At 32.5% G+C, this 72,089-nt stretch overlaps 1 protein-coding gene and 1 long non-coding RNA gene across 2 annotated transcripts; both read right to left on the bottom strand.

Moving 5' to 3' along the window:
- Positions 1-40,658: 40,658 nt before the first annotated feature.
- On the bottom strand, positions 40,659-52,697 carry LOC149949848 (uncharacterized). Its single transcript, XM_090169318.1, has 2 exons — positions 52,486-52,697; positions 40,659-41,510 (listed from the first exon to the last, which is right to left on the bottom strand). Exon 2 carries the CDS (start codon positions 41,434-41,436, stop codon positions 40,978-40,980), a length of 459 nt encoding a protein of 152 aa, XP_090025444.1. The 5' UTR covers positions 41,437-41,510; positions 52,486-52,697; the 3' UTR covers positions 40,659-40,977.
- Positions 52,698-52,727: 30 nt separating this feature from the next.
- LOC149949847 (uncharacterized) lies at positions 52,728-57,852 on the bottom strand. Its single transcript, XR_016479970.1, has 3 exons — positions 57,719-57,852; positions 54,257-54,346; positions 52,728-52,865 (listed from the first exon to the last, which is right to left on the bottom strand). It is a non-coding gene; the product is annotated as an uncharacterized LOC149949847 (long non-coding RNA).
- Positions 57,853-72,089: the final 14,237 nt, after the last annotated feature.

Genomic DNA, 72,089 nt, shown 5'->3' with positions numbered 1-72,089 from the left:
CTTAAGATAGTGATTATCTCGTTAAATAAGCTGTCGCATTCGAAAGTAAGGGTGTCGCATAACGTCGCATTGAGGTCGCAATCGAATAAAGGTGTTTGGAGGCCTCAACTGTTATAGGGGGGGCTCGCGTTAAGTTAGCCCCCCCACTTACGAAAGCGATTATCTCGTTAACTAAGATGTCGCATTCGAAAGTAAGGGTGTCGCATAACGTCGCATTGAGGTCGCATTCTATTGGTTGTGTTTCCGGGTTGATAGTTGAAAGTGGGGGGGGCTGTCATTAAGTTAGCCCCCCCTTTTGTTTTAATTATTCCAACTTAACAATTATGTCGCATCTTTTTTTTTTAGTTTCGCATAACGTCGCATCGAGGTCGCATTCGATCGCAAATGAAAGTTTTTAAAATTGTAGAGAGGGGGGGCCAACTTAATGGAGCTTATTAAAACCGTAAAAATAATATTTCAAAGAAATTCTAGTAATTACTTTACAAATCACGCAACTGTGAGCTCCATTTTTATTTGGATGATTTCCATTTGCGCAGGCAACACAGTTAGGACTATTTTCTTCTTGAGTTTCTAAAGACTGCTGGCCTTCTGTGTGAAATTTTTTAGTACGATAAATTAGAATAGCCAATTAACAAGGAATTAATTTACCAAGGATATTTTTATCTATTTCTTTCGAAGAACTTGCAGTCTTGCATTCACGACCTTCCAAGTGCAAGCATGGACTTTCAAGGTGTATTTCGTGACTTTTCAGGTGCGAATTTTGACGCTTGAGGCTCGAGCCTTTAGTTTGTAGGGGCGAGCTATGGATTTCTATGTCCGAATTTCGACTCTCCAAGTACCATTCTCGACTTTCCAAGTGCCATTCTCGACTTTCCAAGTGCCACTCTCGAATTTTCGGGCTCGGCTCTTGACCTTCGAGTGGCGGCGACCCATGAACTTCGAGTGTCGGCGACCTATGACTTTCGAGTGGCGGCGACCCATGACTTCTCCGGTGCATTTCCGTATTTTTAAAGTGAGATTCACTTTCAGAACGCAATTCTACTATTTCAGTCTGTGTTTCGTAAGTTTCCGAGTACAAGCTTACCATATTGGAGCCTGTTTCTTGAAGGTGACGTTCTTGAATTTCCAAGTTTGATTCTTGATTTTCCAAAATAGATTCGACTTCAGAGCTTATAGTCATTTGGTTAAGAGGCGCTGCTTAATATATTATGCACTTAAAAATAATAAAAAATTATTTTTAGAATTGGATGGAAAAGTACTTACCATTATTATGATTGGTTCCTACTAAATTCATAGTTCCTTCATTCGACAGGATATGCATTTCGAAAAATTTGTCAGCGCGTAGAGGCAAATTGCAATGTCCGAATGTTCTAGTTTTAAGATGTGAAAAACTGCTTTCTACTGGAGCACTAGTAGCGATTACAGGTGCAGTGCCAAAGAACTTTTTCATAACCGACGTCCAGAGAGGGATCAATCGAGACATTTTAATAATATCTTTAACAATGTTTCGTTTATTTTCTTCGCAAATTTCTCAAACGGTGATGTTACATCATGCTCCTTAGAAACATGGTTGTCAGCAGCGCTGTTCATCTCACGTTTGTTGTCCCCCCATCATTAACCAAAGACTCTACGTTTCCAGTGGACACCCGTTTAATTAAGAATTTTTTTCTAAGTTCACACTTCGTTGGTTCCTTTGTACGAACACTTTTTCCTTCCGTTTCGGAGTAGGCAACTGTAAATACAGCTTCGAGGAGGGTTTCTAGATCACTCAGTTCTTCACATTGTACAACTTGCCCTAGGGATCTCAAAAAAAAAATGTCGCGTTCGTGTTTCACGTTGAGCTTGAAGTTTTTCCAAACTCGGGAATTGGGTCATAATTTTAATAACATGAGCAACGTCACTACGAATATAACAACTTGGCAATTGAGAACGTTGAAATTCGGAGTCTGGGGTATTCAAGACATTCCAGCACTTAGTAAGATATTCCGATAGAGAACTGCAGTTAGTAAAAGCCTTTGTAACAGCGTAAATTAGGGCGAGGGACATGTCACACACTATCTCATTTGGTGTGACTGCCCCTGTTCTTATCCACGCAGCGAGCCACGCGTATATCGCTTCCGAGTCATGGCTTTCCGATAACATATTACAAACAGCATATTGTTTGTACGTGGAAGGCTCTTGAACAGTAATTTCATTTAAGAAAATATGACCACTACTCTCATTCCACGGACGTTGAAGCTTTTTGACAACACCTCCAGTGGCATCTATAGATATTTTGGACTGACCAACGTTCTTGTTGCAATATGTTCTGTATACATGAATCTGAGTTGATGACCAATAGTATACTCGGAATTTACAATAGCCCAGATCTCTAATAATTCCCCTAAAAGGTTTAATTCCCATCATTTTATAAATCGCTTCTACAGGATTATGGTCGAGAAGAGATTCTTTGAAAGCTTGGTGTCGTGCCTGTCGCAAAACATCGGGAGATGGAAGATCCTTTGGTTCTTTTTCACCCAATCGCATCTGTTTTTGAGCTTTTAGCTTACGGTACATACTCGGAGCTATATTTCTTTTGTACAGTTCTTCGACGACTTCTTTCCTAGCTTGTCCAGAAAGCTGCCTTTTTATTTTATTGGAAGGAGGTTGGTAATAGGATCCCTTGTAGGTACACAAAACACGAACATTCGTATTGACGCTCGGTTCCTCTTCGATATAACCTAAAAACCGTGATTGGCATTCTTTGCATTGGCCTTTTAGACAAGCAAAATGTGTACCACTTCGTCTTACAGTAGCTTGTTTGAAAACAAGAGTGCAAGGTAATCGTGTGTGTTCAGCGAAGTGTCTAAATATTATATGTGTCCACGATCCTTTTTGAAATACTCCTCTAACCCTTTTAGACACTTTTCCGTACGTTTCTGGCTTAGGAGCCATTCTAGCGTATTCGTCAGCTTTAAGAGTTATGGTGAATTCGATTACACAGACATTGTCTTGATTTTCATCTGAAGAAATATCAGAAACGGTAATGCCTCCAGTGTCGCTATTTTTTTCTGAATTGTCAGCGAGTTCTTCGCAATTAGCATTATCGTTATTGCTTTCGAGTTGCCTTATTCCTAAAATATCCTGACTTTCGTAGCGACCCTTTATTACAATAGTGTATAGAGCATTAGGACTAACTATTCCGTCGAGATACTTGCTAATGGTGTGCCATATTGGAAACGACTTGCCAGTTACCGATTTATTAATATATATTTCGTCTTTATATTTACTTATGGCGCCTTTTATACGCTGAACAATAGCCTTGTCTTTTGGTTTTCGACCAGCCATTTTTGGTAAAATACCGACCTATATAAAAGTGTCTTTCCTTTCCGCCGGAGGAAACTCGTTACGTTGAATGATTAAACAAAGTTTGAGAGTCAACTTTCAAACTTTGGAATGGACGTTTTGAATATGTCTAGACTGAAAAGCGGTCACATGACTTACTAAATAAGTATAGGCTAATTAGTCGAAACTAAAATTGTCCACGAATTAAAATGAAAATTTGGTAGTGATCTTGAATAGGACAGCTTTGAACTTACGAGTCCTTTGCACTTTATTACGAAAATGTTTTGCAAACCAAAATGAAATAGCAAAATAAGAGGTGAGAAAAATTTAATATTCAAATAAAAGGATATCTAATATATAAAAAGGGACGGACGGACGAAAAAATTGTGAAATTAATCGCCCAATATCATCCAGAGTATCGCTTTAACTTTAAAAAAAGAAGCTTCCCGATAGATGTGCGACAGTCTACCTTGAAATTTGGTAAAGAGTTTGGATTTTTTACTGTTGCCGCGAATTCATAATATTGGAAAATTTTGGTTGATTATTTTATTGATAATTAGTTCATTGCTATAAAGAATCCTTCCAAACAAGATAAAATTTTAAAAATGATTATTCTTCTATCGCAAGAAAATGTAGTTTTTTTTAATGTTTAGCTAATCGAAGAATTGGTCTCTACATATACTGAGAAGGAAAGACTCAACAACGTTATTTTATTAAGTACTCTGTGATAAATTTTTTAATATTTAAAATATTAACAATTGACGACTTACAACAAGACCGGTAGTACTGCCAAATGTGCGCAAGGCATTTTGGTTATTCGCTTTAAACGAAATTACGAATGGTTGTTACGAGGGCTGGTAGCCGTGTTCAAAGAATTTTATGTTATTATTTATGTAGCAGACGACAAAATGTTTCAAACAGGGCTACCAGCCATTAGTATAAAGCGAATAATCATAATGCCTTGCGCTAGGGCTGTACCATACAAATCTTATAACATAAAATGATTCCGTATAAATACAAAATGGGCCAATTACATTTTGGGAGGTTTCGTCATTATCAGCCAATCAGGATTCAAAGAGTGACTACGGCAACGACTCGTTGCCATCTAGTTTAAGTTACAGGAAATAATAATTCGATTTTAGATTACGTCACCTTACGAACCGCCTTTGATTGGCCCACGTCAATCAAGTCACGGCCCCCTGCACGCGCTCACGTGAAAGGTAAAAGTTTCGGTTTCCTTAAGCCTCGGGGCAATTTGAAATGTTAAAAAACGGCGGGCTTTCAAATTGATGATTTGGTTAAAGTTACTTCGGGAAGTTCAATGAGCCTAGTGGAACTACAACTCAGGACTATAATTACTGCAATATTAATTTATTTTAAAATACTTTATTTAACATTGTAAATATCGGCCTTCGTTGAGTACTATCTCTTATGTTGTTTAACAGTGGAATAATGAATTTAGGCAGAGTGCGGGACATTTATCTTGGCTAAGCTTCTAAGAGAAAAAGCATATAATTAAATAGAAGGTAAAGTTTTGAAAAATAAGACGATTATAAGTATGATTGTTGCTGTTTAATTCAATGACTGTCGTCAATTCGTCATAAGTATCATTCTTTAGTGTAATGAATTTTTTATGGGATATAATTATTCTTTCATAAGGTTTTTGTTAATCTAAGTTTCTACAAACAAAATAATGTTGGCGCAAAATATAAAATTGGTGGCGCCTAATAGCGCGTAATAGGCGCGTAATCATAGACTATTTTGGGAAACTAAATAATTAAAAAATATTTTACCATTTTTACGTACCTTAATTCTGTATTTCAAGTTAAGATACTATTTTTAATTATTACCTTAATTCCATGTTGGCGCCAAATTTAATAGTGGTGGCGCCTAATAGCGCGTAATTATAGATTTGTTTGGGAAACTAAATAATAATATAATATTTTACTATTTTTACTAAGCTTCTGTATTACAAGTTAAGATACTATTTTTAGTTATTTCCTAATTTCCATGTTGGCGCAAAATTTAATAGTGGTGGCGCCTAATAGCGCGTAATTGGCGCGTAATTATAGATTTGTTTGGGAAACTAAATAATAAAAAAATATTTTACAATTTTTACGTACCTTAATTCTGTATTACAAGTTTAGATACTATTTTTAATTATTACCTTAATTCCATGTTGGCGCAAAATTTAATAGTGGTGGCACCTAATAGCACGTAATTGGCGCGTAATTATAGATTTGTTTGGGAAACTAAATAATAATATAATATTTTACTATTTTTACTAAGCTTCTGTATTACAAGTTAAGATACTATTTTTAATTATTTCCTAATTTCCATGTTGGCGCAAAATTTAATAGTGGTGGCGCCTAATAGCGCGTAATTGGCGCGTAATTATAGATTTGTTTGGGAAACTAAATAATAAAATAATATTTTACCATTTTTACGTACCTTAATTCTGTATTACAAGTTAAGATACTATTTTTAATTATTACCTTAATTCCATGTTGGCGCCAAATTTAATAGTGGTGGCGTCTAATAGCGCGTAATTGGCGCGTAATTATAGATTTGTTTGGGAAACTAAATAATAAAATAATATTTTACTATTTTTACTAAGCTTCTGTATTACAAGTTAAGATACTATTTTTAATTATTACCTTAATTCCATGTTGGCGCCAAATTTAATAGTGGTGGCACCTAATAGCGCGTAATTGGCGCGTAATTATAGATTTGTTTGGGAAATTAAATAATAAAAAAATATTTTACCATTTTTACGTACCTTAATTCTGTATTACAAGTTAAGATACTATTTTTAATTATTTCCTAATTTCCATGTTGGCGCAAAATTTAATAGTGGTGGCGCCTAATAGCGCTTAATTGGCGCGTAATTATAGATTTGTTTGGGAAACTAAATAATAATATAATATTTTACTATTTTTACTAAGCTTCTGTATTACAAGTTAAGATACTATTTTTAATTATTTCCTAATTTCCATGTTGGCGCAAAATTTAATAGTGGTGGCGCCTAATAGCGCGTAATTGGCGCGTAATTATAGATTTGTTTGGGAAACTTAATAATAAAAAAATATTTTACCATTTTTACGTACCTTAATTCTGTATTACAAGTTAAGATACTATTTTTAATTATTTCCTAATTTCCATGTTGGCGCAAAATTTAATAGTGGTGGCGCCTAATAGCGCTTAATTGGCGCGAAATTATAGACTATTTTGGGAAACTAAATATTTAAAAAATATTTTACCATTTTTACGTACCTTAATTCTGTATTACAAGTTAAGATACTATTTTTAATTATTACCTTAATTCCATGTTGGCGCCAAATTTAATAGTGGTGGCGCCTAATAGCGCGTAATTGGCGCGTAATTATAGATTTGTTTGGGAAACTAAATAATAAAAAAATATTTTACCATTTTTACGTACCTTAATTCTGTATTACAAGTTAAGATACAATTTTTAATTATTACCTTAATTCCATGTTGGCGTAAAATTTAATAGTGGTGGCGCCTAATAGCGCGTAATTTACGCGTTATTATAGGCTATTTTGGGAAACTAAATAATAAAGTAATATTTTACTATTTTTACTAAGCTTCTGTATTACAAGTTAAGATACTATTTTTAATTATTTCCTAATTTCCATGTTGGCGCAAAATTTAATAGTGGTTGCGCCTAATAGCGCGTAATTGACGCGTAATTATAGATTTGTTTGGGAAACTAAATAATAAAATAATATTTTACCATTTTTACGTACCTTAATTCTGTATTACAAGTTAATATACTATTTTTAATTATTACCTTAATTCCATGTTGGCGCAAAATTTAATAGTGGTGGCGCCTAATAGCGCGTAATTGGCGCGTTATTATAGGCTATTTTGGAAACTAAATAATAAAATAATATTTTACTATTTTTACTAAGCTTCTGTATTACAAGTTAAGATACTATTTTTAATTATTTCCTCATTTCCATGTTGGCGCAAAATTTAATAGTGGTGGCGCCTAATAGCGCGTAATTGGCGCGTAATTATAGATTTGTTTGGGAAACTAAATAATAAAATAATATTTTACTATTTTTACTAAGCTTCTGTATTACAAGTTAAGATACTATTTTTAATTATTTCCTAATTTCCATGTTGGCGCAAAATTTAATAGTGGTGGCGCCTAATAGCGCGTAATTGGCGCGTAATTAAAGATTTGTTTGGGAAACTAAATAATAAAAAAATATTTTACCATTTTTACGTACCTTAATTCTGTATTAAAAGTTAAGATACTATTTTTAATTATTACCTTAATTCCATGTTGGCGCAAAATTTAATAGTGGTGGCACCTAATAGCACGTAATTGGCGCGTAATTATAGGCTATTTTGGGAAACTAAATAATAAAATAATATTTTACTATTTTTACTAAGCTTCTGTATTACAAGTTAAGATACTATTTTTAATTATTTCCTAATTTCCATGTTGGCGCAAAATTTAATAGTGGTGGCGCCTAATAGCGCGTAATTGGCGCGTAATTAAAGATTTGTTTGGGAAACTAAATAATAAAAAAATATTTTACCATTTTTACGTACCTTAATTCTGTATTACAAGTTAAGATACTATTTTTAATTATTACCTTAATTCCATGTTGGCGCCAAATTTAATAGTGGTGGCGCCTAATAGCGCGTAATTGGCGCGTTATTATAGGCTATTTTGGGAAACTAAATAATAAAATAATATTTTACTATTTTTACTAAGCTTCTGTATTACAAGTTAAGATACTATTTTTAATTATTTCCAAATTTCCATGTTATCGCCAAATTTAATAGTGGTTGCGCCTAATAGCGCGTAATTGGCGCGTAATTATAGATTTGTTTGGGAAACTAAATAATAAAATAATATTTTACCATTTTTACGTACCTTAATTCTGTATTACAAGTTAATATACTATTTTTAATTATTACCTTAATTCCATGTTGGCGCAAAATTTAATAGTGGTGGCGCCTAATAGCGCGTAATTGGCGCGTTATTATAGGCTATTTTGGAAACTAAATAATAAAATAATATTTTACTATTTTTACTAAGCTTCTGTATTACAAGTTAAGATACTATTTTTAGTTATTTCCTAATTTCCATGTTGGCGCAAAATTTAATAGTGGTGGCGCCTAATAGCGCGTAATTGGCGCGTAATTATAGATTTGTTTGGGAAACTAAATAATAAAAAAATATTTTACCATTTTTACGTACCTTAATTCTGTATTACAAGTTTAGATACTATTTTTAATTATTACCTTAATTCCATGTTGGCGCAAAATTTAATAGTGGTGGCACTTAATAGCACGTAATTGGCGCGTAATTATAGATTTGTTTGGGAAACTAAATAATAATATAATATTTTACTATTTTTACTAAGCTTCTGTATTACAAGTTAAGATACTATTTTTAATTATTTCCTAATTTCCATGTTGGCGCAAAATTTAATAGTGGTGGCGCCTAATAGCGCGTAATTGGCGCGTAATTATAGATTTGTTTGGGAAACTAAATAATAAAATAATATTTTACTATTTTTACTAAGCTTCTGTATTACAAGTTAAGATACTATTTTTAATTATTTCCTAATTTCCATGTTGGCGCAAAATTTAATAGTGGTGGCGCCTAATAGCGCGTAATTGGCGCGTAATTAAAGATTTGTTTGGGAAACTAAATAATAAAAAAATATTTTACCATTTTTACGTACCTTAATTCTGTATTAAAAGTTAAGATACTATTTTTAATTATTACCTTAATTCCATGTTGGCGCAAAATTTAAAAGTGGTGGCACCTAATAGCACGTAATTGGCGCGTAATTATAGGCTATTTTGGGAAACTAAATAATAAAATAATATTTTACTATTTTTACTAAGCTTCTGTATTACAAGTTAAGATACTATTTTTAATTATTTCCAAATTTCCATGTTGGCGCAAAATTTAATAGTGGTGGCGCCTAATAGCGCTTAATTGGCGCGAAATTATAGACTATTTTGGGAAACTAAATATTTAAAAAATATTTTACCATTTGTACGTACCTTAATTCTGTATTACAAGTTAAGATACTATTTTTAATTATTACCTTAATTCCATGTTGGCGCCAAATTTAATAGTGGTGGCGCCTAATAGCGCGTAATTGGCGCGTTATTATAGGCTATTTTGGGAAACTAAATAATAAAATAATATTTTACTATTTTTACTAAGCTTCTGTATTACAAGTTAAGATACTATTTTTAATTATTTCCAAATTTCCATGTTATCGCCAAATTTAATAGTGGTTGCGCCTAATAGCGCGTAATTGGCGCGTAATTATAGATTTGTTTGGGAAACTAAATAATAAAATAATATTTTACCATTTTTACGTACCTTAATTCTGTATTACAAGTTAATATACTATTTTTAATTATTACCTTAATTCCATGTTGGCGCAAAATTTAATAGTGGTGGCGCCTAATAGCGCGTAATTGGCGCGTTATTATAGGCTATTTTGGAAACTAAATAATAAAATAATATTTTACTATTTTTACTAAGCTTCTGTATTACAAGTTAAGATACTATTTTTAGTTATTTCCTAATTTCCATGTTGGCGCAAAATTTAATAGTGGTGGCGCCTAATAGCGCGTAATTGGCGCGTAATTATAGATTTGTTTGGGAAACTAAATAATAAAAAAATATTTTACCATTTTTACGTACCTTAATTCTGTATTACAAGTTTAGATACTATTTTTAATTATTACCTTAATTCCATGTTGGCGCAAAATTTAATAGTGGTGGCACTTAATAGCACGTAATTGGCGCGTAATTATAGATTTGTTTGGGAAACTAAATAATAATATAATATTTTACTATTTTTACTAAGCTTCTGTATTACAAGTTAAGATACTATTTTTAATTATTTCCTAATTTCCATGTTGGCGCAAAATTTAATAGTGGTGGCGCCTAATAGCGCGTAATTGGCGCGTAATTATAGATTTGTTTGGGAAACTTAATAATAAAAAAATATTTTACCATTTTTACGTACCTTAATTCTGTATTACAAGTTAAGATACTATTTTTAATTATTTCCTAATTTCCATGTTGGCACAAAATTTAATAGTGGTGGCGCCTAATAGCGCTTAATTGGCGCGAAATTATAGACTATTTTGGGAAACTAAATATTTAAAAAATATTTTACCATTTTTACGTACCTTAATTCTGTATTACAAGTTAAGATACTATTTTTAATTATTACCTTAATTCCATGTTGGCGCCAAATTTAATAGTGGTGGCGCCTAATAGCGCGTAATTGGCGCGTAATTATAGATTTGTTTGGGAAACTAAATAATAAAAAAATATTTTACCATTTTTACGTACCTTAATTCTGTATTACAAGTTTAGATACTATTTTTAATTATTACCTTAATTCCATGTTGGCGCAAAATTTAATAGTGGTGGCACTTAATGGCACGTAATTGGCGCGTAATTATAGATTTGTTTGGGAAACTAAATAATAATATAATATTTTACTATTTTTACTAAGCTTCTGTATTACAAGTTAAGATACTATTTTTAATTATTTCCTAATTTCCATGTTGGCGCAAAATTTAATAGTGGTGGCGCCTAATAGCGCGTAATTGGCGCGTAATTATAGATTTGTTTGGGAAACTTAATAATAAAAAAATATTTTACCATTTTTACGTACCTTAATTCTGTATTACAAGTTAAGATACTATTTTTAATTATTTCCTAATTTCCATGTTGGCACAAAATTTAATAGTGGTGGCGCCTAATAGCGCTTAATTGGCGCGAAATTATAGACTATTTTGGGAAACTAAATATTTAAAAAATATTTTACCATTTTTACGTACCTTAATTCTGTATTACAAGTTAAGATACTATTTTTAATTATTACCTTAATTCCATGTTGGCGCCAAATTTAATAGTGGTGGCGCCTAATAGCGCGTAATTGGCGCGTAATTATAGATTTGTTTGGGAAACTAAATAATAAAAAAATATTTTACCATTTTTACGTACCTTAATTCTGTATTACAAGTTAAGATACTATTTTTAATTATTACCTTAATTCCATGTTGGCGTAAAATTTAATAGTGGTGGCGCCTAATAGCGCGTAATTTACGCGTTATTATAGGCTATTTTGGGAAACTAAATAATAAAGTAATATTTTACTATTTTTACTAAGCTTCTGTATTACAAGTTAAGATACTATTTTTAATTATTTCCTAATTTCCATGTTGGCGCAAAATTTAATAGTGGTTGCGCCTAATAGCGCGTAATTGACGCGTAATTATAGATTTGTTTGGGAAACTAAATAATAAAATAATATTTTACCATTTTTACGTACCTTAATTCTGTATTACAAGTTAAGATACTATTTTTAATTATTACCTTAATTCCATGTTGGCGCAAAATTTAATAGTGGTGGCACCTAATAGCACGTAATTGGCGGGTAATTATAGGCTATTTTGGGAAACTAAATAATAAAATAATATTTTACTATTTTTACTAAGCTTCTGTATTACAAGTTAAGATACTATTTTTAATTATTTCCTAATTTCCATGTTGGCGCAAAATTTAATAGTGGTGGCGCCTAATAGCGCTTAATTGGCGCGAATTTATAGACTATTTTGGGAAACTAAATATTTAAAAAATATTTTACCATTTTTACGTACCTTAATTCTGTATTACAAGTTAAGATACTATTTTTAATTATTACCTTAATTCCATGTTGGCGCCAAATTTAATAGTGGTGGCGCCTAATAGCGCGTAATTGGCGCGTTATTATAGGCTATTTTGGGAAACTAAATAATAAAATAATATTTTACTATTTTTACTAAGCTTCTGTATTACAAGTTAAGATACTATTTTTAATTATTTCCAAATTTCCATGTTATCGCCAAATTTAATAGTGGTTGCGCCTAATAGCGCGTAATTGGCGCGTAATTATAGATTTGTTTGGGAAACTAAATAATAAAATAATATTTTACTATTTTTACTAAGCTTCTGTATTACAAGTTAAGATACTATTTTTAATTATTTCCTCATTTCCATGTTGGCGCAAAATTTAATAGTGGTGGCGCCTAATAGCGCGTAATTGGCGCGTAATTATAGATTTGTTTGGGAAACTAAATAATAAAATAATATTTTACTATTTTTACTAAGCTTCTGTATTACAAGTTAAGATACTTTTTTAATTATTTCCTAATTTCCATGTTGGCGCAAAATTTAATAGTGGTGGCGCCTAATAGCGCGTAATTGGCGCGTAATTAAAGATTTGTTTGGGAAACTAAATAATAAAAAAATATTTTACCATTTTTACGTACCTTAATTCTGTATTAAAAGTTAAGATACTATTTTTAATTATTTCCTAATTTCCATGTTGGCGCAAAATTTAATAGTGGTGGCGCCTAATAGCGCGTAATTGGCGCGTAATTAAAGATTTGTTTGGGAAACTAAATAATAAAAAAATATTTTACCATTTTTACGTACCTTAATTCTGTATTAAAAGTTAAGATACTATTTTTAATTATTACCTTAATTCCATGTTGGCGCAAGATTTAATAGTGGTGGCACCTAATAGCACGTAATTGGCGCGTAATTATAGGCTATTTTGGGAAACTAAATATTTAAAAAATATTTTACTATTTTTACGTACCTTAATTCTGTATTACAAGTTAAGATACTATTTTTAATTATTACCTTAATTCCATTTTGGCGTAAAATTTAATAGTGGTGGCGCCTAATAGCGCGTAATTTACGCGTTATTATAGGCTATTTTGGGAAACTAAATAATAAAGTAATATTTTACTATTTTTACTAAGCTTCTGTATTACAAGTTAAGATACTATTTTTAATTATTTCCTAATTTCCATGTTGGCGCAAAATTTAATAGTGGTTGCGCCTAATAGCGCGTAATTGACGCGTAATTATAGATTTGTTTGGGAAACTAAATAATAAAATAATATTTTACCATTTTTACGTACCTTAATTCTGTATTACAAGTTAAGATACTATTTTTAATTATTACCTTAATTCCATGTTGGCGCAAAATTTAATAGTGGTGGCACCTAATAGCACGTAATTGGTGCGTAATTATAGGCTATTTTGGGAAACTAAATAATAAAATAATATTTTACTATTTTTACTAAGCTTCTGTATTACAAGTTAAGATACTATTTTTAATTATTTCCTAATTTCCATGTTGGCGCAAAATTTAATAGTGGTGGCGCCTAATAGCGCTTAATTGGCGCGAAATTATAGACTATTTTGGGAAACTAAATATTTAAAAAATATTTTACCATTTTTACGTACCTTAATTCTGTATTACAAGTTAAGATACTATTTTTAATTATTACCTTAATTCCATGTTGGCGCCAAATTTAATAGTGGTGGCGCCTAATAGCGCGTAATTGGCGCGTTATTATAGGCTATTTTGGGAAACTAAATAATAAAATAATATTTTACTATTTTTACTAAGCTTCTGTATTACAAGTTAAGATACTATTTTTAATTATTTCCTAATTTCCATGTTGGCGCAAAATTTAATAGTGGTGGCGCCTAATAGCGCTTAATTGGCGCGAAATTATAGACTATTTTGGGAAACTAAATATTTAAAAAATATTTTACCATTTTTACGTACCTTAATTCTGTATTACAAGTTAAGATACTATTTTTAATTATTACCTTAATTCCATGTTGGCGCAAAATTTAATAGTGGTGGCACTTAATAGCACGTAATTGGCGCGTAATTATAGATTTGTTTGGGAAACTAAATAATAATATAATATTTTACTATTTTTACTAAGCTTCTGTATTACAAGTTAAGATACTATTTTTAATTATTTCCTAATTTCCATGTTGGCGCAAAATTTAATAGTGGTGGCGCCTAATAGCGCGTAATTGGCGCGTTATTATAGGCTATTTTGGGAAACTAAATAATAAAATAATATTTTACTATTTTTACTAAGCTTCTGTATTACAAGTTAAGATACTATTTTTAATTATTTCCTAATTTCCATGTTGGCCCAAAATTTAATAGTGGTGGCGCCTAATAGCGCTTAATTGGCGCGAAATTATAGACTATTTTGGGAAACTAAATAATAAAAAAATATTTTACCATTTTTACGTACCTTAATTCTGTATTACAAGTTTAGATACTATTTTTAATTATTACCTTAATTCCATGTTGGCGCAAAATTTAATAGTGGTGGCACTTAATAGCACGTAATTGGCGCGTAATTATAGATTTGTTTGGGAAACTAAATAATAATATAATATTTTACTATTTTTACTAAGCTTCTGTATTACAAGTTAAGATACTATTTTTAATTATTTCCTAATTTCCATGTTGGCGCAAAATTTAATAGTGGTGGCGCCTAATAGCGCGTAATTGGCGCGTAATTATAGATTTGTTTGGGAAACTAAATAATAAAATAATATTTTACTATTTTTACTAAGCTTCTGTATTACAAGTTAAGATACTATTTTTAATTATTTCCTAATTTCCATGTTGGCGCAAAATTTAATAGTGGTGGCGCCTAATAGCGCGTAATTGGCGCGTAATTAAAGATTTGTTTGGGAAACTAAATAATAAAAAAATATTTTACCATTTTTACGTACCTTAATTCTGTATTAAAAGTTAAGATACTATTTTTAATTATTACCTTAATTCCATGTTGGCGCAAAATTTAAAAGTGGTGGCACCTAATAGCACGTAATTGGCGCGTAATTATAGGCTATTTTGGGAAACTAAATAATAAAATAATATTTTACTATTTTTACTAAGCTTCTGTATTACAAGTTAAGATACTATTTTTAATTATTTCCTAATTTCCATGTTGGCGCAAAATTTAATAGTGGTGGCGCCTAATAGCGCTTAATTGGCGCGAAATTATAGACTATTTTGGGAAACTAAATATTTAAAAAATATTTTACCATTTGTACGTACCTTAATTCTGTATTACAAGTTAAGATACTATTTTTAATTATTACCTTAATTCCATGTTGGCGCCAAATTTAATAGTGGTGGCGCCTAATAGCGCGTAATTGGCGCGTTATTATAGGCTATTTTGGGAAACTAAATAATAAAATAATATTTTACTATTTTTACTAAGCTTCTGTATTACAAGTTAAGATACTATTTTTAATTATTTCCAAATTTCCATGTTATCGCCAAATTTAATAGTGGTTGCGCCTAATAGCGCGTAATTGGCGCGTAATTATAGATTTGTTTGGGAAACTAAATAATAAAATAATATTTTACCATTTTTACGTACCTTAATTCTGTATTACAAGTTAATATACTATTTTTAATTATTACCTTAATTCCATGTTGGCGCAAAATTTAATAGTGGTGGCGCCTAATAGCGCGTAATTGGCGCGTTATTATAGGCTATTTTGGAAACTAAATAATAAAATAATATTTTACTATTTTTACTAAGCTTCTGTATTACAAGTTAAGATACTATTTTTAGTTATTTCCTAATTTCCATGTTGGCGCAAAATTTAATAGTGGTGGCGCCTAATAGCGCTTAATTGGCGCGAAATTATAGACTATTTTGGGAAACTAAATATTTAAAAAATATTTTACCATTTTTACGTACCTTAATTCTGTATTACAAGTTAAGATACTATTTTTAATTATTACCTTAATTCCATGTTGGCGCAAAATTTAATAGTGGTGGCACTTAATAGCACGTAATTGGCGCGTAATTATAGATTTGTTTGGGAAACTAAATAATAATATAATATTTTACTATTTTTACTAAGCTTCTGTATTACAAGTTAAGATACTATTTTTAATTATTTCCTAATTTCCATGTTGGCGCAAAATTTAATAGTGGTGGCGCCTAATAGCGCGTAATTGGCGCGTTATTATAGGCTATTTTGGGAAACTAAATAATAAAATAATATTTTACTATTTTTACTAAGCTTCTGTATTACAAGTTAAGATACTATTTTTAATTATTTCCTAATTTCCATGTTGGCCCAAAATTTAATAGTGGTGGCGCCTAATAGCGCTTAATTGGCGCGAAATTATAGACTATTTTGGGAAACTAAATAATAAAAAAATATTTTACCATTTTTACGTACCTTAATTCTGTATTACAAGTTTAGATACTATTTTTAATTATTACCTTAATTCCATGTTGGCGCAAAATTTAATAGTGGTGGCACTTAATAGCACGTAATTGGCGCGTAATTATAGATTTGTTTGGGAAACTAAATAATAATATAATATTTTACTATTTTTACTAAGCTTCTGTATTACAAGTTAAGATACTATTTTTAATTATTTCCTAATTTCCATGTTGGCGCAAAATTTAATAGTGGTGGCGCCTAATAGCGCGTAATTGGCGCGTAATTATAGATTTGTTTGGGAAACTAAATAATAAAATAATATTTTACTATTTTTACTAAGCTTCTGTATTACAAGTTAAGATACTATTTTTAATTATTTCCTAATTTCCATGTTGGCGCAAAATTTAATAGTGGTGGCGCCTAATAGCGCGTAATTGGCGCGTAATTAAAGATTTGTTTGGGAAACTAAATAATAAAAAAATATTTTACCATTTTTACGTACCTTAATTCTGTATTAAAAGTTAAGATACTATTTTTAATTATTACCTTAATTCCATGTTGGCGCAAAATTTAAAAGTGGTGGCACCTAATAGCACGTAATTGGCGCGTAATTATAGGCTATTTTGGGAAACTAAATAATAAAATAATATTTTACTATTTTTACTAAGCTTCTGTATTACAAGTTAAGATACTATTTTTAATTATTTCCTAATTTCCATGTTGGCGCAAAATTTAATAGTGGTGGCGCCTAATAGCGCTTAATTGGCGCGAAATTATAGACTATTTTGGGAAACTAAATATTTAAAAAATATTTTACCATTTGTACGTACCTTAATTCTGTATTACAAGTTAAGATACTATTTTTAATTATTACCTTAATTCCATGTTGGCGCCAAATTTAATAGTGGTGGCGCCTAATAGCGCGTAATTGGCGCGTTATTATAGGCTATTTTGGGAAACTAAATAATAAAATAATATTTTACTATTTTTACTAAGCTTCTGTATTACAAGTTAAGATACTATTTTTAATTATTTCCAAATTTCCATGTTATCGCCAAATTTAATAGTGGTTGCGCCTAATAGCGCGTAATTGGCGCGTAATTATAGATTTGTTTGGGAAACTAAATAATAAAATAATATTTTACCCTTTTTACGTACCTTAATTCTGTATTACAAGTTAATATACTATTTTTAATTATTACCTTAATTCCATGTTGGCGCAAAATTTAATAGTGGTGGCGCCTAATAGCGCGTAATTGGCGCGTTATTATAGGCTATTTTGGAAACTAAATAATAAAATAATATTTTACTATTTTTACTAAGCTTCTGTATTACAAGTTAAGATACTATTTTTAGTTATTTCCTAATTTCCATGTTGGCGCAAAATTTAATAGTGGTGGCGCCTAATAGCGCTTAATTGGCGCGAAATTATAGACTATTTTGGGAAACTAAATATTTAAAAAATATTTTACCATTTTTACGTACCTTAATTCTGTATTACAAGTTAAGATACTATTTTTAATTATTACCTTAATTCCATGTTGGCGCAAAATTTAATAGTGGTGGCACTTAATAGCACGTAATTGGCGCGTAATTATAGATTTGTTTGGGAAACTAAATAATAATATAATATTTTACTATTTTTACTAAGCTTCTGTATTACAAGTTAAGATACTATTTTTAATTATTTCCTAATTTCCATGTTGGCGCAAAATTTAATAGTGGTGGCGCCTAATAGCGCGTAATTGGCGCGTTATTATAGGCTATTTTGGGAAACTAAATAATAAAATAATATTTTACTATTTTTACTAAGCTTCTGTATTACAAGTTAAGATACTATTTTTAATTATTTCCTAATTTCCATGTTGGCCCAAAATTTAATAGTGGTGGCGCCTAATAGCGCTTAATTGGCGCGAAATTATAGACTATTTTGGGAAACTAAATAATAAAAAAATATTTTACCATTTTTACGTACCTTAATTCTGTATTACAAGTTTAGATACTATTTTTAATTATTACCTTAATTCCATGTTGGCGCAAAATTTAATAGTGGTGGCACTTAATAGCACGTAATTGGCGCGTAATTATAGATTTGTTTGGGAAACTAAATAATAATATAATATTTTACTATTTTTACTAAGCTTCTGTATTACAAGTTAAGATACTATTTTTAATTATTTCCTAATTTCCATGTTGGCGCAAAATTTAATAGTGGTGGCGCCTAATAGCGCGTAATTGGCGCGTAATTATAGATTTGTTTGGGAAACTAAATAATAAAATAATATTTTACTATTTTTACTAAGCTTCTGTATTACAAGTTAAGATACTATTTTTAATTATTTCCTAATTTCCATGTTGGCGCAAAATTTAATAGTGGTGGCGCCTAATAGCGCGTAATTGGCGCGTAATTAAAGATTTGTTTGGGAAACTAAATAATAAAAAAATATTTTACCATTTTTACGTACCTTAATTCTGTATTAAAAGTTAAGATACTATTTTTAATTATTACCTTAATTCCATGTTGGCGCAAAATTTAAAAGTGGTGGCACCTAATAGCACGTAATTGGCGCGTAATTATAGGCTATTTTGGGAAACTAAATAATAAAATAATATTTTACTATTTTTACTAAGCTTCTGTATTACAAGTTAAGATACTATTTTTAATTATTTCCTAATTTCCATGTTGGCGCAAAATTTAATAGTGGTGGCGCCTAATAGCGCTTAATTGGCGCGAAATTATAGACTATTTTGGGAAACTAAATATTTAAAAAATATTTTACCATTTGTACGTACCTTAATTCTGTATTACAAGTTAAGATACTATTTTTAATTATTACCTTAATTCCATGTTGGCGCCAAATTTAATAGTGGTGGCGCCTAATAGCGCGTAATTGGCGCGTTATTATAGGCTATTTTGGGAAACTAAATAATAAAATAATATTTTACTATTTTTACTAAGCTTCTGTATTACAAGTTAAGATACTATTTTTAATTATTTCCAAATTTCCATGTTATCGCCAAATTTAATAGTGGTTGCGCCTAATAGCGCGTAATTGGCGCGTAATTATAGATTTGTTTGGGAAACTAAATAATAAAATAATATTTTACCATTTTTACGTACCTTAATTCTGTATTACAAGTTAATATACTATTTTTAATTATTACCTTAATTCCATGTTGGCGCAAAATTTAATAGTGGTGGCGCCTAATAGCGCGTAATTGGCGCGTTATTATAGGCTATTTTGGAAACTAAATAATAAAATAATATTTTACTATTTTTACTAAGCTTCTGTATTACAAGTTAAGATACTATTTTTAGTTATTTCCTAATTTCCATGTTGGCGCAAAATTTAATAGTGGTGGCGCCTAATAGCGCGTAATTGGCGCGTAATTATAGATTTGTTTGGGAAACTAAATAATAAAAAAATATTTTACCATTTTTACGTACCTTAATTCTGTATTACAAGTTTAGATACTATTTTTAATTATTACCTTAATTCCATGTTGGCGCAAAATTTAATAGTGGTGGCACTTAATAGCACGTAATTGGCGCGTAATTATAGATTTGTTTGGGAAACTAAATAATAATATAATATTTTACTATTTTTACTAAGCTTCTGTATTACAAGTTAAGATACTATTTTTAATTATTTCCTAATTTCCATGTTGGCGCAAAATTTAATAGTGGTGGCGCCTAATAGCGCGTAATTGGCGCGTAATTATAGATTTGTTTGGGAAACTTAATAATAAAAAAATATTTTACCATTTTTACGTACCTTAATTCTGTATTACAAGTTAAGATACTATTTTTAATTATTTCCTAATTTCCATGTTGGCACAAAATTTAATAGTGGTGGCGCCTAATAGCGCTTAATTGGCGCGAAATTATAGACTATTTTGGGAAACTAAATATTTAAAAAATATTTTACCATTTTTACGTACCTTAATTCTGTATTACAAGTTAAGATACTATTTTTAATTATTACCTTAATTCCATGTTGGCGCCAAATTTAATAGTGGTGGCGCCTAATAGCGCGTAATTGGCGCGTAATTATAGATTTGTTTGGGAAACTAAATAATAAAAAAATATTTTACCATTTTTACGTACCTTAATTCTGTATTACAAGTTTAGATACTATTTTTAATTATTACCTTAATTCCATGTTGGCGCAAAATTTAATAGTGGTGGCACTTAATAGCACGTAATTGGCGCGTAATTATAGATTTGTTTGGGAAACTAAATAATAATATAATATTTTACTATTTTTACTAAGCTTCTGTATTACAAGTTAAGATACTATTTTTAATTATTTCCTAATTTCCATGTTGGCGCAAAATTTAATAGTGGTGGCGCCTAATAGCGCGTAATTGGCGCGTAATTATAGATTTGTTTGGGAAACTTAATAATAAAAAAATATTTTACCATTTTTACGTACCTTAATTCTGTATTACAAGTTAAGATACTATTTTTAATTATTTCCTAATTTCCATGTTGGCACAAAATTTAATAGTGGTGGCGCCTAATAGCGCTTAATTGGCGCGAAATTATAGACTATTTTGGGAAACTAAATATTTAAAAAATATTTTACCATTTTTACGTACCTTAATTCTGTATTACAAGTTAAGATACTATTTTTAATTATTACCTTAATTCCATGTTGGCGCCAAATTTAATAGTGGTGGCGCCTAATAGCGCGTAATTGGCGCGTAATTATAGATTTGTTTGGGAAACTAAATAATAAAAAAATATTTTACCATTTTTACGTACCTTAATTCTGTATTACAAGTTAAGATACTATTTTTAATTATTACCTTAATTCCATGTTGGCGTAAAATTTAAAAGTGGTGGCGCCTAATAGCGCGTAATTTACGCGTTATTATAGGCTATTTTGGGAAACTAAATAATAAAGTAATATTTTACTATTTTTACTAAGCTTCTGTATTACAAGTTAAGATACTATTTTTAATTATTTCCTAATTTCCATGTTGGCGCAAAATTTAATAGTGGTTGCGCCTAATAGCGCGTAATTGACGCGTAATTATAGATTTGTTTGGGAAACTAAATAATAAAATAATATTTTACCATTTTTACGTACCTTAATTCTGTATTACAAGTTAAGATACTATTTTTAATTATTACCTTAATTCCATGTTGGCGCAAAATTTAATAGTGGTGGCACCTAATAGCACGTAATTGGCGCGTAATTATAGGCTATTTTGGGAAACTAAATAATAAAATAATATTTTACTATTTTTACTAAGCTTCTGTATTACAAGTTAAGATACTATTTTTAATTATTTCCTAATTTCCATGTTGGCGCAAAATTTAATAGTGGTGGCGCCTAATAGCGCTTAATTGGCGCGAAATTATAGACTATTTTGGGAAACTAAATATTTAAAAAATATTTTACCATTTGTACGTACCTTAATTCTGTATTACAAGTTAAGATACTATTTTTAATTATTACCTTAATTCCATGTTGGCGCCAAATTTAATAGTGGTGGCGCCTAATAGCGCGTAATTGGCGCGTTATTATAGGCTATTTTGGGAAACTAAATAATAAAATAATATTTTACTATTTTTACTAAGCTTCTGTATTACAAGTTAAGATACTATTTTTAATTATTTCCAAATTTCCATGTTATCGCCAAATTTAATAGTGGTTGCGCCTAATAGCGCGTAATTGGCGCGTAATTATAGATTTGTTTGGGAAACTAAATAATAAAATAATATTTTACCATTTTTACGTACCTTAATTCTGTATTACAAGTTAATATACTATTTTTAATTATTACCTTAATTCCATGTTGGCGCAAAATTTAATAGTGGTGGCGCCTAATAGCGCGTAATTGGCGCGTTATTATAGGCTATTTTGGAAACTAAATAATAAAATAATATTTTACTATTTTTACTAAGCTTCTGTATTACAAGTTAAGATACTATTTTTAGTTATTTCCTAATTTCCATGTTGGCGCAAAATTTAATAGTGGTGGCGCCTAATAGCGCTTAATTGGCGCGAAATTATAGACTATTTTGGGAAACTAAATATTTAAAAAATATTTTACCATTTTTACGTACCTTAATTCTGTATTACAAGTTAAGATACTATTTTTAATTATTACCTTAATTCCATGTTGGCGCAAAATTTAATAGTGGTGGCACTTAATAGCACGTAATTGGCGCGTAATTATAGATTTGTTTGGGAAACTAAATAATAATATAATATTTTACTATTTTTACTAAGCTTCTGTATTACAAGTTAAGATACTATTTTTAATTATTTCCTAATTTCCATGTTGGCGCAAAATTTAATAGTGGTGGCGCCTAATAGCGCGTAATTGGCGCGTTATTATAGGCTATTTTGGGAAACTAAATAATAAAATAATATTTTACTATTTTTACTAAGCTTCTGTATTACAAGTTAAGATACTATTTTTAATTATTTCCTAATTTCCATGTTGGCCCAAAATTTAATAGTGGTGGCGCCTAATAGCGCTTAATTGGCGCGAAATTATAGACTATTTTGGGAAACTAAATAATAAAAAAATATTTTACCATTTTTACGTACCTTAATTCTGTATTACAAGTTTAGATACTATTTTTAATTATTACCTTAATTCCATGTTGGCGCAAAATTTAATAGTGGTGGCACTTAATAGCACGTAATTGGCGCGTAATTATAGATTTGTTTGGGAAACTAAATAATAATATAATATTTTACTATTTTTACTAAGCTTCTGTATTACAAGTTAAGATACTATTTTTAATTATTTCCTAATTTCCATGTTGGCGCAAAATTTAATAGTGGTGGCGCCTAATAGCGCGTAATTGGCGCGTAATTATAGATTTGTTTGGGAAACTAAATAATAAAATAATATTTTACTATTTTTACTAAGCTTCTGTATTACAAGTTAAGATACTATTTTTAATTATTTCCTAATTTCCATGTTGGCGCAAAATTTAATAGTGGTGGCGCCTAATAGCGCGTAATTGGCGCGTAATTAAAGATTTGTTTGGGAAACTAAATAATAAAAAAATATTTTACCATTTTTACGTACCTTAATTCTGTATTAAAAGTTAAGATACTATTTTTAATTATTACCTTAATTCCATGTTGGCGCAAAATTTAAAAGTGGTGGCACCTAATAGCACGTAATTGGCGCGTAATTATAGGCTATTTTGGGAAACTAAATAATAAAATAATATTTTACTATTTTTACTAAGCTTCTGTATTACAAGTTAAGATACTATTTTTAATTATTTCCTAATTTCCATGTTGGCGCAAAATTTAATAGTGGTGGCGCCTAATAGCGCTTAATTGGCGCGAAATTATAGACTATTTTGGGAAACTAAATATTTAAAAAATATTTTACCATTTGTACGTACCTTAATTCTGTATTACAAGTTAAGATACTATTTTTAATTATTACCTTAATTCCATGTTGGCGCCAAATTTAATAGTGGTGGCGCCTAATAGCGCGTAATTGGCGCGTTATTATAGGCTATTTTGGGAAACTAAATAATAAAATAATATTTTACTATTTTTACTAAGCTTCTGTATTACAAGTTAAGATACTATTTTTAATTATTTCCAAATTTCCATGTTATCGCCAAATTTAATAGTGGTTGCGCCTAATAGCGCGTAATTGGCGCGTAATTATAGATTTGTTTGGGAAACTAAATAATAAAATAATATTTTACCCTTTTTACGTACCTTAATTCTGTATTACAAGTTAATATACTATTTTTAATTATTACCTTAATTCCATGTTGGCGCAAAATTTAATAGTGGTGGCGCCTAATAGCGCGTAATTGGCGCGTTATTATAGGCTATTTTGGAAACTAAATAATAAAATAATATTTTACTATTTTTACTAAGCTTCTGTATTACAAGTTAAGATACTATTTTTAGTTATTTCCTAATTTCCATGTTGGCGCAAAATTTAATAGTGGTGGCGCCTAATAGCGCTTAATTGGCGCGAAATTATAGACTATTTTGGGAAACTAAATATTTAAAAAATATTTTACCATTTTTACGTACCTTAATTCTGTATTACAAGTTAAGATACTATTTTTAATTATTACCTTAATTCCATGTTGGCGCAAAATTTAATAGTGGTGGCACTTAATAGCACGTAATTGGCGCGTAATTATAGATTTGTTTGGGAAACTAAATAATAATATAATATTTTACTATTTTTACTAAGCTTCTGTATTACAAGTTAAGATACTATTTTTAATTATTTCCTAATTTCCATGTTGGCGCAAAATTTAATAGTGGTGGCGCCTAATAGCGCGTAATTGGCGCGTTATTATAGGCTATTTTGGGAAACTAAATAATAAAATAATATTTTACTATTTTTACTAAGCTTCTGTATTACAAGTTAAGATACTATTTTTAATTATTTCCTAATTTCCATGTTGGCCCAAAATTTAATAGTGGTGGCGCCTAATAGCGCTTAATTGGCGCGAAATTATAGACTATTTTGGGAAACTAAATAATAAAAAAATATTTTACCATTTTTACGTACCTTAATTCTGTATTACAAGTTTAGATACTATTTTTAATTATTACCTTAATTCCATGTTGGCGCAAAATTTAATAGTGGTGGCACTTAATAGCACGTAATTGGCGCGTAATTATAGATTTGTTTGGGAAACTAAATAATAATATAATATTTTACTATTTTTACTAAGCTTCTGTATTACAAGTTAAGATACTATTTTTAATTATTTCCTAATTTCCATGTTGGCGCAAAATTTAATAGTGGTGGCGCCTAATAGCGCGTAATTGGCGCGTAATTATAGATTTGTTTGGGAAACTAAATAATAAAATAATATTTTACTATTTTTACTAAGCTTCTGTATTACAAGTTAAGATACTATTTTTAATTATTTCCTAATTTCCATGTTGGCGCAAAATTTAATAGTGGTGGCGCCTAATAGCGCGTAATTGGCGCGTAATTAAAGATTTGTTTGGGAAACTAAATAATAAAAAAATATTTTACCATTTTTACGTACCTTAATTCTGTATTAAAAGTTAAGATACTATTTTTAATTATTACCTTAATTCCATGTTGGCGCAAAATTTAAAAGTGGTGGCACCTAATAGCACGTAATTGGCGCGTAATTATAGGCTATTTTGGGAAACTAAATAATAAAATAATATTTTACTATTTTTACTAAGCTTCTGTATTACAAGTTAAGATACTATTTTTAATTATTTCCTAATTTCCATGTTGGCGCAAAATTTAATAGTGGTGGCGCCTAATAGCGCTTAATTGGCGCGAAATTATAGACTATTTTGGGAAACTAAATATTTAAAAAATATTTTACCATTTGTACGTACCTTAATTCTGTATTACAAGTTAAGATACTATTTTTAATTATTACCTTAATTCCATGTTGGCGCCAAATTTAATAGTGGTGGCGCCTAATAGCGCGTAATTGGCGCGTTATTATAGGCTATTTTGGGAAACTAAATAATAAAATAATATTTTACTATTTTTACTAAGCTTCTGTATTACAAGTTAAGATACTATTTTTAATTATTTCCAAATTTCCATGTTATCGCCAAATTTAATAGTGGTTGCGCCTAATAGCGCGTAATTGGCGCGTAATTATAGATTTGTTTGGGAAACTAAATAATAAAATAATATTTTACCATTTTTACGTACCTTAATTCTGTATTACAAGTTAATATACTATTTTTAATTATTACCTTAATTCCATGTTGGCGCAAAATTTAATAGTGGTGGCGCCTAATAGCGCGTAATTGGCGCGTTATTATAGGCTATTTTGGAAACTAAATAATAAAATAATATTTTACTATTTTTACTAAGCTTCTGTATTACAAGTTAAGATACTATTTTTAGTTATTTCCTAATTTCCATGTTGGCGCAAAATTTAATAGTGGTGGCGCCTAATAGCGCGTAATTGGCGCGTAATTATAGATTTGTTTGGGAAACTAAATAATAAAAAAATATTTTACCATTTTTACGTACCTTAATTCTGTATTACAAGTTTAGATACTATTTTTAATTATTACCTTAATTCCATGTTGGCGCAAAATTTAATAGTGGTGGCACTTAATAGCACGTAATTGGCGCGTAATTATAGATTTGTTTGGGAAACTAAATAATAATATAATATTTTACTATTTTTACTAAGCTTCTGTATTACAAGTTAAGATACTATTTTTAATTATTTCCTAATTTCCATGTTGGCGCAAAATTTAATAGTGGTGGCGCCTAATAGCGCGTAATTGGCGCGTAATTATAGATTTGTTTGGGAAACTTAATAATAAAAAAATATTTTACCATTTTTACGTACCTTAATTCTGTATTACAAGTTAAGATACTATTTTTAATTATTTCCTAATTTCCATGTTGGCACAAAATTTAATAGTGGTGGCGCCTAATAGCGCTTAATTGGCGCGAAATTATAGACTATTTTGGGAAACTAAATATTTAAAAAATATTTTACCATTTTTACGTACCTTAATTCTGTATTACAAGTTAAGATACTATTTTTAATTATTACCTTAATTCCATGTTGGCGCCAAATTTAATAGTGGTGGCGCCTAATAGCGCGTAATTGGCGCGTAATTATAGATTTGTTTGGGAAACTAAATAATAAAAAAATATTTTACCATTTTTACGTACCTTAATTCTGTATTACAAGTTTAGATACTATTTTTAATTATTACCTTAATTCCATGTTGGCGCAAAATTTAATAGTGGTGGCACTTAATAGCACGTAATTGGCGCGTAATTATAGATTTGTTTGGGAAACTAAATAATAATATAATATTTTACTATTTTTACTAAGCTTCTGTATTACAAGTTAAGATACTATTTTTAATTATTTCCTAATTTCCATGTTGGCGCAAAATTTAATAGTGGTGGCGCCTAATAGCGCGTAATTGGCGCGTAATTATAGATTTGTTTGGGAAACTTAATAATAAAAAAATATTTTACCATTTTTACGTACCTTAATTCTGTATTACAAGTTAAGATACTATTTTTAATTATTTCCTAATTTCCATGTTGGCACAAAATTTAATAGTGGTGGCGCCTAATAGCGCTTAATTGGCGCGAAATTATAGACTATTTTGGGAAACTAAATATTTAAAAAATATTTTACCATTTTTACGTACCTTAATTCTGTATTACAAGTTAAGATACTATTTTTAATTATTACCTTAATTCCATGTTGGCGCCAAATTTAATAGTGGTGGCGCCTAATAGCGCGTAATTGGCGCGTAATTATAGATTTGTTTGGGAAACTAAATAATAAAAAAATATTTTACCATTTTTACGTACCTTAATTCTGTATTACAAGTTAAGATACTATTTTTAATTATTACCTTAATTCCATGTTGGCGTAAAATTTAAAAGTGGTGGCGCCTAATAGCGCGTAATTTACGCGTTATTATAGGCTATTTTGGGAAACTAAATAATAAAGTAATATTTTACTATTTTTACTAAGCTTCTGTATTACAAGTTAAGATACTATTTTTAATTATTTCCTAATTTCCATGTTGGCGCAAAATTTAATAGTGGTTGCGCCTAATAGCGCGTAATTGACGCGTAATTATAGATTTGTTTGGGAAACTAAATAATAAAATAATATTTTACCATTTTTACGTACCTTAATTCTGTATTACAAGTTAAGATACTATTTTTAATTATTACCTTAATTCCATGTTGGCGCAAAATTTAATAGTGGTGGCACCTAATAGCACGTAATTGGCGCGTAATTATAGGCTATTTTGGGAAACTAAATAATAAAATAATATTTTACTATTTTTACTAAGCTTCTGTATTACAAGTTAAGATACTATTTTTAATTATTTCCTAATTTCCATGTTGGCGCAAAATTTAATAGTGGTGGCGCCTAATAGCGCTTAATTGGCGCGAAATTATAGACTATTTTGGGAAACTAAATATTTAAAAAATATTTTACCATTTTTACGTACCTTAATTCTGTATTACAAGTTAAGATACTATTTTTAATTATTACCTTAATTCCATGTTGGCGCCAAATTTAATAGTGGTGGCGCCTAATAGCGCGTAATTGGCGCGTTATTATAGGCTATTTTGGGAAACTAAATAATAAAATAATATTTTACTATTTTTACTAAGCTTCTGTATTACAAGTTAAGATACTATTTTTAATTATTTCCAAATTTCCATGTTATCGCCAAATTTAATAGTGGTTGCGCCTAATAGCGCGTAATTGGCGCGTAATTATAGATTTGTTTGGGAAACTAAATAATAAAATAATATTTTACTATTTTTACTAAGCTTCTGTATTACAAGTTAAGATACTATTTTTAATTATTTCCTCATTTCCATGTTGGCGCAAAATTTAATAGTGGTGGCGCCTAATAGCGCGTAATTGGCGCGTAATTATAGATTTGTTTGGGAAACTAAATAATAAAATAATATTTTACTATTTTTACTAAGCTTCTGTATTACAAGTTAAGATACTATTTTTAATTATTTCCTAATTTCCATGTTGGCGCAAAATTTAATAGTGGTGGCGCCTAATAGCGCGTAATTGGCGCGTAATTAAAGATTTGTTTGGGAAACTAAATAATAAAAAAATATTTTACCATTTTTACGTACCTTAATTCTGTATTAAAAGTTAAGATACTATTTTTAATTATTTCCTAATTTCCATGTTGGCGCAAAATTTAATAGTGGTGGCGCCTAATAGCGCGTAATTGGCGCGTAATTAAAGATTTGTTTGGGAAACTAAATAATAAAAAAATATTTTACCATTTTTACGTACCTTAATTCTGTATTAAAAGTTAAGATACTATTTTTAATTATTACCTTAATTCCATGTTGGCGCAAAATTTAATAGTGGTGGCACCTAATAGCACGTAATTGGCGCTTAATTATAGGCTATTTTGGGAAACTAAATATTTAAAAAATATTTTACTATTTTTACGTACCTTAATTCTGTATTACAAGTTAAGATACTATTTTTAATTATTACCTTAATTCCATTTTGGCGTAAAATTTAATAGTGGTGGCGCCTAATAGCGCGTAATTTACGCGTTATTATAGGCTATTTTGGGAAACTAAATAATAAAGTAATATTTTACTATTTTTACTAAGCTTCTGTATTACAAGTTAAGATACTATTTTTAATTATTTCCTAATTTCCATGTTGGCGCAAAATTTAATAGTGGTTGCGCCTAATAGCGCGTAATTGACGCGTAATTATAGATTTGTTTGGGAAACTAAATAATAAAATAATATTTTACCATTTTTACGTACCTTAATTCTGTATTACAAGTTAAGATACTATTTTTAATTATTACCTTAATTCCATGTTGGCGCAAAATTTAATAGTGGTGGCACCTAATAGCACGTAATTGGCGCGTAATTATAGGCTATTTTGGGAAACTAAATAATAAAATAATATTTTACTATTTTTACTAAGCTTCTGTATTACAAGTTAAGATACTATTTTTAATTATTTCCTAATTTCCATGTTGGCGCAAAATTTAATAGTGGTGGCGCCTAATAGCGCTTAATTGGCGCGAAATTATAGACTATTTTGGGAAACTAAATATTTAAAAAATATTTTACCATTTTTACGTACCTTAATTCTGTATTACAAGTTAAGATACTATTTTTAATTATTACCTTAATTCCATGTTGGCGCCAAATTTAATAGTGGAGGCGCCTAATAGCGCGTAATTGGCGCGTTATTATAGGCTATTTTGGGAAACTAAATAATAAAATAATATTTTACTATTTTTACTAAGCTTCTGTATTACAAGTTAAGATACTATTTTTAATTATTTCCTAATTTCCATGTTGGCGCAAAATTTAATAGTGGTGGCGCCTAATAGCGCTTAATTGGCGCGAAATTATAGACTATTTTGGGAAACTAAATATTTAAAAAATATTTTACCATTTTTACGTACCTTAATTCTGTATTACAAGTTAAGATACTATTTTTAATTATTACCTTAATTCCATGTTGGCGCCAAATTTAATAGTGGTGGCGCCTAATAGCGCGTAATTGGCGCGTAATTATAGATTTGTTTGGGAAACTAAATAATAAAATAATATTTTACTATTTTTACTAAGCTTCTGTATTACAAGTTAAGATACTATTTTTAATTATTTCCTAATTTCCATGTTGGCGCAAAATTTAATAGTGGTTGCGCCTAATAGCGCGTAATTGGCGCGTAATTATAGATTTGTTTGGGAAACTAAATAATAAAATAATATTTTACCATTTTTACGTACCTTAATTCTGTATTACAAGTTAAGATACTATTTTTAATTATTACCTTAATTCCATGTTGGCGCCAAATTTAATAGTGGTGGCGTCTAATAGCGCGTAATTGGCGCGTAATTATAGATTTGTTTGGGAAACTAAATAATAAAATAATATTTTACTATTTTTACTAAGCTTCTGTATTACAAGTTAAGATACTATTTTTAATTATTACCTTAATTCCATGTTGGCGCCAAATTTAATAGTGGTGGCACCTAATAGCGCGTAATTGGCGCGTAATTATAGATTTGTTTGGGAAATTAAATAATAAAAAAATATTTTACCATTTTTACGTACCTTAATTCTGTATTACAAGTTAAGATACTATTTTTAATTATTACCTTAATTCCATGTTGGCGCCAAATTTAATAGTGGTGGCGCCTCATAGCGCGTAATTGGCGCGTTATTATAGGCTATTTTGGGAAACTAAATAATAAAATAATATTTTACTATTTTTACTAAGCTTCTGTATTACAAGTTAAGATACTATTTTGAATTATTTCCTAATTTCCATGTTGGCGCAAAATTTAATAGTGGTGGCGGCTAATAGCGCGTAATTGGCGCGAAATTATAGATTTTTTTGGGAAATTAAATATTTAAAAAATATTTTACTATTTTTACGTACCTTAATTCTGTATTACAAGTTAAGATACTATTTTTAATTATTACCTTAATTCCATTTTGGCGCAAAATTTAATAGTGGTGGCGCCTAATAGCGCGTTATTGGTGCGTAATTATTGATTTGTTTGGGAAACTAAATAATAAAAAAATATTTTACCATTTTTACGTACCTTAATTCTGTATTACAAGTTAAGATACTATTTTTAATTATTAGCTTAATTCCATGTTGGCGCAAAATTTAATAGTGGTGGCGCGTAATTGGCGCGTAATTGGCGCGTAATTGGCGCGTAATTATAGATTTGTTTGGGAAACTAAATAATAAAATAATATTTTAATATTTTTACTAAGCTTCTGTATTACAAGTTAAGATTTTTTTTTTAATTATTACCTTAATTCCATGTTGGCGCAAAATTTAATAGTGGTGGCGCCTAATAGCGCGTAATTGGCGCGTTATTATAGGCTATTTTGGGAAACTTAATAATAAAATAATATTTTATTATTTTTACTAAGCTTCTGTATTACAAGTTAAGATACTATTTTTAATTATACCTAATTTCCATGTTGGTGCCAAATTTAATAGTGGTGGCGCCTAATAGCGCGTAATTGGCGCGTTATTATAGGCTATTTTGGGAAACTAATTATTGATATTGTCATTCTGCGTTAAGTTAGTTCGCCAGGTTTCAAATTGGTTTTGAGACAAATGTAGAAAGTTTCGAAATAAAATATCGTTGGCGCGTAATAGCGCGTAATTTTTTTCATATAAAGAAGTTTGTTACATAGAAATTTGTGACATTTGTAATTTTTGTTAAATTGTCTAGTCTGGTTTCAAAAATGATTAAACTTATGTATTTTAGCCTAATTTAATGTTTTTGAATTTTAAATTGCTGGAGCCCAATAGCGCATAATTCGAGCGATATTATGAAATATCTTTCCTTTTTTTCATGAGTTTTGCCACTGAATTAAAATTTTTTAAATGTGTTATAAGTCATGAACCCTTATGGCGAAAAATTTGAAACTAGTGGCGCACAATAGCGCGAAATGGGCGCCTAATTATGTGCTATCTTTTTTTGCAATTTGTAATTATTGGCGAGCTGGCGTCAACTTAGCCCGCCAAGTTTCAAATCCTGTTTCTTGAAATTCCAATCTGGCGCGAAATTTGAAACTTATGGCGCGTAAAAGCGCGTAATTGGCGCGTAATTTTGAAATAATTAATTTTGATGTTCGTTTGATTGGCGCGCCAGGTTGACAACGCCGATAAATTTCCCTTAATAGACAAGGCTCAATATTTAAAGGACGATAAATTTGTAACCAATTGTTCACTTTATTTTCTTAATAATATAATATTATTGAAGTAGAATTTAATTCAAACTTCCCAAACCGCAGAACGCATTGTTACATAATGTTTACCATTTGCAGTATACAAGTCGTACTTTACAAAATTTATCTCAGATCCGACATTATCAAAAATCGATTATACTGCAGTTGGTATTACAATTTCATAAGAATATAATTACATTTGTTTAACCCTTGGTCTTAAAATAAATCTCATGCTCATGGCAGTTTTCATTGTATTTCTAGATGCTCTTTCTTATTCTGTTAAGAGTAAAATAAGCTATATGGAAATTTAAAGGTAATGGAATATTTAAAATTAAGGACACTATTGGATTTAAACTGTAAAATTTAAATTTTTCAGGTATTTGAATTATATCACCTTTATTATGAACTGATATTTTTTTAAACTAGAGCCATAATACCACTTGTCTTTAGTGTGTTATCAGCTCTTGAGGAACATATAGGGCATTTAATTTAAATTTGATTAGATATATGATAATATTCTTATATTTTGGGGGTGATTTTACAATATTTTAATGTTATGATTGAATATTAATTTTTATTAAAACTTGTTTTATGGTTACTAAGTGGAAAAGTACACTGTCTACTGTCTAGTACATATTTCAAAATTAGACTAAGTCTGACAATAATTACGTGTAAAATAATCACACTTGTATAAGTGTGCGAGAACGGCGGCGTACTCGCCCAAGACCGAACGCGAACTTTATTATATTCAAAAAATTTAAGTGTTTATAGTGTACTGACAATCGTTGAAAGTTTATCCTTCTAATTAGTAAAACTATTATTATAAAATAGTCCTCTTTTGTGTACTATATACATGTAACTAATACTGCGCATCGTTTTCGAATATAAGTAATGAAAGATAATAAAAATGGCCGCTATATATAGGCTGAAAAGGAAAACATAAGATGATATTTGTACATGGGTGTTGTACACTTTGTTAAAACCCTTAAAATCCTTCAGATTCCCATTTTATTTTCAATAGAAATAATTCCAAATCATGTTGTCAAAAACGTTATCGGTTGCCATGGCCAAACGAAAGCCCGTCGCAATTTTTCCCTTGCAGGTTTTTTAAGGTACATGGAGGTGTACACTATAATTGAAAAAAAAAACGAAAACACATGGCTTGTAATTAAAATCTTTTAATGCGGGTGGGTGTATATAGTCCGATTAACAAAACGAGGGCTTTCGACTCGAGAGCATTTTTCGATATCTCAAAGAATCTTGCTTTAAGCGACGAAAAGTATGTTTGACCTTAAATGCATACAAACATAACTTTCTAAATCCCCCAAAATTCGTACTCTATACATTCTGTTTTGTTTTTTTTTTTCATATAAACAACCCTTCAACAATCTTTTAATTTTATAAATCCTTTTTGCTGTACCCATTTCAGATTTATCGTGATGGTGGTGAGTTCATATATTCTTTACAATTAGTTGGATTCTGGAAAATTATTGTTTATTCTCAACAATGTAGACTCTGAAAACACGTATCAAGTTCTGGGTTCGCTACGTTTATGATATATTTTTGGGTATTAAAAAATTAAAAAAAATAATCTGTTAGGTTAATACTCAAAGCCCCATCTGGCGGCTTTTATTGCCTGAAATTCATTTGGCTGGGTGAAATTCTAATATTCTAAAGCCTGGTTCACACGATATCCTTTTGTTGCGTGCGATTCGTTTCCGCTTGCGACTCTAAGCCCGGTTGTGTCTAAATTTCATTCACACCATGCGTTTGCTAAAGCCAATAACAAAAAGGTGCCCACACCCTTTAAAGAAACAAGAAGTAGCATTAAATATCCTTATCGAAAGACAAATTCTCGTTTATTTTTGTTAAAATTACTCGGATGGTGGTCTTTCCATAGAAATTAGCTTTCCGCGTAAAAATAATTAATTATTCCTCTTGTTCAGTGCTGCAAACTTGCTTCACATTTTAAATACGTAGATATTAAACCAATAAACCTTTATAATACTGCGTGCGAAGTGAAGAATAAACGCCATTTCTGTTCTGCCCAGCGGACTCCCCTGGACAAGTGCGCCATAAACCACCAAAAACAATGGCAAAAACCCCGTCCCGAGCGTTAAAATAAATTTTGGCCTCACAGAAGCTTTTCCTTCATTTAGTACTACTGAAGCTGCCAGTCGTGCGCAATAAAATAGGTTCTTACCTATTTTAGGTCGTTGTCGCATGCGAATTTTAAAACCCTTCAAACGACGCGATTTTCGAATAATTGTCGCGCGAGTGGTCGTCTGCGACAAAATGGTATCTTGTGATCCAGGCTTAATAATAATTGGAATAATTATTAGAAATCCTTAACAAATTAGATAATACTATAAAATTTTTAGAAGAGTTTGAACAAGCTAGCTTTTTAGAAATGTTGATTAAACGTGACATTTAAAAAAAAACTTGAAAAAGAACAGGGTTATATTTTCCAAAGAAATTTGTTGAACGGTGGTTTATAAAAAAACAGGGTTATTTAAATTTAGACGAAAGATGTGTAGAGCTCGAACTATGAGGGTTTAATAATTTTCAGTTAAAAATGCATGTAAATAAAAATTGAAGTTTATTCAAGGCCAATCATACTATTCGTCGCGTAAACATACATGTAGATTCTTTGTCAGATCGAAAAAGACCCTTGAGGTAAAAGTGCTCGTTTTGTTAATCATACTTTTAACACCGGCACTTTTAATGATTTTATTAACAATATGTTTTCTCTTTTTTAAATTATTTTTCGTCGTTTATGTCGTTAATTTACACGCACAAAGATAATCTAAAAAATGCTCAAAATGTTCTTTTTAAACAATTTCAGAATCTATTTTCTGTGTTAATATGCGTACACCTATAAAATTGATACACAATAATTTTCTACAATAAAAGTTAAGTCTTTAGTTCTTTATTTTTTAATCAAAAATGTTTAGTGCTTCTTATAAGGTTCTTTATTATAAAAATTTCCGATTTCAATTTTCCGCTTACAACGTTTTTACCTCTCCGGGGGGACTTTGTACCCTGGAGGGGTATTACAATCACCGTGTCTGTCTGTCTGTCCTGCGAACGCGTTCGCATTTTCCGTGCAAAGGTTAATCATTGCGCAGTTTGTCGAAGGGTTGGCAAAACCAACGTGTGACGGTGAGCGTTAATGGATTCATTTGCGGTTTGGTTTGGATGGTGTTTTTTCACTCACCGTCGTGACGGTTTGGTGTATTACGTTTTTGTAATGTTTATGCGTAGGTTGTGAATATTGAGTTCGTGTTATGACGGTTGTGAGTGTTAAGTTTGTTGTGTTTGTGTTTTGATGGCTGTGCATGTTGAGTTCGTGTTATGTCGGTAGTGGGTGTAAAGATTGTGGTTTGTCTGTGTTATGATGGTTGTAGATGTTGAGCATGTTGTGTTTGTACGGGCGTTTTCTCTCCAGCTTCTACTTAATCACTTTGGGACGGACCGAATGCTGAGTGTTATGCAACCTCTCAACGTCCAATGGCAGGGTTTCCACCAATTGTTCACGGTATTCGTCTTAGTATCAATTTGCGATTTATTGGCGCCGGCCGGGAATCGAACCCGGGTCTGCCTCGTGCAAGAGATTTACTCTAACCACTCAGCCACCAACGCTTGTTAAATTACGGTGTTTTTCTAAAAAACAGCTTTGGCGAAAGTCATTTACAAAGTTATAACGTTAGGTACTATAATTTATTCGACATCATTTTAAATATTTATAAATTATATTAATCTTATATTTAATGAAATATTTATAAATTATATTAATCTTATTTTTAATGAAATATTTATAAATTATATTAATCTTATATTTAATGAAATATTTATAAATTATATTAATCTTATATTTAATGAAATATTTATAAATTATATTAATCTTATATTTAATGAAATATTTATAAATTATATTAATCTTATATTTAATGAAATATTTATAAATTATATTAATCTTATATTTAATTAAATATTTATAATTAAATTATATTAATCTTATATTTAATTAAATATTTATAATTAAATTATATTAATCTTATATTTAATTAAATATTTATAATTAAATTATATTAATATTATATTTAATTAAAAATCTGAGTATTTTAATGTATTTGATCGTGTTCAGGAATTGAACTCGGGTCGCATGGTTACAATGCAGATAGTTTACCGCCGAGCCATTGACTTCCTTTAGGAAAATAAAAAGTAAAGAAACCATTATGATAAGGCGGGTTTTTTAACTTTTAATAACGCTTAGAAAAATTATAATTATTCAAAACTCCCGCGGAAACTATATCAAAGTAATAATATAGCGCCACCGTGAGGAGAACTATCAATCAAACCGGGTAAAAAATATAATCTTTTCAATTTTTCGAACTTTAGTCAAATCTTGACGGGTCTAAAAAACACCAAATAGAAGTATATTAAGTTGTTTTAGTCTTTCTTGGTTCTTGGCTGTCAGACGAACTACTACAGGACGGGGTCCTGGTGTTGGTCAAAAGTTATAAGGTAACTTTGCGGTATTAATTGGTATGTTCGGTCTTCGGCCAAGAAAAGAGTTAAATTGTGTTTCGAGTTTGGAACGTGAATGAATGGACTTAAGTGTATGAACAGTGCGTGTTTAAGACTGAAAGTGTTAAAGTAATTGTTAACTAACTCAAGTCAGCTGTAAGATAAAATTGATTGATTTTATTTTCTGAATTGGAATAACCTAATTAAACCTTTGAAATTATCAACTCAAACTGTGAGGCTAATTAGGTAGATTGGAAGTAATTAGTAGCGAACAGCTCTCAGCTGTTAATTAAGACAAGAGTTTATAGTAAGGTAGTTTGGATTTAGTTAAAATTACTCAGTATAATTTATAATATTTACTTAAGTGTAAGTGTGTTTTGGTTTATTTTTCAATAACGATGAACTAAGACACATCTAGTCTTAGACACTAGAGTACCAGTTCTGTACAATTACGTAGGAGGGATATATATTGTTGGGTTATTGATGAAAGTTAAATCTAGAACGTTCCATAGACTGTTCTGAATAAAAATAAACATTTGAAATTTTGCATAATTCTGGTTGCCATTTTATTATCTAATCACTCGCCCACAACATTAAAGTTCTGGCAATCCCGAATCAACTAAATTTTCGATATAACGGCGGCGGGAAATTAGGGAATATTCTTTTAACAAAATTTCGATAAACTATCCTTTAATTAAAATCGGCGCGATTCCGTTAAAATTATAAACCAAAATTTGCTTTGTATTATATTCAACTGACAAACTTGTACAGTGAAAAGGGTTTAATTCAATTGTACATTGTTATCCCTTTCGAAAATGACTTGATCCAATTTTGGACATTGGATCCAATTTGTATCAAGCTATATCCTGAAGGGATCAAATAAGGATCAACTATTTCTTGATCAAATAATCTTTATCAAATTTGGATCCAAAAAATCTTTTAACTAAGAACTGTATCCAAATTTGATCAAAATTGGGTTGATCCAATAGCTTTGGATCCAAGTTTGATCCAAATTAATTTGATCAAATAAAATTGTATCAAATTGGGATCCAAAAAATCTTTTAAGTAAGAATTGGATCCAAGTTTCATCAAATATATTTGATCAAATAAACCTATATCAAATTTGGATCCAAAAATCTTTTAACTAAGAATTGGATCCAAGTTTGATCTATATTGTTTTGATCAAATAGCATTGGATAAAATTTGGATCCAAATTAATTTGATCAAATAAAATTGTATCAAATTTGGATCCAAAAAATCTTTTAACTAAGAATTGAATCCAAGTTTGATCCAAATTAATTTGATCAAATAAAATTGTATCAAATTTGTATCCAATTGATAATTCGCCGGAACACTTTCTTGGAATCGTGTATGGAATCTTGTACGGTGTCGTCATGTACCGCCAGCGGTTAGAAACACTGAGAATAACTTAAGCCGGTGGCTTAAATATATTATTTCTAAAATAGGTGACAGCCGCCGTAAGTGTTTCTAGAAATTGGTCCCAACCGAGACACTATAGCGGATATCAATTGAGTGTTCAAGAATCTAGAGTAAATATTCCTAACTCAATGGTATAAACATAATTATAGAAGGCGATAGGAGATTAGATGACTACTTTTTATGTTTGGCGAGACCGCCAGAACAATATCGATCTCAGTAAATATATATATATTTAAATTTATCGAACAGCTGGCAACATTTCGATAAAACCCTGCAGCATAGAAATCAGAATGTAACTAGAACGAATTTTGCAATGGACCACGCGCCGATTTGAAACTGGCGGATTAGTCAGTAACGCCCAAGGTTAGTAAAAAATGCTATAAAAGATAGCCTCGTTTGGGTGGTTTTGGTTTACGCGTCGTCTTATTTTAAGTCTGTTCCCTGGCTTCTACACTCTAGTCGGTTCTCTAATAGTTAGCCTTCCAAAAGTTACAGTGACGTCACTCGGTTCTGGCCAATTACATTTGTTTGTTTTATTTAATCTACCATCTAAGCGCAACCAGGTGTAAAAACAAGGGATTTGGGTGGGGATATAATTCATTGATTTTGTTAATAATTGTTATATTTACTTGAATTATTTTCGATTACAGCGTTTTGAGCACTTAGAGCACGTGATGCACGTGCCATTGTTTGGTCAGTTTCTTCATTTTAGGCCAAAGTAGACGTCTTTTGGCAAGTGTTTGTAGGTTTCCTAGCTTTTTGGCCTAAATATTAGCTTTTCTTTATAGTTTCTTATCGTTTCTTGGCATGTTTTATTATGTATGTAAGAAATTTTTCCACTGAGTCCTTTTGGCTATGGTTAATTGTCACATGTGCTACACTGTGAGTGACTCTCACGACTAAGTGAAAAGGGTAGTATCTGCTGTTACGGTTATTTAATTATAATTCATGCCACCGAAATTACCTTTTATTCAAAGAATCTCTTTGAATGCCAACTGGATCCAAATCTCATTGGATCCCAACTGGATCCAATTCTCATTGAATTAAGAGCTGATCCAAATCTAATTGGATCAAGACCGTATCCAATATCATTAGATCCAGTCGGGTTCCAAATCTCATTGGATCCCAATTTGATCCAATCTCATTGGATTTCAATATGTGTAAAATTGTGATATATATTGGATCCCAATTTACGAAATTGGATCCAATTGGCATTCAAATTTCATAAAATCTATCCTTACTTGATCCAATTTGGATCCCAATTTGATATAAATTGGATCCTAAATGTTATCGAGAGGTCTTAAAGTAAAAACAAAATTGGATCCAACTGTAATTGGATCCCCGTTTGATCTGTCCAATTTTCGATCACATTTGGATCCAATAAATTAAATCAAATTTTGATCAAATTATGATCCTCCATTTTCGTAAGGGATACTACGTCTAACTCACTGTTGTAACTATTTAACTTATGATATTCTGAATAAATTAAAATTGGTCGTTTCGTCTCAATTATTTTAATTATAATTAAAATTTTATACCGGGCGGGATAGAACTGGGATAACATTTTTAACAAATAACTCTAAATTGCGGATATATATTTTTAAGGGTTATCTCGAGAAATTAATACCACTAGGGACAATTCTTCCGAGGAGAGGTATATTTTGGTTTGCCAACTTGTTATAGTTTTACTAGTGTATAAATATTAAATAGAACACAGGTTTTGACATTATGGTTTTCATGAATCGCAATTAAATATTGAATGACGAAAACACTGATAGATTCTTGACACCAAGATATTTTGAGGCAGCTCTTGTGGTAATCTCGAATTCATCACAGAAGTGACGGAGGAAAGAATCAACATCAGTATCTGTAGTTCCGGCAATGATACCATCGTTGACGTCCAGGATTAGGGTAAGCAATGTCCCTCCTGACGAAAAAAACGTACAGGCAATGATCAACATCAGCACGAATGAAGCCGTAATTTTGTAGATCTCGATCAATACGCTCGTTCGAGCAGCGTGGCGATTGATTTAGTCCGTACAGACTCTTTTTAAGACTCCAGACATAGCCGCTACAGTCATCAAAACCTTTTGGTTGGCGAATGTAGATCTCCTTGGATATATTTCATTGAAGAAGGCTGTCCTTACATCAAATTGCTTTAAATGTAATTTCTTGTGAGCAACGATACTGAGGGATATTCTAAAAATTTCAAATCGGGCAACTGGAGCAAAAGTCTCTTCATAATCGATCACTTCTCGCTGTGCATAGCCCATGGCTACGAGTCTGGCCTTGTACTTGGAAATCATACCAACTTCGTTCGTCTTTGTCTAGAAAGATCGATTTATTTCCAATTGTTTGCCCTTTTCCTGAATTTTAAACGATTTTGGTGGACGGGCCCGGTAACTGCTGTCGGTAATTCGACGGTTCTGGACGTCACGTCTTCGGGAACATCGACGGATCTGGATGTGACATCTTCGGGAACATCGATGGATCTGGATGTGACATCTTCGGGAACATCGATGGATCTGGGTGTCATGTCTTCGGGAACCTCGATGGATCTGGGTGTCATGTCTTTGGCAACATAGACGGATCTGAATGTCACGTCTTCGGGAACATCGACGGATCTGAATGTCACGTCTTCGGGAACATCGACGGATCTGAATGTCACGTCTTCGGGAACATCGATGGATCTGGATGTCACGTCTTCGGGAACATAAACAGATCTGGGTGTCACGTCTTCGGGAACATCAACGGATCTGGGTGTCATGTCTTCGGGAACATCGACGGATCTGGGTGTCATGTCTTCGGGAACATCGACGGATCGGAATGTCACGTCTTCGGGAACATCGAGACACAAACGTTTTACCCATATATCTAAATATTAAAAATAAACACTTGTACAAGAGGAAAGTTAAATTAAGTTTCATACTTGGTCTAGGGATAATTAAAATTAAATGTGTCGTCATAAGGCTTAAGTAAATAATATTAAACAGCTTGGTCTCTAGGATCCAAATCATTTAATGAAATAAAAAGTAAAATTAGGGGGGAATCATTAATTAAATCGGACACAATAATTCAATAAACAATGATCAATATTATAAATGCGAAGGCTGGTTAACCCCTTTTAGTTTGTAGTAGGTAGCGTGTCGACTTACGGTACCGGTACAAAGGCGAAATTCCTTCGGCGACTTGATAAGCGGTGGCAGCATGGTGAAGGTTTCAGTTGCCCTTGAAGCTCCAGATTAACGGAAATAGTCCTGGTGGTTATCACAACACATCTCGAACAGTATTTTGTCTCGGGGGACTTATTTTGGCATGGTCAAACCGAAAACTTTAAAACAAAAAAAAATACTCCGCGAAACCTATTTTACCTCGGCATGGGCCTAGTCGGGCACTGGACCGGCACATTGAAGATAAAATAAAATAAATCGTTGGCGGCCACAGAGGTCGGAGAAGGTCACTCTTAACTTCTCGGTCAGAGACGATTTGGATTCAGGTGGAACTTTCTCTATCTCGCGCTCATTTTACGCTAAATTCATTTGTGTTTTTAGGCCCGGATATTCATCCAACTTTCATTTCCTGGAAATTGGCCTTGAAATGCACCTGCGTGCAGTGTAAGTTCTCGAAGGCCTAAGTGTTCCTTCGTGAAACGTAATGCTCTATTGAGCGTGGAAAGTTTTTGCCTACAAGGGGTTTAACCAGCCCGGGGTACCAGCCTTTTTTAAAAGGGGAAACAACATTCTTTAGAAAAAGGAAATGCCCACATTTTTTTCAAAGGATTAAAAATGTCAAAATAAAAGTTTGGATATATATGGGTAAAATTGTGAGAAGGGTTTTTAAATAAAAGTAATTTGTTACAATATCGACGGATCTGGATGTTACGTCTTCGGGATCATCGACGGATCTGGATGTCATGTCTTCGGGAATATCGACGGATCTGGGTTTTATGTCTTCGGGAGCAACGATGGATCTGGGTCTTCGGGAATATCGACGAATCTGAATGTCACGTCTTCGGGAATATCGACGGATCTGGGTGTTACGTCTTCGGGAATATCGACGGATCTGGGTGTTACGTCTTCGGGAATATCGACGGATATGGGTGTAACGTCTTCTTGAACATCGACTGATCTTGATGTCACGTCTTCGGGAACATCGACGGAATTGGATGTCACGTCTTCGGGAATATCGACGGATCTGGCTATAACGTCTTTAGGAATATCGACGGATCTGGATGTCATGTCTTCGGGAATATCGACGGATCATCGGAACTCTGATCTCCCTGATTAGAGACAGCCGTTCGTTCTCCCGGTTTAGTTTCGAGTATACACATCTCAGGATCGAACTGGACATCTCGAGATCGGATGACTCGATATCCATCCATGTAATCTTCATAACCAATGTTTGAAAGCTTTCTTAGACAGCTTATTTCGATTCTCCTTTGGCACATTAACGTAACAATTGGTTACAAAAATTCACAAATGCTTGACTGAAGGATTCGGCTTTTTAGTTCATAGTTCGTATGGTGTCTTCCCTTTGAAGCGAGTTGGGGATGTGCGATTTAGAATATACGTCGTCGTATTGGCAGCTTAAGCCCACAGCTTTGAAGGCAGATTGGGTTTCAAATACAGCATCGCTCCAACAGACTCCATGATTGTTCGATTCTCACGTTCAGCTACTCCATTTTGCTCAGGATTGTATGGCCTTGATGTTTGATGCTTCAGACCAAATTCTTGCGTTGTTATTCGGCGAAATTTATCATTGACGTACTCGGTCACATTATACTTGATAATGTCTCGTACGGTTTGCTCATGGTTCTGGCAGAATGCGAGAAAATCCTTGAAACGATCCACGACTTCAGAAATATGTGATACGAATGCCGGAGTACTCGTCCTTGAAGTGAAGATAGAAGATGGAGTCGGTGATAGCACCCAGAGATCCGAATGAATTCGTTCTCCGAGTGCCAAAGCTGTGACGAGTAAAGTTTCCAAAGATACATCCTTAGCATAGCTTATCAGTCTTTCGATTGATAACCTCGTTACCGGGTTTCTTCAGAGCAGCCGCTACATGTCATTTATCTTGATGGCAAAATCTTTTGTGCCAGACTTGGAGGTGAAACTTTAAATAAAATCCCTGAAGAAGGAGAAAGAGTTCCTCCGAAACGTTGGATTTTATAAATAAATAAAGTGTGATTTTAAAACCGTTTTAAGTCTCTTTTAATTTAGGAAAATATGGTTTAATATCAGAAAATATTCCTAAGCAAAGCGTCAATTTTGAGCTGTGATGCGGTGTATTCATCCACAGTTTCGTCGATAAATTTCGCGTCCGATGGATATTGAATACTGTCTCGAGCCTTGGAAGGCACGAGTATAATTTTTACGTCCGAGTTGAATACGTTCCCTGTAGAGATTTGATACACTAAAGCCTTTCTTTATAAATAATAATTACGGATTAAAATGATTTTAATATTTATCTGAAATTCTAGATAAATGAAAATAAGTATCAAAATTTAGTATCCAAGGTTCAATCGTACTATCGGAAAGGACATTTTCTAAAGGTACAAATCTAGTATCGCCTAAACGGGGAGCAATAAACCGTAATCCTTTTCAGCGGTTATAAGCACATCCATTTATCCTCAACTACTCTCTCACAAACATTTCGGAAAATGGACAAAAATAGATATTTTAGCCTTCAAGTAGTTTTGCGCCCTATTTTTAGTCCCTAATTCAGGTCTAAAGGCGCCCTAAATATACAGCGTTCTATTGTGCCTAATTTACTTAGCCCGCTTCGTTTTTGTTTAACCAGTTCGATCTCGCGAGCATTCAGTCAGGTTAGGGATTGTTTTTAAAAGTAGCTAATGGGTTTTCGGGAGTAGTGGCGTACTCCTGTAATCCGAAGCTTCTGGGAGGCAGAGTTTGTGGATGGCCGTGTGAGGACGACCACCAATCCCCCAACGGGTGGTTGGAATACTTTCGCCACAGGTGTCACCACCAATCCCCCAACGGGTGGTTGGAATACTTTCGCCACAGGTGTCCCCACCCCTGTCCCCACGTATCTCCCCGTTGGCGTGGCCGTTACACATTTCTCGCCCTGATAAATCAGGTGGCCGACTTCACCGGGCTCGCGGTCTTCTCAGACTCAATCAGCCCTTCTTTCTTCCTTCTTTGAATAAAAAAAAGGTAAAGGGTTAATCGAAAAGTGGTTTCGGTTGAAAATAAACAACATAAAAATGTGTTTTTTCTTTTAAAGCACCCGGACAACTAACTACAAAATTCTTAAAAACGTGACTTTCACCATTTTCCCCTGAAAGTTGTAGACAAAGGTTAAAATAAATATTTTGTTTTCGTTATCCGTTAAAAAATCTGGTAATAAAACAATTAGTCAAGTTATTTAACAATGTTCATTTAATTTTTTGGATTAATGGGTTTGGTTTTTTAATTTTCGGTGAAGCTTAACATGTATTCGTTGTTCTGTGGTAGAACGCTCACCTGTCGTGCAGGAGGACTCGGGTCCAAACCAGCCCGATACTAACGCAAATTGAAAAAAATATATATACTACACGCAATGACAAAAAGAGGCCTCTTTTGGAATAGCTTTTCCCTAATTCCAAGAAACTGCGAACGCAGGGATTACACTTTGCCCCGAAAATAGGTACAAGTTCGCTGTCCAGACTGATAGACCCACAGACAGACAGACACGGCGATTGTAAAACCCCTCCTAGGGGGAGGTAAAAATTATAATAATCTGTTATGGTTTAAAATTATAATTGTTTATCAACAATCTCAATGTGATGTATTGCCCAACAAAATCATCAATTTAATTTTCTATATGAAGAAAATTTAATTATCTATTGAGTTATCTTTGAATAATTTGTAGTAATGATAATGTACAATTTGAGTTAAACTATAACAGAGCCCATCCACTAATTACCATTTTTAAGTGATCAATAATCATTTTAGTTGATAACTGTAATATGACACATATAGGATTGTAAAATTTCTTATCTACCTTTATTCAAAAGTTCCATAACTAAATGTACCTGACTTCAAATTGAAACAAAAACGCGATATCTTATGTATTCGTACTAAATAAAAGTTAAGTTTTATACTGAATTCCTTCAAAATATATATATATATATATATATTTGTACTTGACCTTGAATGAGAAGGTAATATTTTATATATTCCTACTATATAAAAGTTAAGTTTTGTTATGTATTTATTTTACCTTTTTACAACGTTTTGTTATAAATTTACACAGAAGTGGATCAATAGGCATACATGAAAACATGTATATACATGTATAATCAAAAAATTGTATAAAGTTCGATGACTTAAAATTTTTAAAAGTTAGTTACTATGGCTAATTATAGATACAAGTTTTTCAAGAACATGTAATCCTTACGAAAAACACTTAAAACGATTAAAGCCTTACTTTTAAGTTTGTAATCCCCGCCTAACAAGCTGAACACTTCATAATTGGGAGGGGCATTAATTTTTCCGAGAATTTCATACTTTTTTTATCGTCGATACCATAATTTCTATTATTAATCTGGCAGCTCTGCCACCAGTTATTGGCTCATATGACCCTTTAAGAGCCTTGCCTGTTAGCAGGCCAACAACCAGCCTGATATTGAACTTAGAAAGCGAGAGCAGCTCTTTTGCTCTCTGCCTATAGGGGCCCGAGATTAACTCGTTATTCTGTCATAGAATAAGAGATAAGGCCGCGCACTAAGCTAGAAGGGAGACAAACGGCAGGTTCAGGACTAAAGAACCCAGCCCGTGCCCACTTCTTGGCCAGCCCCCGATAGCCACGAATTGAATAGAGCTGAAATTTATTGTAGGTGCATAGCTCCGAGAGGAGATTTAAACAGCCGCTTGACTTTACAAATATATTTGGATAACCTTGCCATGAATCTCCCTTTGATTACAAAAGTCAACACCGTAGCAAATAGCGGCAATTTCCGCTTGGAAAACGCTGTAGAAGCCGAGGTTCCTAGTAAGGCAATGCATTCCAAACTTGTTAGAATTAGTCTTAGAACCATCTGCAATCCAGGTTATTTATCTTCTGGATCCGAGGGTTTGTGATTAGATCGGGGGTTGGCCAAGAAATGGGCACGGGCTGGGTTCTTTAGTCCTGAACCTGCCGTTTGTCTCCCTTCTAGCTTATCTCTTATTATATGGCTGACCGTCAACTCAATCTTCAGCTAAAGAGTTTATATTGGGCCCCTCTAGGCAGAGAGCAAAAGAGCTGCTCTCGCTTTCTAAGTCCAATATGAGGTTGGTGGTTGGCCTACTAACAGGCCACTGTCTACTTAACATCTTTACTTGATTGGAATGAATGTTGATCCAATCTGTAGGGCTTGTCACGTTGAGGAGGAAACTTCCTCTCATGTGCTTTGTAGGTACCATTATTACTTTGCCAAAAGAATCGAGCATCTTGGAATGCATCAGTGGCAAACCTCTGATTTCTATAACATGCCAGCCAGGCGGATTTTACGTTTTGTGTCGAATATTGTATTTTTTAAGTCTTAAGCTTTGGGGTAGCGCAATGGACCACTGGTCGAAGTGCACGAATGGGGATATCTCTCGCCCTCCTCCTCCCTCAGTAATAATAATAGTGCGCCTTTTTGCACCCTCGAAAATATCTCCTATTTCTGAATCCCTCGAAGTCAAGTTTATTTAGGGGAAATATCAACCTCGAAACGAAGTGCTTTGTCTCCACTTTTTCACGTTATCTAACCCGTCTTGAATTTCTCCATCTAAAGTTGCGTTCTCCTATTGAATCGCTGGTGTGTATGCCCTCTTTTCGGTCACATGTGCATCCCACCCCTTCTCTTAAACACCAATTCTTATATGAAAGAAAAGTGAAAAACCTTGGTTCTTCGAAGCGAAGAGTAGAATATCAAAACCCGTCAGCGGGGGGAGGAGGTTAATACGAAACCAAAACTAAAACGAAAGGTAAAAGGGGAAAAATTAACAGCGGCCCACGATAACATGGGAGTACGTGTCCCCTAAAATTCGTTTAATGGGATGGGTCTCTCCTCTCTCGTAGCGACCCTTGCCCTTTCGTCGAAACTCACCCATTTGACCCTTTTCCGCCTCACTCACCCCAGTAACGAAGCCTTTGGTTTGCTAACTGACTACGGAAAAGCTCGAATGAACGAACGACCAACGTACCAAGCGCTCCTGATAATATAGAAGACTAACTGGTGGCTAGCCTCAGCTAGTTGTATCGATCGTTAAATCGTATAGCCCTTACACCTGAGGGTGTGTTTACACCACTATAGGCCCAAGAATCCTAACTTAGTAAATTAAAACTAATTTTAAAGTAACCGCAAATGATACCGGAGCAAACGTTTATTTCGCCTTCCATTCTCTGCGTAGGTCAATGATCATACTTAATATCTTACGTTACTTATGATAACACTTAATTTGATAATTTTTAACGTAACCTTTTTTCCCTAATCATCATTCTTATTTCTGTAACGTTACTTATGATAACACTTAATTTGTCAATTTTTAACGAAACCTTTTTTTGCCAATGGTCATATTTATTTTTGTAACGTTACTTATGATAACACTTAATTTGACTATTTTTATTTCGCCAATGATCAGCCTTATTTTTATTACGTAACTTATGATAACACTTAATTGGACTATTTTTAACGAAACCCTATTTCGACAATGATCAAACTTATTTTAATACGTTTCTTATGGTAACACTCAATTTAACTTTTAAAACGCTACCCTGTTTCACCAATGACCATACTTATAGCTATATTTTTTATAATGCTAAATATGATAACACTTAATTTGATTATTTTTGGTGGATTTTACTACGTTACTTAATTGGACTATTTTTAACGAAACCCAACTTCGCCAATAATCATACTTATTTCATTACGTTACTTATGGTAACACTAAGTTTGACATTTTATTCAAACCCTGTATTGTTATTTATGATAAGGACGCGCGATGCGATGTTTCGCCTTTGGCGGCTTGGATGGATTGCGCCAGAGGGAAACTCCAATTGGCGAAACTATAATGTAAATTTGGTCTTAATCAACTTGTTAAAATGGGAAAACAAAATCACGTGACTTCCTTTTCACAGCCAACTTCGATTCGATGACTTGTGTTCATAGTCGGCGGCCGTGCGACGTTAAAGAAAAAACAAAAAACCTTCCAGATACTGCAGACAGCTAATTAACTTCCACTCTTCTATTACAAAGTGTTTTAAATATAAATAGTAAATAAATAATCGTTCAAAATTTAAACCACCATTAGCAAAATAAAATGAATGACAGATGGCACTGCAGTTCTCCACAAAGTCACGTGACTACCATCTTTCCACCCCCCTGGACTTTATAGTTTCGCCTATTGGAACCCTGTCAACGTTAAAATATATCTTGCGTATGCGCTGTGCAAAAAACCTTACTTCAAATAAAAATTAAGTTACGAAATTCCAAATCTAGATTATAATTAGCCATAGCTTTTCAAAAATATAACTTAAATGAAAATTTAACTTAATGTAAGGAAGTACAGAACTTGAGATGAAAATAGGAATTTTATTTTGTTTCTACTGTAATAACCTACACTTCAGCAAGCACCTCTGCAAAATTTTTACTATTTAACGCCATCTATTGACAGCGACTATCCGGTTAAAGTAGTGGATATAAAATTTTACACTCTCGTGGTAAAAACTAGCACGGACCATTGTTACTTCAGAGTAAATCGTAATATAATGTCCACATTATCTAATGAAAAACGATTCAAAACGGCAGCCACATTCCTCAGTAATCAACAAAGCCACAAAAATTAGGTAGATGGCGCAAAAAGGTGTATTTTTACAACCTCACCACCCCCTTTCAACTAACCCCACATCTATTCTCTGGCTTCTTGGTTGAGAACGCTCATACCTCTGGCAAAACGACTCCCGTTCTGTACTTCCTGGTTATGTAGAGTTTTACGCAAAAATGGAAAATCACAAAAATGGGTGTCCCTCAAGATACCTCCAAAACCTTACGTTAATTTATTATTTGCCGATATAACCCAAGATATAAGTAGCAAGGTCTTGACCTAACCCAAAATAAAATATTTTTAACGTTATCGGACTTAATTTTGAATAAAATATCTAATGCACAAAGACTAAAGAGGAAAAATAGTGAATTGGGCAAATTCCCAACTTTTTGGGCTTAGATTTAAGAAAATTATATTGGGATAACGAGGCCGGTAAATTTAGCGTCGGACAAGATATCGTTAAAATTTTTAAGTGTAACGAGTTAAAATGTATGTACGACCCAGCGGCACCGGCTACCCTGTACGTGAATTGTACATTGGATTGTTTGTAAAACCAGAAATTTGAATGTTCAATTAATTTTTCCAATCTTATAAATTATTAAAATTATTTTAAACTACACAATTTATTTAATTTAACCCCAAAATTCATGGAGTCAAATCAACGGTATTCGAAACTAGCTAATTTTGATTATAAATCCACAATCTTGAATTTACAGAAATATATTTAAATTACCAAATATTTGATTGAATTTTTCTCAATAACCCATTCTTTTACCGCGGTACTTGTTTAATCCAAATACTTAACACCCATAAATTTATAAACAGTTACAAAATAATGATAATATATCCAATTAACTTTTGATTTTACCAAGATTTATTAAAAATAGCTGAATAAAATCCGGTTTACCTAAATCTTCGTTTTCGTATTTTTCTATCTCATATTTTTAATAAATTGTTTCATTGTTTGAAATTTTTAGTTAACACAAACTTAATTAACAGAATAGCGTTTTAGTTGTCAAAAACGATTTCGGTTGCCATGGAAAAATGATAGCCCATTGTAAATTTCAAAATACACAAAGTTAACCAAACTCCCGAGTTTAAAAAAAAAGCGTTTTTCACCTCGCGCAGTTTCCTTGTTAGTAGTATCTTCATAATGATAAACTAAATTTAGGATGAAATTATGTTTAATTCAGAGAAAACGGCATGGTATTAGAAGATAAAACTTTATTTTAAACAAGACGTTTCGAGCCGACGCTCTTCTTCAGTCGTTCGTTAGTTTTAATTTGCCATCCATAAAACGAAGCCAGCAAGCAAAATGATTTTTGTCCATGTCCGACCCAAAAATGGTATCCTCTAGATTTTCCACGAAAACATTTGCTTTAACCGGTGATAATGTATTCCCCATTGCTAGGCCGTCTTTTTGTTTATAAATTTGGGAATTAAAGTTAAAATAAGTACTAGTTAAACATAGTTCCGAAAGCTTCAGAATTGTATTAATTTTAAGAGGATATCTTTGTGATAAATTAGGGTCAATTCTCAATTTAGATTCCAATAATTTAAGGGCCTCAGTTATTGGGATACTACCATACATATCAGTTATATCAAAACTCCCTAAGACGTCATTCTGGGATAAGACAGAGCAATGGGATTTTAGTTTTTTAATACAATCTTCAGAGTTTTTTAAACAAGAAATATTGTTTCCAATTAAAGGGGAAATTATATTACATAAAATTAAAAAACTCTGAAGATTGTATTCAAAAACTAAAATCCCATTGCTCTGTCTTATCCCAGAATGACGTCTAGCGATGGTTTCCCAGCCATGTTGAGAAACTAGAGTCGTTCACAATTAATTTACCACGCTTTGACGTGTTAAAATAATGTAACTTCTTCCAAGATGCATTATTGAAACTCACCAATATTTTTCTTAAAATAAAATGGTCTTATTTATTTTCTTTATCGTATCTTCGATTTTCTCATTTTAAAAGTTAAAATTTAAGAACTTCATTTCTTTTGAACGACACAAAGCTCAAATACTAAGATAAAAGATATTGCAAATTACGAAAGAGTTCAGCGTATAAAAGGAAGTGTGGAAACAACGGTTTAGCATTGACTCGTTACAGTTCCCAAGAAAGGAATTTCATTTAAGTACGGTAAGAATGCACAGCATTTTTACTTCGTTTCTTTGTAATATGAACTCTGTCCCGTCGTTTCAAATTGTTCGTTTTAGATTTTCCTTTCAAAGTCAAATATAAGATTATTTAACAAGAATCGATACATTTTAGCGCATCTCAAATTACACGTGTTGTTTAAAATTATTTAGATTTTGCTCGCTGGCAAAAATATCGATTGTTATTAATGTAAGATTTGGATTGCTGACACGATTAATGAACAACATAAGGTTGATGAATAAATTATTCTTTTAATTTTAAAATTATTTAAAATCTAAAATTCACACTTAAAAAATCATTGACCCGTTGGTAATCGTAATCACACCCGCTTCAATGAACTAAGGTCCACGCAAAGACACTGCACAGGAAACTAGTCATTTTTCGATGCACACAACCTGCTGATTTTTCTATGTGAGCTTTTCTGCCAATATCGTAAGTTTAAGATTGTTGTAGCCAATGTAGTTGCTGTGTGGTTGGCATTCATTTATAGTAGCGCCACTGAACGCCTGCCGCCTCCAATTAACTATTTATAATGATCCTCTGATGTTTAATAATAATTATTTTTAAAAAAATCGACCAGCTTACAGAAACAATATATTTCAGAAATCTTGAAATAAACTGTAAAAATTAACTAAAAAATCTGGATATCAGCTTAAAAATTAACTCCAAAACTAATGATCTAATTCAAAAACAAACTCTAAAAACGTATGTTTAGTTTAAATATTCAGAATAACTAAAAGGCTCAAAAACCGATTCAAATAATTTACCCATCGTCCATTTTAAATGACTATAGTTTTAAAATCGGAGGTCACACTGACTTTGAGTATATAATTTCTGTGGAAATTAAACAAAAATTGGTTTTATATCTTTTAGAAATGGGCTTACCCAAGATTGAGTTAGCTGCGCTTTTGGTTTGGCTGCAGTTGTATTGTTTATCGATTTTGCAGCTGCAGAATGTTGTCACCCCTGCCCTGGTTTTTCCCAGTGATTGGCAATGCTTGCGGTGATTGCACTAGTCGCACACCATATTGCGCTCACGGACATTGCAATATTTTCGGCTGCAACTGCGACAGGGGTTGCCGAACGGGGACCTGCACACATTGCCGGGCTAGGCGTTCCGTCTCCGAAGAAAGCATCCCTGACTCCATCTTCGCAGTGGCCGACGTCGATGGCGATGGCCGACTGAACCGCGAAGAGAGCCACGCTTGGGTCCAGAGGAACGTCCAGTCCACTTTGTCTCGGTCGGTCCATGACGTCACTGACTACTTCGATGACGTGGACGCCAACAAAGATGGGTTCATTACTCGCGAAGAAATTGACTCATAAAATGTTCAACCAAACCAATTAATGTATAACCTGTTTTATCTGTATTCAAAATAATATCACTTATTGCAATTAAAATTATCATTCTCGCAACGTTTACTGCATAATTTATTCCAAGATACAGCATAAAATTGCGATAAAAAGCGCCGATTCTTGATTTTCTTTTACATTCTTTGCAATAGTTGCGCATTGTTTAAATAGTTAATATTTATTAGACATTTTAATTATAAATTTTTAATTGTACTAAGAATGATAATCTTATTGAAATAATAATTTATAATTGGTTTCGTTAATATTTCTCAACTACTTTTAAAACGAAATAAATAATTGTCATCGTTTGTTTTCTGGTTGTCATAAACGTTGTTAAGACAATAAACAACACTTGTAAAAGGTGTAGGGAAAACTTGTACGTCTGTAAGAGAAACTAACTCTATTATCTTCCACGGACCCTCTTTCAAGTTCCACCATTCACGTTATTTTTACTGCAAATTCCATGATACTGTCATGTCAATGTTAAATAAACTTTTAAACTACTGTTAGTTTCACACTCTTTACACAGTAAATAAAAAAATTACTTTGGTTCTTTTTAATTGCAAACATACAGGGTGGAAGCCTCAGCCGTGGTCCAGCCTTGGTACTTCTCCTAGTACACTAGAGTGCGGCGGGTGGAACACTTCTACCGGCGCTGGTAGGCCAAAAATAGACTAATGGGAGAATTAGAAAGCGCATTTTCCAAATGCTTTTTCGGGCGATTGGTTTATTGACAAAGCAGCAGATGTGATTTTTTTAGCGTAGTTTGTAAATGATTTACTAATTCCTAAGAACACATTATCGCTCACTACGTAGTAATGGTAAAAATTTCAAGATATCCTTATTTTCCGAACTTTTTAAATTCAAAATAAGTAAACCAACAAGCGAGAATCTAACTTTTCCGAATCGCCACTCCGACAACGGAAACTGGAGCTTCAGTTGCAGGAACAAACACAGTAACACCTTTAACCAATCGCCCGAAAAAGCATTTGGAAAATGCGCTTCTAATTCTCCCATTGGTCTTTTCTTGGTATTACAGCGCCTGTAGAAGTGTTCCACGCGCAGCACTCTGATGTACTAGGAGAAGTATCAAGGCTGGACCACGGCTGAAGCTTCCATACTGTATTTACTGACCAAAAGAAACCGAGGGTCGGATCGCTATCCGTAATCGGTGTACAAGCCCGTAGCTTTGACTGTACTAAAGTGATTACGTAATCGATTACATGTTTAGCTGTACTCGCTGTAATTGGTGTACATAATATGAGGAAGTGGTTAACCCCTTGATATAAATTATAAATCTTACCTCATTTATTAGAACTTTGAACGGAGTTTGATTATGTTGTGATTCCATTACTGTTTTATGGTCTTCGATGTCTTACGTCATAAGTTAAATCTGGACACATGCAGAATAAAATTAAAATGCCTAAACTAAAAGGTTTTTCCTGAAAGAAAGCAGGTTAATCGTAATTTATTTTATGTTAGAAACGTTGGAAACATATTATAGACTTATGATCATACTAAAGAGATAGCTACAAAGCCTTATTCTTACTGTCAACTCCATCGTGAAACATACTATAATTGCATTACCTAAGAATGACGATTTACACAGTGCTAATTTACTAATCATATATACATTTTTGTAATAATGAAATAATGGAAAGTGGCGTAGTGGCCAAGTTACTTTCGCTGAAGGAGCACCGGGTTTTCGTTGGTGTCATTCGATAGATCTTAGCGAATTTAGAAGGTGGACAAAAATTCCGAGTCGTAAGTTATTTCAAACAATAGGTACAACTAGTTAAAGTGTTGGAAAAAGCCATTTCGGAGGATGTTAACACGCCATTTATTCCGAGAGACGCATGTGGTTAACTATAATTTTTCCGACGTTTATTAGAAAACGTTACAGTTAGTCCATTTCATAATTTTTCTAAGATTCCCTTCGCAACCTTTGGAGAAAGTTGGGTTTAAAATTTGGAGAATATTTTCGAAAAGCTAGGCCAAAACCGTCATATTTGGCTATAAATTGTATTAGCCGGCAATGAAAGGAATGTTTAATAAATTGAGTTAAACTAATTTAATTAAATGTAAAATAAGTTATCTGAAAGAAAAAAGTAACTTTCTTCGGAAAAAGGTTTCAATATTTTTAAAAGTATTTTATCTTTTTAATGAAAGACTTTTAAAAGAGCGGATATAAAATAATATAATATAATTTAATTTTATAATCATAAATAAATAATGGTTTTTGTTCGAAAGGATTTAAAGCAAGTGTCGGTTCATTGTGAAGTAACTCTTTTTTTCAATGGATGTCGCTAACAACGAAGTAAAAAACGGTACTTAATTATAGGTACCCCTCGCGTTCATTGGATCGTTTGTAAACTGGTCAATAACTTATTTTCAATGGATGTCGTTAACAACGAAATAAAAAACGGTACTTAATTATAGGTACCCGTCGCGTTCATTGGATCGTTTGTAAACTGGTCAATACCTTTTTTCAATGGATGTCGCTAACAACTAAATTAAAAACGGTACTTAATTATAGGTACCCGTCGCGTTCATTGGATCGTTTGTAAACTGGTCAATACCTTTTTTCAATGGATGTCGCTAACAACTAAATTAAAAACGGTACTTAATTAAAGGTACCCCTTTCGTTCATTGGATCGTTTGTAAACTGGTCCATCACTTAACAGTTATTTTAAAAATTCGTTTTAACAGGGGATATAATTTTGGTTAAAGACCACTAAATAAAATATAATTTGTCTAATTATAATACTCTACAAGGGCTCTTTGACGACGTTGTTAATTGGCTATATTGAATTTGAGCTACCTTTTCCATTAAAAGATGGCACCATGCTCTCGAAAAAGGAAGTAAAAAGAAATCGGATAGATTCATGGCCATCTCTATAAACTGGGGCCTTTCATAATACAGGTGGCAATGATAGAGCCGACATTTGCTCTTATACCCGGTTTGAAAGTAGTTTCAGTAGGTGGTTTTTTTCGCTTGTCCGGGGACAAAAAGTGTACACTCGCAAGTGTTTAAATCACCCTCACTGGCTTTCGGATTTAAATTAATTGAATCCGTGTTAAATTTCAGCGTTAGTTTTTTGTTTTTTTTTCATATCCTTCACTCGAGCAAATGCACCCTTTCCACTTCGTGAGAGATGATCAAGTCGGTTTTGTAATTGCCTCACGAAAAGTGCATCACCTAGACCAATTTTCTTGTCACCAACTTTGTCCACTATTGAATTCGGGAACCTCTTCATAAAATGCTTTGAAATCTTCCTCATACTGCCATATGAGGGCCTGACACATTTTTTTGCAGCATCATCAACTAAAGTTCTTACAACGATACTACGGTATGACGCTTCTAAACTTTTATTGCTGAGTAATGCTTTTTGAACAGGCTTTGAGAAAATATCGATCTTAATTTTGTAGTTTTCAACCCAAATATAATTGCCATATTCAACCTAAAATATCCGTACTTTATATAATTAATGCATTAACTAAAACAATATTATAAATTTATTTTTGTTTGGACAGATTTCTATCAGATCTTGCAACCAAATAAAAAAATTAAATAAAGTTTTACAACTGTAGTGCGAGTTAAATTTAAAAATAAAATTTTATAATTTATATAGGTACAAGATCTGAAGATAGTTACAGTCGACCTACAATAAAAATACATTGGTACATCAAACCAACTACAAGATAATTTCGGAGTTTCTAGATAAACAATATCATTACTGCTCTACATCACTACTTTCCTATACTTTTCCCTCAGACTTCCCGAAATATTTTCATTGTTGTAATTTTTTTTTAATTTAGAAATTCCCACATAAATTGTAGTGATCTCTAACGACTTAACATACGAATTCCAATAAAACATGTTCCAAATACAAATTTGATAGAATCAACTAAGAACAAGTTCCTTAAGCACTCCCCACTGTTTTAATAGAGATTGTGGAAATTATACATATGAGCTACGTATCTTTATACAATTTTTTTGTAATACTTTTTAATTTGATAGGCTTTAATTAAGGTTCCAGCAGATAGGAACAACACAAAATTTGCTTTGAAGGTTCTCATATTTTAAAACACTATCCGAATAACAAATTACAGATATGCCAGCTCCATATCTTTCACAAATACATTATCCTTTTTGTCAGTAACGGAACTGAATAAATAAACGTCTTCCGTTAAAATATGGAAAAACAATTAAGAACATTTTATGAGTTAAAGATACGCAGTTTACACCATGTACAATTTCAACAATACATCTATGAAAATCTATGGAATACTTCAGTGTGTGGGGTGTACTTAATTAAGGCTCAGGCAACTTGTTAATGATTTGATATATGTATAAAAATTTCCTCAAACATTTTAAGAATCCTATAAATATAAAATTATAAATATTTTACAACAATAATTAAAATTTTTCGAGAAAGGGAGTGGGCACAAGGAAACTTCAGAAAACATGTCAGCACATTTTTTAAATCTTGAATTAAAAGTAAATAATTATTGCAATTTGTTTGATCTGCAACTGTATATCGACTGTACTAATTAAGACCTTATACAAATGTGGAAAACGGTTGTTGTAAAATAATTTTAATAGTAGCATATTTATTATGCATCTTCAAATTACTTGAGTGTTTATCACCCCTTTAGGTAATTTAAAGTTGGACCAAAAATTAAAATTATATACTCACCCATAGCAAACCAATAAAACACTAATTTACTCATTACTCTTCTTTTGAAAATACTGAATAAATACCTGGCCACTGGAGAGCGCACTTGTTCCACCTTCACTGTCATCAACCAGCAACGGCTCGGCATAATTATTTGTTGAAACTTCATTATTGAACAAGTCACTAGTGTCTGAAATAAGAGATGAATGAAATTTGAATTAATAAAGCCCATTTCGTATATCATAAACCTGGCATTGTTATAAAGTTATTAAATTGCATAGCCAATCCCGAATACACTATGATACCATATAGCAGAGTTATTCTATACGTTATCAACATTTTTATTGTTCCTAAAATGGCGCCTTTTATCCAAGCCAGGATCAATAGTCGAAAATTGGAAAATAATGGATAATGGTGGTTTATAAAAGACTAAATTAACATTTTAATCAATAAAAAATGCTAATAGTTTAAAACAAATGCCCAGCGACTATCAGAAAATATTTTTATCACCAAACTTGCCAATAATCTGGCAACTAAGAATTCAGTATGCATTAAAATACTTATTTAAATATATTATTTTCTGTTGACCTTAATTGGTCATAAATCTTTATTATTTCAGGCAAGTTGTGCACCTATGAACATTGTCAGGGTATTTTCACACCCTAAATGCAGTGACATATTACCATAATTCCCATTAAATATAATAATAAAATTTATTTAACTTACTAAGTCCATTCTCCTTTTTCTTCAACTTTTCCAATGACTTTGCATAATTTATCAATTTTCTTATATGTATTGGTTTTAAAACCGTGTCAGATCATTTTCTGTCACATATTGTACATCAGAGTCAGTTTCAACACCAGTAAGGATTAGTATATTTGCCACTTCATCTGCAGACATTGGTGATAATAATGGCAATGCCTTAGATATTAAACTTATTATTTACCATGGTGAATATTAGTAGAAATTATGTTTAATTCAGAGAAAACGGCATGGTATTAGAAGATAAAACTTATTTTATACAAGACGTTTCGAGCCGAGGCTCTTCTTCAGTCGTTCGTTAATTAAAACTAACGAACGACTGAAGAAGAGCCTCGGCTCGAAACGTCTTGTATAAAATAAGTTTTATCTTCTAATACCATGCCGTTTTCTCTGAATTAAACATAATTTCTACTAATGCCTTAGATACCATACACTTGAGGCTCTATTTAAGATTTTTTTCTGCCTGGCTCCCAATTGGTTCCTCATAGTGATATTCGTCTTCCATCTAAAATAATTATTTCAGTTAAATATTCGATCAACTCTTGTATTAATTTGGTTTAAAAATATCAGGGAAATAAAAATTAACAACAAATTTCTAGTGAAAAATAGCATAGAAATTATAGAAAAAATTACAGCTATATCGTGGGAAACATAACCCATTTTACCTAAAGTGGTTTTCTGTAAGACAATTAGGAATGGTGAACACTGTGCTTTAGTGTTATTATCTTTTTCCCAAAGTTGTTGGAGCAGGGCAATGGATAAAAGTCTGCCAGATCATCCACATTGATTAACAAATACTTATTCGTCTCGGTCAGATCAAATACGTGTAGTTTTTCACAACGTTTTCCTTCAAACAAATTCACCCAACATAAAACTTGATTATTTGGAGATTTGTATACTAGCATTGTGTTTATGAATCCAAATTTTAAATGGTCATATGAAGCTTCAGTAACAACAAACAGTCCCATTTCGTAAAGAGTTCCTTTGTATTGTACTTTCTTCAAATAAAGTATGTTTTCTTTCTTTAGGTGGCAAATTTCAATTTCTTGCAGTAACTCTTCTGAAATCGCCTTTTCAATTAAATTTGTACTGAAATATGTAACTAAAGGTGGAAATGGAGTTCCGGCCAAAAAGTAGGCTTGTTGAATTTGGTATTTTTCAGATAACGTCTTTGTTATGTTGATGAAGTTCTTAGTATTTTGGGCAAACTTCTTGTAGACAAAATGTTTACTTTCAAATCGAAGCGTCCAGAGACGTATAAGTGGCCCATAATGGAGAATGAGCTCAGGGTAGTGTTCTAGTACGTAGTGATGCTAAGCTTTTAAATTGAAATCAGGAAAACATGTTAAAAGGCTTTGTTTATATTCCCTTAATAAAATCACTAATAACGCAATTTCAAGTTTAGAAATTTTGGGGGACATAATTATCTCAACTATTTTTTTCAACTGAAGATATAGATCCCAAACAGGGTCTGAAAAACTTTTTATTTTGTCTTTTAGAATTAGTGATAAGAGCCTCAAAAGGCACCATATTTGAGATGCATCTCCAGTTAATTTCTTACTACCCGGTCTACTAGAGCACGGCTTATTGCTAACATCATTGCCTTCAAATCTGAACTGCTTTAGCTGCCAATTATAATAGTTCCAAGAGAACCATTTGTTGACAGTTATAAACTGTTTCAAGAACTGGTATAAGTAATAAGCCACAATGCCCTCGAATAAGTCGTGAGCTACGCATGGAGCTAATCCAGGGTTGCATACATGAAAATACTTTAGTTCGTTTAAAATAGAGTTTCTAACTATTCCATTAATTGAGCTAATGTTTGGTTGGGAAGCTAAACTTTCAATACTTGCATTGTAGTTATTTGGCGTTCTGAGTATAAATGGGCCACTGCCATGAATCTCTTCACCTGTAGCTCGGCAGTAACGACACATTTGTCCATTTCTAAAATGTTTTTGGTATCCCCCTACATCATGTTGACCAAGATTATCTCCTACAAGGGAAGTAACAAATACTCTGTACCGTTTGCATCCTATAATAATCCCTTGATTTTCTAAAATTTTCAGGTCCGAGACTAGTTTCTTAAGACAATTATTAGGGTCTTTGAAGTAGGAATCTCTACAAAGTAAAATTAACTGCATATGATCAATCGTAGATCGGTATTCAGGTGGTATATTAATTAAGGTGTAATATACACCAACAATTTTATGTATGCATCTGGCAGAACCCAAGAGATTTACTGTTTCTAAAGCGTCTTGGAAGATTAGGAGGTGTATGCAATTCCGATAATCTTCCATGCGCATATAATCCTGACTAAAAACTGCTCCATCACAAACATCTTCTAATACTTGATTAAGCTCCGGTACATAAGTGGGTTTTGGGAAATTTAAAATGTTTGCAACTTCTGGATTAGATATTAATACTTTAAGAGATTCCTCCACTGGAACATAGTGATAAAAAATCTTCTTCCCTTTTTCAAACCCGAGAAAAACAGGCACCGGTTCTACATACTGTAAAGTTTGTTTGACAAATCTTTCTCTAAGATGAATTGTTTTAAATTTTTCATTTGCTATTTCCATTACATCTGATTGGGAAAATACATCGAAAACAAGAGATATGACATCTTCAGCAATACCGGCAGTCTTGAGGTCTGAGAGCAACTTATTTTGAATAAATGATTTTTCAACATATTTTAAATTAGATATTTCTTCTGCAATATATTGTATTGTACTGCTAGGTAAATATTTCTCAGCTTGAAGTTTTAAATAAAACTTTCCCAAATTATCTTCAAAGGCTTTTGTTTCAAGAAGTTCATCATTATGTTCTTTACCTTCAGTCACTTCATATTCAAAATCCATTTCTTGAATTGTAGGAAGCTCACTACCAAACGTTAGCATTTCCAAAGGCTCCAATTGAGATTCCATGATAATTTTGTGTTTTCGACTTATATGGCTTGTTAATGATGACTTTTTCGTAAATTTAGTTGATTTGCACTGTTCCATTGGACAGGACACAGTGTCACCTTCTTTAAGGTGCTCTTTCAAATGATCACAAAAGGTTTTAAAAACTTTACACTGATAATTGCAATTTAAATTTTCACATTTTAAAACTTCGCTAAGGACTAAATTAGATGGTGTTCTACGATTATGTAAGCTTTCTTTCATTTCAGTTTTATGATTTCGATATGCATGACTCCTAAATGATACAAAATTGATAAAATGCTTTCCACAGCAGTTGAAATGTATGTGTGATAAATTTTTATGAGAAAAACAGTGATAGAAATATTTTTTAAAAATTCTAGTAGAAAATCCACATTCTTTTAAGGAACAGTTGAATTAAGATTATATACTTAAATTTCACTTTTATATCTAAGAAAGACTATTTTTTTAAGTTCATTGGCAATTCAGGGTTGCCACAAAATTTGGATATTCAAATTCCCTGTTTTACCTGACCATTTTAAGATATTTTCCCTGACTTTTCAAGGCCATATTTTTATTTTATATTTGACTTTTATCAGAAGTTAATAAATTTTAATGTAAAAAGGTTATTGCAATGTTGAAAAAATTTGCCACACTTTCAAGGAATAAATGATAATCATAGAATTTGTCATAGATCTGGTATGAAAAATAACCTTAAAGTGCCAAGATAAAGTTTAACTCCCTGACTTTTCCCTGACTTTTTACAAATTCGAAAAATTTCCTTTCATTTCCCTGACTTTTTAGGTCCATTCTTAAATTCCCTGGATTACGGATAAAGCTAAATGTACCATGGTTTTGATTAATTAGTTTTTATTGTAAAATTCCACAGACATTAGTTATCAAAATTCACAATGGACGTTAATTTTGATAACTAATGTCTTTTGGAATTTTAAAATAAAAACTATTTAATCCAAACCATGGTGAATTTAGCTTTATCCGTAACAAATTGATATTTCAGGCCAGAAAAATTTAGTCTGCTCCTATTACATAGCCAATGGCTTGAGTAAAAGTACTTTTTTCACGTCCATTGTCAATTTTGATAACTAATGTCTTTTGGAATTTGAAAATAAAAACTAATTAATCAAAACCATGGTGCATTTAGCTTTATACGTAACAAATTGACATTTCAGGCCAGAAAAATTTAGTCTGCTCCTATTATAGAGCCAATGGCTTGAGTAAAAGTAGTTTTACCTTCAAGAAAGGCTAATTTTTTTCACGTCCATTGTCAATTTTGATAACTTATGTCTTTTGGAATTTGACAATAAAAACTATTTAATCAAAACCAAGGTGCATTTAGACGCTCGCATTTATCGTTATACATGTTAGAATTCTGTTTTGTAGGAGGAATTTAATTCTGAAAACTTACTAGATATATGAGATTACTAATAATAGGCGATATCTCGTGGCTAAAGTTAATAGCAAAGGCTTAGGTCTAAGGATAAAACACTGCCCAAAACTAAAAAAAATTAACATCTTCTAGTCTTTAGTATACAGGCCTACATTTATTATGTAAAATAGCTTACCTGAAATGTTTTAAATTATTTTTACTTCATCCAAAGAATATAAAGCCCCAGGAATGGAAGGTGTAGCTCCGTCTATTGGAACTTTTGCGCCTCTCGTTTATAAAGAGAGACTGGGTTGCCTTAACCGTTTCCGGTTACTCTGATTTGCTTTGCCGGAAGTTTCAAGCTCGGCCAAAACACGCGGCCAATAATATCAATCCTTCCATTCCTGGGGCTTTATATTCTTTGCTTCATCAGTGTAGAAAAACCTCAGCTTCAACTTTTGAGTTCTAAGTACAGGATTGTTAAGGTTCTAACCGATCCTGGAAAGTACTTCAAACCTTTGTTTAATCGGAGCAACGGTTTAATTTTCATGGATTCATGGTTGCCAGTTGGGTTGGGACAGTTTCATTGGTCCGACCACGGCCAACTTCAATCGCGCGTACCGCGCTTTAACGGCCCCGTCAATCGCCTAAATTTACCTGGTTCGGCCGACTGCTGGTTCGAACGACTACTGGTTCGGCCAACTGCTGGTTCGACCGACAGCTGGTTCGGCCGACTGCTGGTTCGACCGACAGCTGGTTCGGCCGACTGCTGGTTCCAAAGACTACTGGTTCGGCCGACAGCTGGTTCGGCCAACTGCTGGTTCGACCGACAGCTGGTTCGGCCGACTGTTCGTTCGAACGACTGCTCGTTTTGCTAGGTACTGTCCTCTAGGTCGCGTTATAGAAGACAGAGCTTGGTTATAAAGAACGGCACCCAGTGCTCGAATACATTGCCCGTTCTATAAGTCAACCTAACACTTAAGACAGTATAAGACAGGCTATATAGTATAACCAATTAAAATAATTTTACTGGATCCAACTATATTATTTACATTAACTCAGTTTTTTTTAATTTACAGGAAAACCTGAGTTAGTCTATGTTAAAACTACAATCACCATAATTGTATTAACTACAGATTTACACCAGATTAAAACCATTTACTACATTCAAATATATATTGAGTACATAAACTAGCATCGGTTTTTAACTTAAAGGAAAGCCTGGGTTTTTACTTGTTGTAACTAATGTAACAATTTCTGTATTAACTACAGTTTTACATCCTGTTGAGCAATTATACCGAATTGATCTGTCATTTGTACATAAATAACCAGTTTTTTTTTTTCAAAATACAGGAACACCTGTATCTTGTCCATACAGAATCTACAGGAAACCCAGAAGTTTTACAGTACTTTCCAGTTGACATAGTTTACAGGACTTTTGTGTATTATTTTCCTGTAAAAACTAAACTTTTTTATCTCAGTGTACCACAGTCAGTTCAATGAACGACACAAAGAAGAGCACTGGATAAGTGTGAAACACGTGTTACGCTATATTCAACAAACGAAGAACTACAAATTGATATTTCAGAAGAATTCAGAAGGTCTTATCGCATTTTGCGATGCCGATTGGGCAAGAGACAGAACCGACAGAAAGTCATACAGCGGATACCTTTTCATGTTAGGCAGTACTGCTATTTATTGGTGCAATCGAAAGCAAAAGACCCCCGCACTATCAACTGTAGAAACAGAGTACCTAGCCATGTGCGAAGCTACCAAAGAAGCAATTTGGTTAAACAGTTTTTTGACCGAATTAGACGCCACAGATATGTTTGAAAAATCATCTGACATATAAGCAGTGGCGGATTAACTACCACTCGGGCCCCTAGGCTTAGCTTTGTTTAGGGCCCCCTTGACCTGGGGAAACTTGCCGCGGCGGTTTTGATATTATTCCTTTAAGCATTTATGGTTGTACTTACAAGGAGACGACCCGAGGTGTTACACACCGATTTAGTTCAAACTCGAGGGATTGGTAGACCTTCATGTAACTTGAAAAATCCTAAAGGGAATTTATTCAATGGGTAACGGTTTTGCCATGGCAACGAAAAATGTTTTTGACAACATAAAATTGAAATTTTTCCTATTTAAGCCATATCGGTTCATTTTCACCCATTTGGTTCAAATTGATCAAATTTTTTTTTAATTTTTTAAAATCTTTCACAGGGGGGACCCTTGGAATCGGTCCAAAACCCATGTTATTTTCAATTTGAAAATTTCCATTTTATGTTGTCAAAAACATTTTTCGTTGCCATGGCAAAACCGTTGACCATTGAATAAATTCCCTTTTGGATTTTTCAAGTTACATGAAGGTCTACCAATCCTTCGAGTTTGAATAATATCGGTGTGTAACACCTCGGGTCGTCTCCTTGTTAGTACGACACTAAACATTTTTATGAAATATAAAGAACTAAAAAAAATCTGATGATACATTTTTAATTTTATTTTTAAATTATTATTTTTTAAAAAACTTTCTAGTTTTTCGGTTTAAAAATATGTTAATGATAGATTTTGAATCAATTGTCTGAAGAATATCCGATTCAATATGTATAAGTGCTAAATTTCCAAGTTTTTCATCACACATCGTTGAACGTAAATATGACTTTAACCTCTTTAGAGCCGAAAATGAACGCTCACCTGAACAATTGGTTATCATTAAGCACAAATAAATTCGAAAGCAAATATTTATGTTATAAAACACAGTAAAAACAAGATGAAGATCTGACCATTGACAAAGCACACCTTAACTGTATTCGTCTCAGAAGCAGAGAAATTTTTTTCGTGCTATTTGGGTCGCACAGATAACTCGAGTCAGAAATTAGAATTTCTAATCCAGCCTTGATTGGCACTTGCCTTAAGTTTTACGAACAGCGCACAGTCAATCAGTCATTCAATTAATCAAATATTATAATATATCAAAATCAGTGGCGGCTTAAAAAGGCTGGGTCCCCGTGGCGGCAATGTTTTGTGACACCCCCCTGGACCGTGCACAAGATTTCACGGGTCCTTCGTATTGCACCCCCCTCGAGGCCCTAAATGGGTTAGGGTGTGCAATAACTGGTGGCTTTACCGGGGAGTCGGGGTGCGGCTCTTGTAACCCATAAGGGCGGTGGCGCACTGGGAGATGTTAGCTCTGATCAAATGGTCCTATCTCCACCTCCGACTTCGGTCAGGTTTGGGCTGGATACTGAACTTCGGTTCAGGCTAACGGAGAGGGTCCAGGCAAACTGGCCGCCTCGGCGGATTGGGTAGCCTGCTGTGGGGCGGCGAGCCTCCATATGCGGGCACGGCGGTCCTGTTTCCTGGTCTTTTGGAGCCAACCGGGATCTCCGGTGCCAGCTGTGCCGGGTCACTTGGACTGCTGTGTGCTCGTCGTTCCCCTTTAGGAGCTCACTCCAAAGGGCTTGACTCCCTGCCTTCATAGGTGGGGTGTCGGCTGGAGTTGCTATAGCGCCCATTCTAAATCCCACTGCTGTGTGCGAAGTGGGGATTGTCCCACCCATTGCTGCACCTTCTGCTGGGTTGAGTGGCTTGCGTCAAAGGTCCGACCATCAGTAGTAGGGTTCTGCTACCCATGCTGGATTTGTCACCTGTCCGGGCTAGGTGGACGCTGGCGTAGGGCACTATTATGATAGGCCTCCGGTGGTATGGTCTCTGTTACTAGGTACACCGGGCCATAAATTCTGACACACTGCACCCCCCTCGAGCCCAAAGTCCTTCTTAAAGTTTAAAAGCAATGATTTGCACCGCCCTTCGGGCTTCTCCGCCACTGATCAAAATGGACTCTGATTGTCCAGGTCCGTTATTATTTCGTGGCTACTCGCAAACTATTATTTTATTGAATTTTACTCATTTTTGAGGAAACAGGATACACGCTAAATAAATGCTTGGATTATACTATATAGATAAAATGAATAAAATAATGACGTTTTAATGTATCCGGCTTTACTACAAAACGAAGATAATACAGACGATCTTAGCGGTGGTTGTGAAATTAAATCCGACAATCAGGAGGAAACGCGATTACAAAAATTTTTGTTTGGACAATTTTCCAACAATTTTTTTCCAATTAAAAGCTTAAATATTTTTCTATTTTGCGTAAACTGTGGATTATTTATTCTCGGGGACCCTTCTAGCAAAATCCAACCGGGCCCATTTATCCTCCGGGCCCGTAGGCTTAAGCCTACTCAGCCTATTGGATAATCCGCCACTGCCGACAAGGGGAAGTGTTAGTGTGTGTACGGACAGATAGACTGACCGCATCAACCATCCTATTTATGCCGGACTTGTGAGACCAGCGAACTTTGTACCCTCTCTTTTGTGTGTGTTACTGTTTTTGTTGGCGGGAGAGAAAACCCGCAGTTCGTTGTTTTTAGCGTGAAGCGCAATACATGTAATTTAGTTTATTACTCGAAGATCTATTTGATCCGAGTTTCGCGTTGCTCGAAGACCTATCGGTACGAGTTATTAGTAAGTTTTTAAATTTCTTCAAATTTGTTTAGGATTTAGCTATATTATCCCTTTTAATTATGGACTTATCTACTTTTTCGCGTATTTTATCATGTAAACTCGAGCTTATTAAACCATTTCTTAGTGTTACTTTACTCTCATTATTTCCGGCGTTTAATGTCATTAGAATACGCTTCCCAGGTAGCAAAGCAACGTTGCAATTTGGTTAAATTTTGGTTATCTGGTTGAAATGTCGTTATGAGTTATTTTTTCAACGTTCTACTAACGTTGAATTGTAGTTTTTAAATTCAACTGTTTCGAACCAAATTTTCCAATAAACTTCTTAACGTTAAAATAACGTTGTTTTTAATAAATTTCGTCCAAGTTTATTTTTAGATGAAAATATAACGTTTCTTTTTGGTTGTGTTAAAAAATTTTTTTTTCATTCAGGATAAATAACCAAATAAACGTTCTTATAGAATCTAATTCAACGAGAAAGTTTCAAATTTTAACTTAATACTTTAGTAGATCGTTGTTAAAAATACTACAGCAAAACTTCTAAAACTTATTTTTGGTCTTACAATTTTTCATTTACCCATATTTTCACCCGAATAAATTTGCCTATTCGTATTTGTATCCATCTATAGAAAAAAAAATCATTTTATCCCCTAGCTCAAGCATAACTCAAGTGATGTGTTATAATAATTAATTTTATTGTCGGGTATAGAAAGTGATCGAACACTTTTTGTACCCCGAAACGTGATTCTAGATGTTACAATTGTAATGCGCGTAGGTGTGTGGTGGCAAGCCCTTCAGGCCACGCGCACGTGGACCAACAACTCCCTATACATGCGACCAATCGAAGTCGGCTGTTGCTCTGCCCAGGTAGAGATTATCTAAAGTGAAAGTAAAAGCCGTACCAACGCATTTGTACTATAGTCAGTGAGTGGTAAAGGTATCACGCCATTAGCACGGTCGATTTTAAACAATCAATAATTTGAATGAATATGGTAAGTATTAAATATATTATCAAGTTAATGATAAGCTTATAAAACATTAATAGATATTTACTAAGTGTCACTTGACATTATCGCTTGGTATTTTATAATGGATTATAGTGAGTTCGTGACTCAGCAGTTAAGCCTTTGTATCACTTTCCAAAGTCATTTTTGCATTAACAAACTTTGTTTAAAAACTATGATTTTATGAATTTATTCAAGCTATAAATCGGTTCAAATTGTGTGCAATAAATTAACTTAGGTTCAATTTGTTTCCAATAAGTTTAAACTTTAGAAATGATGCTTTTAATTTGAATGTTGAGTATTGAAATTGAGAAAAACTACATTTTTCTAAATCTTAAAAAGGAATTATTATTACCATGGGCTATATTTACTGCTAATCTTGAAAAATATAGGCCATCACAAATTCATATTATTAATTAAAAAGTTTAGCAATAGACAGTTGTGACAAAAAAATTCCAATATTTAGCTCTGATTACATGTTTCTTGGTATGTGATACAGTGGATGTGCAAAATACCAGTATATTTAATGAGAAAATTTTAAATTCTGAGATAAAATATAATTCCATTCCCAAATTGATATCTCTACATTAGTTCACAACGTTTGCATTAAGTGATTTTAGGGGAAAAAAATAGAAATAATGCTTTTTAATTCAATGTTGAGAGTTAAAATTTTGAAACAACTACATTTTTTTACCTTAAAATATGGGATTATTTTCATTAGGGCTATATTTACTGCTTATCTATATGGGTTACAAGAGCCGTAGCCCGGCTCCCTGGTAAAGCCACCAGTTATTGCACACTCCGACCCATTTAGGGCCGGCTATTTGGAACTATAGCCCCACCACATGTTGTCCACTTTTTAGTTGTACCTTACCAACGTACTTATTAAGAGGAACCTAATGGTGCAAAAATTATTAGTCGCAAATAATTAATTTGAAGATATACTAATTTTAAAGATGTACGAACCGAACGGTTCGGGGCGTAGAATTCACTCCGCGGCGAAGAGAGCTCGCCGTCGCGCCGTTTTTGCCCTTTCGGAAATCGGCCTTTCTTTATTTGCTGGGAGTGGTAATGGCGCCAGTAGGACCACAATATTCGCGAAATATGCCGCTGTAGTAGACGTGGGTTCTAGGGATTAGAATGACGGTGACTGAAACAAAGCTTTTATTGATGGATTAAAATGACGGTGCAACGTCCTAGTTTATAAAAACAACTATCCTTTTTTCAATCTTTCAAAATACACGGACGTTTAATTCTTTAAATTAGAACACTCATTTCTCTATGTCTTTGCCTGTGTAGCTTTCATGCGGGATAAATATTTTATATTGTCTGCTTTAGAAACCGTTTGTATATTGCACCTTCCTCGAGTTTATTTGACTTAAAAAAATTAGAAATCTGTAATTTCTTTTAACTCTTCATAAATTTGACAATTAACCAAGGATTGATGAATATTTATTTAGTTGCAGACAATATTAAAAGTTATTTTCGTAAAAAATATCTAAGTATCCATTTTTTTTGCATTTGCGCTGTTTTTCTTAAACTTTATTTGTGGATAAACTGGTATACCAAAGATAAAATACAATTGAAACGAAGAAACTTTACTCTGAAGTAATTTTAATCATAAAGTAACAGTCATTCTCCGAAATATCTTTGTAGATATTAAGTTTTATCACAAATCTTTTCTTACAAATTCATCTCAAATCATTTCGCAATGGTAACAAAGACCACACAAACGTGACATAAGTTACAGCTACGCCCAAAATACTTGCCAGAAATCGTTTATCAATTATGCAGCATTTTAAAAAGGAAAAACCAAATTGTCCCAGACTAAGCTTTTGTCTTACGTACAGAAGGGTACATTGTTTCCGAAGAGATCGTGCCTCTGCTGCAATATATCGTAGATCGAATTTTGAAATCAGAAGTCGCTGGCTGTCGTTCAGTTTGCAAAACGTTACGAGCAAGACCCCAGTGGTGAACAGAGGCAAGCCATTGGTTAAGAGTAGGAAAAAAAGACAAGATAATGTTGACGATAGCACGTTGTCGCTCGTGAGGAAAAGCAAGCCAAGGCAAAACATGAAAATCCATTCCAACGCCCATTGAATGACGAAAATCTGACTAACAGTATCTAAATCTTCCGCAATAATTAATAAATTCGTGTGCCCCTTGGTGAATTCTTCTTCGTCGTATTTCCCCAAAAGATAATATTCGGCTAATTGGGAAACTCTCAAGCGTAGCTTTTCCACGGTTAAAATCAATAAAAATTGAAATAAATATTTTATAAAATGGAGGTAAATGTAGCACAAATGGTCCAAAACTATTACTACCCTCACAATTTTGATGTTTTTCCACATAAATGGTGAATCGTTGAAAAGGCCTTGCACGAAATATTCTTCCATTACACGATCACCAGATACATAACAATGTGTTAGAATTATTGCCAAGGATATAAACAAAAAACTTGTTGTAAATATAGCACGACTAAAAAAATTGTTACGTTTAGATTTAATGTGATAATCTTCTTGCAAATTTGAAATATGTTGAACTAGTTGAATCACTATGTTTTTTCCAAACAAACATTGGTTAACAACAATTGCTATACTGCTCGATTGCGTCAAGAGAGCGAGCGAATTACTTAATCGAATCGTATCTTGAAGCTTCAAGAAATCTTGGATCGTCCATACCAAATAGTAGATAACGAATGAATTGCTAATCAAGAAAGAACCTATCTTTCCAAAATTTGAAATTCTTAAACGACTATCTGCAAAAATTCCATTCGCTAATCCAAAGTAAAATAAGCATTTTAAAATTATCTTTAATGTTTTATCTTTCACAATAGCTGCATTTAATGTTGGAACCATTTTTGTAGTTTGTAAATAACTGGAAAGAGAACAATCAAAAATATTAGAAGACATAATATGAAATCTCATTTACCAATTATAAAACATACGCCCTTGTATTTTAAAAAATTATTTTACGTTATGTTTTAAATATGTTTTGGATTTTATAAATGCGTCTTTTTAAATATATAAATGAAATAATCTATTTAAAAAATAAATGAATTACAGAAAAAACGTAAATTAATTTAAAAATAGAATAATCGAATGAACGAAACAACAAACCTTTCAATCAACGGAACGATTTATGTATATAAATATGAAGTTCAATATAAATAAATTTAAATTTACAATTTTAAAATTATAAACAATCAAAAAAAATACCAAAATATTTAAAAATAAATATAAATAAGAATGAATTAACGTTAACTGAGAATATTAAAGTAGAGCTTTGTTCACTTCGTGATTTACCAAAGAAAAATCACTAATCTTTCCTTTCCCCAGCTGAACGAGAAAGACACACCTTTTCAACCTACTCCAACGCGAACTCACCTCACCAGAACATGGAATCAAGTCATCTTTGATACTACTCCCAACGCTAATATTTATTTGCATCAACAAAACTTATTATACTGTTCTAGCCTTATTTTTTGTTAATTCGCTAAACGTATTTTGAATTTGGTAACAAAATTTTACTTATTTAAAATATTTTATCTTTCATATTGTAAATCTAATTTTGATCCGGCTAAATAAAGCCGTTTTTATACTCTTTATCAGTAGACGGAGAATATCGTCCGTCAATTACAACAATATTGATATAAATTAATAGGTTAAAAACAGGTTTAATGAAAACATCGTATTTTTTATACAAACCCCTTCGAATCTGACACCGAACTAAGTTGAATATGCTACACAATTTGAAAAATAACTTCAAGTGCAATTTATCTCTTCAGTTTGAGTTTGTTTAAGTTTAAATATAAAATTATCCTGGTGCTTTAAAGTGAATATAACCTCAATTTTATGACAGAAAA

The sequence above is a fragment of the Leiobunum rupestre genome, chromosome 3 (genome assembly GCF_980474605.1).
Source record: "Leiobunum rupestre chromosome 3, qqLeiRupe1.1.hap1, whole genome shotgun sequence".
Lineage (NCBI taxonomy): Eukaryota > Metazoa > Arthropoda > Arachnida > Opiliones > Sclerosomatidae > Leiobunum > Leiobunum rupestre.
This window is presented reverse-complemented; position numbering and strand designations above follow the sequence as displayed.

Excerpts from the sequence above, each read along its gene's own strand:
- LOC149949848 (XM_090169318.1), bottom strand. The coding sequence starts at position 41,436 with ATGACACCCAGATCCGTCGATGTTCCCGAAGACATGACACCCAGATCC.